The sequence below is a fragment of the Cervus canadensis genome, chromosome 1 (genome assembly GCF_019320065.1).
Source record: "Cervus canadensis isolate Bull #8, Minnesota chromosome 1, ASM1932006v1, whole genome shotgun sequence".
In the NCBI taxonomy this organism is placed as follows: domain Eukaryota; kingdom Metazoa; phylum Chordata; class Mammalia; order Artiodactyla; family Cervidae; genus Cervus; species Cervus canadensis.
In genome coordinates, this window is record NC_057386.1 from 23,956,918 (window position 1) to 24,020,388 (window position 63,471).

At 46.4% G+C, this 63,471-nt stretch overlaps 1 protein-coding gene and 1 long non-coding RNA gene across 4 annotated transcripts; one reads left to right on the plus strand and one right to left on the minus strand.

Annotated features, from left to right (window-relative positions):
- Positions 1-539: 539 nt before the first annotated feature.
- Positions 540-43,164, minus strand: FAM117A (family with sequence similarity 117 member A). 2 transcript variants are annotated; one of them, XM_043470919.1, is made up of 8 exons: positions 42,896-43,164; positions 18,280-18,449; positions 9,814-9,909; positions 7,722-7,832; positions 7,208-7,342; positions 5,922-6,123; positions 4,594-4,744; positions 540-1,772 (listed from the first exon to the last, which is right to left on the minus strand). In XM_043470919.1, exons 1-8 carry the CDS (start codon positions 43,089-43,091, stop codon positions 1,472-1,474), a joined length of 1,362 nt encoding a protein of 453 aa, XP_043326854.1. In that variant the 5' UTR covers positions 43,092-43,164; the 3' UTR covers positions 540-1,471. The 2 variants fall into 2 exon arrangements, with proteins under 2 accessions (XP_043326854.1, XP_043326862.1); XM_043470927.1 differs by having other exon boundaries at positions 18,280-18,474; positions 42,896-43,162.
- Positions 43,165-43,503: 339 nt separating this feature from the next.
- On the plus strand, positions 43,504-57,892 carry LOC122443110. Of its 2 annotated transcripts, none has more exons than XR_006269924.1 (5): positions 43,504-43,601; positions 55,017-55,083; positions 55,797-55,826; positions 56,460-56,549; positions 56,936-57,892. It is a non-coding gene; the product is annotated as an uncharacterized LOC122443110 (long non-coding RNA). The 2 variants fall into 2 exon arrangements; XR_006269925.1 differs by lacking the exon at positions 43,504-43,601 and adding an exon at positions 53,457-53,506.
- Positions 57,893-63,471: the final 5,579 nt, after the last annotated feature.

A 63,471-nucleotide genomic window follows, 5' to 3' on the forward strand; every position in this document is an offset into this window, starting at 1 on the left:
TTTCCCCCACAAAGCCCTTACAGGTGGGGCACTATAAAGCTGATAGGCTGCAAGAGGACCAGAACAGTTTCTTCTACCATCTGTGTTGTAGGTGCTCACTCATGTGAAAAGAACACTCAGAAGGAGCTAAAGCTTCCCTAAAACTGTGCCCAGAGATTCAATCTGAATGCCATTCCCTTGTCTTGTAAATTGCCAAACTGTTTCCCCTTGGTCACCTTCATTTCCCAGGTAAAATCTACTCTCTGTTAGGGTGTTTTTCCAGACTCACCCAAGAAAGGATGACTTCCCCCACTAACTCCTTCACCCCCCATCCACCGCACTCTTCATTCAGGATATCCCTTCCCTGGCTGCACTGTTTATGTGTCCATGTAGAGAAGGCAAGCCTGCTGTCCTGAGGACACAGACTTTGGACCCATCCACCCAACATTATGTGTTAAGTAAAGGCACCTCTTGAAGACATGGATGAAGTGATTAATGAATGATACCCTCAATCTCCATCCTGCTCCCTAACCCCCAAAATATTTAACAGAAACTCTAGCTGCTGGGAATACTTATTTATTTGGTCTATTAACACCAAGATCTGCAAAAAAAAAAAAAAAAAACCTTCTAAACACAGGATAATAAAACTTGAACATTAACATTCTTCAATTTTGTGTAAGCTCTGCAGTACGGAAAATATACAAACTTCAAACAGCTGCAAAAATAGTGTCTTTGGGAGAAAATAGAGTTTCTACATCGATACAAGAAAAATAGGCATTTTCCTAATCGAACCCAGTCCTGGGGCAGGTGGAGGGTGGAGAGTCGCCATTTGCCACCCAGAGGAATGCCAGCTCTCCCTCTCCCCCACGACCCACCTGGGGTTGGGCAGGCTGGGCTGCTACTTAAGACAATCTTAGGGTGAAAGCGAGATGAAAATGCCACTTGGGAAAACACCTGGTTCCCCCTCTGCCAGCAGCTGGATTGGTCAAGTGTCATGGCCCTTTCAGGCTGCTTTGGTCAGCTCCTCCAGTGAGAGGGTGGCATGCAGATGGGACTGAGAGGATGGGGGTATCTGTTTGGGTCTCCTTGTCTATGTCTGAAGGAGAGGGAAGGAAATCTGTGGTGTCCCCTCTCCTTCAACCATGGCCAGCTCACTCCATGATAAAGACAAGGGTCCCGTACACAGCCCTTTGGACTCATACCCAGGAGTGGGGGACCCAAGACCTTCTGGGTGAGTTTTCCACCAAGTGAGAGAGGTGGCAAGAACACAGGTGTGACTTGTGAGCTGCCCAGCTATTAGTGGACAAAGCAGGTCCCCTCACATTTGAAGGGGCCAGTGTTCATCAGAAAGAGGACCCAGGGCTTTGACACAATAAATGAAAGTGCTCAAAGGCCGAGAGGGAAGGGCTCCTTCATCCCCACCTCAGGGGAGCTAGGGAGGGTCCTGCCACCAAGGCACTGGTCTCCATGGTAAAGTGGAGGTAAAGCTCCCTCAGACCACCAGGGAGCTCTGGAAAAGCACAGGCTCTTCTGATGGTGGGGTGCGCTGCCACGGCTCAAAGGGCAGTGAGGAGGCCTTGGAGGCCTCTGGATCCTTCCGAGGCGGTGGCCTGGAGCTGGCAGGGGGAAGCGGGGAGCCCGGGCTTGAGGGGCAGTTACGGAAGATGAAGCCCATGCTGGGGAAGAGGGGCTTCATCAAGTTGACGGGGCAGAAGGCTGAGCCGGTTGGGTTGAAATGGACTTTGTTCTTGTCAGGACAGGAAGTCAGGAAGGCCAGGTCAGGACCTGGGGACCTGGAGGATGGAGACAGAAACACAAACAGCCAGTGAGAAGGGATGAGAGGCGTCGCAGCGTCAGGGAAGCTGGGTCTCTGTTCCAGCAGGTTGGTAGCTTGATCAAAAAAAACGACAGGCTACTGAGCAACAACCAGTGTTTAGGCCCCTCAGCTCTCCATGTTTTAGAAACAGGGCTAAACAACCGGAAATCTACTTTAGCTAAAAACAGAAGGGATTAAAGCTAGACAGGAAGGAGAACTTCCTGACTGTGATTCTAGAAGAAGAGACTGAGAGACCTTTTAATTTGAGAGATTTTTATCAGTGAACAGTGTTTTGGGGGCAGACCTCTTGCCTGAAAACAGAGATCCTAGCAAAGTGACTTTCTTAGACTTTTTATAGCCTGAAGCTGAGATTCTCAGCCTCCCCATTATTGGCGTTTGGAGCTGGATAACTCTTGCCTGTGGGGAACTATCCTGTGCATCCTAGGATGTTTGATAGCATCCCTGGCCTCTACCCACTGTATGCCAGTAGCACTACTACCCCATGCTGTGACAACCAAAAATGCCTCTTGACGTTGCCAGATGTCCCCTCAGAGGAAAACTACCCCTCATTGAAATCTCCGGGCCTCAAAAATCTAATTCTTGAGCAGATTGAAAGGATTTAAAAGGTATGATTTTCAAAAACCCTTGCTGAAAGCAAAGGACAGCAGTTAGACCTTATCAGCAGATCTAGGTTCTAACTTACCACGTGCTCTTGGCCTAACCTGCCTCACCTAACGTGGGAAGAATTCCTACTCTGTCGATCACGTAGGGGAAATGGAAGGATTAAAACAGGTCAGGTCAGAGAGTTCTAGAGTAAGGAATCCTTATGATAAAAAAAAAAGGTTCTTTCCCCCAAAAGAATGTCTGGCCATGCTTCAAGGGTGAAGAGCCCCAAGAAGCTGCCGGTTGTGAGGATTCCAGGCAAGAACACAAACATGTGAGAAGACAGTCGAGCTCTGTGCCAGAGCTTCCCATTGCCTAACTTTTTCTTGAAGTGTAACATATACACAAAGAAAAATGCACTCAGTGCGCAGCTTGATAAACTGATCACCATTTTAATTGTAGTACCATTTAATTTTAATTCTAACCATCCCAAACCCAGGGAGAAGAGCAAGGCATGTGGAGGAGGGCAGATGTTGGCCCAGTGTGGGAGGTGGGAGGAAAGGTGGAAGGAAGGGAGGGCCCATGTGTGGGGTGTGTTTGGAAGCCTGGGGTCCCAGAGAACTCCGCAGTGGCAAGGTGTCCCCTGACTGAGATGGACTTACAAGAATCCCACTTTAGGAAGAGGCAGGGGATGGGCAGGAGAGGGCATGCCCTCGACCTAAACAGGCACACAGGAGGAGGGTGACCGAGGGAAGACCCAGTAACGCTCAAAGGACATGACAACCAGCATGACCCTGAACAGCTTGATTCCCTCCCTGGGAAATCCAGGCTCTCTTACTGGCTAGGCAGCCAGAAAGAGGAAAACATGAAAGAAGAACGACTAAACAGAAGAACTCCCCAGTAGGAAAGTTCATACAATGAAGAGACGCCAATGAGTTGAGAATTTCTGTCGCAGGATATCTTAGAAAGTAACTGACGGCTCACCACCTCGCTTAAAAGAGTTAACATAGGGGCAAGAAGCTGGATGAGATGGCTTTACCCCTCTTCTGGCCTTAAGAGCCTATAAAAGAATAAAGTTAAGCAGCAGCCTAATTGTCACGAGCAATTCCAGTCTGTAATCATTCAACTATACCGTGCACTGGGGAAGGAGACAGGGTCCAGAGTCTGCTTCAGCTATAAGATCTGGCCTTTTCCCTCTCACCCACCCCAGAGGACTGAGGATTCCAGGAGAAATGGCAACAGTGATGATGCGAGCAAACCCCCAGTGCCCATGATTTTCCCCGTAACTCCCTCTGGCTTAAGTATGTACCTCCTGCTATTACCAAGGGTCATCCTGTCCCTTATCTGGGATACAGATAGAGCCATCAAGCCCCCAAGCCCTGTCCTGGCTAAATCTCCACTCACAGACCATAACTGAACTTCCTGACTGCTGTCGAAACTATAGCTTCCACTGTGAAATGGCCCCAAGGAACATTACAGTGGTAGCGGGAATGTGATGAGCTCTCTTCCCAGCTCCTGCTAAGCGGGGCCATGAGCATTTGGAAAGCTTTGGCTCTGGCTTCTCTCTGCTAATGGGAGGGAACAGTAGTAAAGAAATCAATTTAAGAATGACTTCTGAATTGTCCAGGCTGGTTTGGGAATATTCCATAGTCCTTACTTGCAAGAACTGGAAATTTCTGTCGGGAAGTTCATGACACTTGAACCACTGCAGCTGCAGGGTGAAGATTTGACTCAGAAGCAGTATGAAAGCTCTTTAGGCTCCCCCGGCCATGCCAGTGGGCATGAGGCACTTCTAAACTCTGCCTGAAGAGAATTACTAATATGTTCTCTCTCTCTCTCATTATGGTCTAACAAATTCTCACACCTTCCGTGGGGATGGAAAAAAAATAGAAGAAACCAAGGGTTTAAGTTTCAGATCTCTTTCCTTTCCAGCTCCTGCTGCGCTTGTGGCTGGCATGTGGGCAGAGAGCAGGTTTCTATGGAGATCATGATAAGGTGCTCAGAGGAGGTAATGTCAACAAGTTTGATCATGGAAAAACTGCAGTACTGATTGTCTATGGCTGACAGTGTCTCCTGACAAGAGGGAGTCCGAGCCTGAAGAGGGGCCTATCTGGTGGGACACCATAGGGCTCAGCCAACACTCTGGCCCCCTCCCTCGCATGCCCAGACCCCCACCAACCGGCTGAGGTACTCACGTGGCCTCTTCAAACACCCGTACTCTCTCACAGCCTTCTGGGGGCTCCCGTTTGAAGACATAGCTGTGATTGGGCCGAGGGGAGGCAGCAAAAGCAAGAACTGGAGATGGGCTGCCCTCTTCAAGGAAGGTGGGGTGGCCTGGAGAGGAAGCTGCACACAGAGTAAGGCTGAGTCGAGTGGCCCCAAAGGAAGTCTCAGCTTCCCCAGGCTCAGGCCTGGGTGTAAATGGGCGGGACTGGGAGACATGGCACTGTGAGGGGCAGTGGTTCTGTTCATCCAGATTGTTTGTCTAGGCTCTACCTTAAAACATCTTTGAGGCAGCTTACAAAATTATAGCTTCTGTTATACAGGGTAAAAAAATACAGTTGAATTGAGGGAAAAGTCTGGTCTAATACCAATTCCATATGCCCCGGAGGTAGACTGCGATTGGAACTCCAAGTCTCAGATTGAAAAGAATCCTAACGTCTGTGTCTCTGCCTTCTTCCAAGACTGCACCACCCTGCCTGCCAACATACCACAGCTTCTTCCTTTCCACGGTCTTGAAAATCTATCCCTTCTTCCAGGAAGAGCCCTTCTACTGACTCAGACAAGCAATCTTTACTCACCCCACTTGTGGGATAAGATTCCTCTCATTTTAACAAAGTACAGCAAATGTACTTTGCCGAGGTTTCAAATATTGACTTTATCTGTGTTTATCTCACATTTATTATTATTCTATGCTCTGTTCACCTCTGTATTGTCAGATCATGCCTTTGACCGGCCTACCTGATGGGGCTGCTGTGAGGATCAAGTCAGGTGATGCAGGCAACAGTGCCTGCATGTTAGAATGTTAGGATCATTCACACAGGAAAGAGGACTCGTGTCTTATCCTCTCAGTGATGCGATCACGGAGGAAGTACAAAGTGGAGATCTGGAGTGAGAAAGCTTGGGTTTTGATCTGGGTCAGACTGTGTGGCCAAGGGCAAGAGTCATTCTTTTATCTGTAGCGCTCACACCTGCCCTGAGATGTGTGCCTGGTTATGGGTACCATCAACTCTTGATGGGCTCATGGGTTCTCCACTACGGCCAGACCTCAGCCAAAAAATGGAGGTGGGAGGGACTGCTTCTCTGGATTACAAGTGAAAATTAAATAAAACTGTAAGTGCAGAAGCTTCGTATAAGTTATAAATCAAAATCTATATCAAGAATCAATATAACATACAGAATGAAGATATTCTAGCTGGTTAGTGAGTAAAAGTGCCCGGCCAGAAGCTGACGAGTTGGGAAAGGGTGCAGAGGTGACCCCATACTCAGCATGGGCCATGCGGCCTTGGCCTCCCCAGCTTACCTTTGTCGTTGGGGACGGACGCCAGCTCCTCAGCTGCACCCCGGTGTTCCTCACGGCTGGTCTGGCCAGAAGGCTGGGGGGATGCCAGGGGCATGGAGGGAGAGCTGGCAAGGTTTCCAGGCTCCAGGAGGAGGAGGGGGTGATCACAGCTGCCGCTCTGGGGGGGAGCTGGGGCGCGGTGCCCATCAGGGATTTCAAGGATCTGCCGAGGAAGAGTGGGGATGGGGACTCTCAGGCCTGTCCCGTCAGGCCATCAGGACTGTAGGGACCCTTAGGATCCTCCCCTCGCCATTGTCCTGGTCCTCTATTCACAACATGGTGACACCATTTCTTCACCTCCCTGACTTTCCCAACCACCTCCATCAGGGCGCTTTGTTCTTTTCCCTCATGGACAGCACGTTATAACCACACATTTTATGGTTTCATCCATGTGTGGCTCCCACTAGGCTGTATGCCTCACGAGGGCAGGAGCCTCCTGTGTTGGCTCTGGGAACACAAAGGTGAACAACACATGGGGGCACGAAAAGGGGCAAGCCAGCCGGACACCGTAGGGCCACTGCAGTAAAAATGTGCAGGTTAGTATCATGTATTAAATACACACTCCCTGTTTTAACATTCAATCGTACTTGTATCAACAGCTCACCAATCTGTATGCACGTGTAAAATCCTACATATATGCACATTAAAAATCAACCAGCAAGTAAATCATAAACTGAGGAGTGTGCCCATTAGAATTATATTAATACTGCCCAACTGGCATTCCCCAGTTGTCCTGTGTCAGTATAAAAATGTGCCTGAGACTGCAGAAAAGGGAGCAAATAATCCGTCTGGGAGTGGAGGGGGGGAGAAGGCTGCAAAAGGCAGCCGGGTATGAAAGATGAACCCGTGTGACCAGGTAGCAATGGAGGAAAGGGAAGCAGTAACTCGGGCACAGCTGGGTGGTGGTGATGGTGACAGTGACAAGGGCGCCAGGAGCACTGAGCTGGTGCTTTGGCTGAAAAGTGACGCCTATTCCGCTCCTCCCAGCCAGGGGCCCTCCTCTCTGCCAACCCCTACTCCTTCTCTTTCTACTCACTGCCCCAAAGCCTTCCCAGCTTCACCCACCCAGCTCTGCTGTTCTTGTGGTCAAGTCCATTTGAGTCTAATAAACCCCATTTGTGTTCCTCCCATGGGGGGGTGTTGGCACGCTGCTCTGTTGACAGGCGCATGGCCTGTGCACGCCCAGACGGTGTCCAGACTCAGCAAGATGCGGCTGTCTGTGCACCCAGGGTGTGGCCCCCACTCACCCGCAGCAGCTCTTCTTCACCCTGGTCCTTCACAAACACCTCCTCCAGCTCTTGGTTGAGCCCTTCCAGGCTCCGGTGCAGGCAGGGGCTGAGTCTCAGGACAGGGGACCCTGCGGGGAAGCTGGGAGGGGATGCCTGAGGAGGAGGCAGATGAGGCCATCACTGAACCCCATCAGACCCCATCCAGGTATCAGTTCTGACCAGTGGGTAACAGTCTTGTCTACACAGCAGAACCAAGTGGGTAAAGGAGAGTTTGGGGACAGTTACCAATTCAGTGGGGCTTTCTCTATAAGGCAGAGGTCCAGAGTGTGCTTTTAGACTCTGCACTGCAGCCTCAAGTGTTCAAGGGGTGGGGATGGAGGACAGAGACATGCAGCATGTGCCCTTTCCAATGTTGAATCAGAACTTCCCCCGGCACTCAGGCCCTGCAGCGAGGAAGGGCTTGGAGGACCTGCCCGCGCCAGGGGGCCCAGCACGGAGGATGGGCGGGGAGAGGGCTGGGGGACAGACGTACCCTCAGTGCTCCCCGCACGGCATGGTCCCCTTGGAGTGGGGAGCCCCGCTCCTTCTCTTTCCCACTGCGGCTCAGCTTTGTCCTCTGCAGCTGTTGCTTCAACTTGGTGATCTGGCGGCCAGCAGAGGGGAGAGGACAGGCAGGTGAAGCAAAGCAAAGGTGCACTGGGTCCCCCCTCCCAGGTGTGCGTGCAAAGTCGCTTCAGGAGTGTCTGACTGTGTGCGAGCCCATGCACTGTGGCCTGCCAGGCTCCTCTGTCCATGGTATTCTCCAGGCAAGAATACTGGAGTGGGTTGCCATGCCCTCCTCCAGGGGATCTTCCCACCCCAGGGATCAAACCCCACATCTCTTTCACTTCCTGCACTGGCAGGCAGGTGCTTTACCACTAGCGACACCTGGGAAGCCTCTCTCTCAGGAGTGGCTCCTGCCAAAAGCTCAGGATACATAAAATAAATAAAAAGAAGACGGAAGTTAATCTTCCATCTCAAAATACTTCAGTGGTGTTCAAATCTGTGATGCTATGCTCACCAGGCAAGCTAGACACCATATTGACCAGATTATTGGATTTTTTTTTTTTTTTTGGATGTTTTGAATTACCATGTTTTTCCACAGGTGGCTCAGGTTCAAAAAAATAAAAAATATACAACACTGAAACCATTTTTGTCTTTCACAGATTCCAAAGGCATGGAAAACTACTCTATTAATAAAAATGGGAAATGATGTTTTTACATTCACTCCTCAAAGTATATTCACAGCTATCTCAGAGGCCCTGGGACCAGGAAGGACAGAAGGAATTCCCCCTATTTTATTATGATTATTATTTGGGGGGCAGGGGCTGTGGTGGGTCTTCCCTGCTGCTCGAGGGCTTTTTCTTGTTGTGGCCCCTGAGCTGGGGCTACTCTTTGTTGCAGCACGTGGGTTTCTCATTGCAGTGGTTCCTCTTGCTGTGGAGATGGGCTCTAGACACATGGGCTTCAGTAGCTGCAGCTCTCAGGCTCTAGAGGGCTGGCTCAGTATGGCACACAGGCCAAGTTGCTCTGTGGGCATATGGGATCTTCCTGGATCAGGGATGGAACCGGTGTCCCTTGCATTGCAAGGAGGATTCTTAACCACTGGACCACCAGGGGAGCTCCCCCTGCCCCCATTTTAAAGTAGACTGTGCTGACCAAGGAGCAGCCTCTCCAGAAGGAATATCAGCTTTTGTCCCAACTTCACATCCGGTAACAATTATGGAGCATCATCAACAACTTCGAAAGTTATCCCAGTCACTTTGTAATTCTGGACCTACTGATCCTTAATGTAAACATTCTGATAATTACAAATTGCAAATACTTTGTATTTCCCACTAGCCTTAAATATTTCATATTCTCCTACTGGGAGAATATGCAGGACAGGGAAACCTGGCGTGCTGCAGTCCGTGGGGTGGCAGAGAGTCAGACGTGACTGAGTGACTCAACAACAACAACAATTCTCCTTCTGTTCTTGCAGCCAAGAGGGCAGAAGCTACTGCCCTATAAACGGTGACCCCTGGCAAGCTGGTCCTCCTGGGGTGGGAGCCTTGGAATCCAGTCTATGGCTTTTTCTCTCCTCACCCTCAAACCCCAAGGGCCTTCATGAGAGGGAGGGAGGGCCAGGAAGGAGTGTTCGGGAACCTATCACTATTTTCACTAGTTTTCTCTGCTTTTATTTATTTATTTTTTCTCTTTTAAAAATAAGGCTGGATGAGTGGCTAAGTAGTGAGGTTGGAGGCTTCCAATTCCCTGAAAACTTGTTCTCTGTCTCTCTCCGGTCTCTGAACTGCTTATCTGGATGCAACCTCAAAGTGAAGTGGGAACAATGGCCACCCCCACCCTGAGCTTGGCTGTTGGAGGGCAGCAGTAGGTTCGGGCCAAGCCCCTGCCTACAGGAGGGCTTGGGCTCATAAATCCAGGCCATCAGGAGGCTGGGAGGCAGCTACGAAGACGTCATCTCATCAGGAAGAGGCTAGATCAAGGCGGGTGAGACTGAAAATGTGGGTCCACTTTGGAGCAGATGGTGCTAGGAGGAGACAAGAGGCAGCTTCCCTGGCCGGGGCATCAAAGAGGGCGGTTACCTCTTTCCGGTGGTCTGTGCTGCCCCAGGATGCTGAGCGCTTGTGTGTGCAGGAGATGGCCCGCTCGCCTTCAAGCTCTTGCCAGGATAGGGGGGTCTGCAGGGAGAGAAACCCAGTGAGACAGCTCAGCTCCTCAAATGAGCCCTGGGGAAGCGACACACCATTTTCAGGACAGAGGTGGTGGCTCTGGGTGGTCTTCTCTCACCTTCTCTCATCTCAACCCCCAGGATGCCGCCAGCCCCTCTTACTCTTTCAGGCTTCTCCACCTGCACTGCCTCTTCCCACATCCTCCAGCAAACTGTCCCTGATAAGCCAATGAGGACAACCTGCTCTTTACTCTCTTAAGACTTTTGCACATGGATTATAGCCCCAGAAAGTCCAGGTGCTTCTCCCCAGCAGTGAGGACGAGTTTTGTCCCTCTCTATCCTAACCAGGTCTAAACGAGCTTGAGTTCAGGGAACTGCTGGCATCCCTGATTCCCTGCCCATCTAAGAGCCCAGTACGGGCCCAGGTTCCTGTGAGTCTAATGAAAACGAGTTACCAGACGAGACCCCATTAAGGAGTCACTAATTGATAAGAGAGGGAAAAGCTCAACAGAGATGCCGGGCTCTCCATTTGGACTGAAGCAGGAGACTTCTTGCAGCGTAGTGCCTCAAGCTTGTTCTGGGATGTTTCCCTGTCCATAGAGTGTTGGGGGCCCCAGCGTCCCCCTGAATACATGGCAGGAGGGATTTTCACAAAGGGGGGAGCCAGAACTCAACCCAGACGCCTGATCTCTCTTGGCTCTATCACAGCTCCTTCTCCTAGGCCCTGCTCTGCCACTGTAAGAACCAGGCCCTCAGCCCGCCATTCTTCCTCCCACTGAGCAGAAGACAGAGGACCCAGGATGGAGGCAGGGGCAGCTGTAGACCCACTTCCTGAGCCCCGCTGGAGGGGGGAAGCTGTTGACTGTAAGCATGAGGCAGAGGAGGACATGGTCCATCTCCCCCGCCAGCATCCCTACTTCCATTCCAAGGGAGGGGCCCAAGGGGGAGGCTCCAGTGGAACCAGTTCCTCTCTAACTTCTTTGCACAAGCTGCCAAAACCATGAGGGCCTGGGAACTGTCTCCTCCAACAGATCCGCTGACCTCCCCCGAGAGGTTGTTGCAAACAGAAAAGGGGGAGGATAAGAGGGAAAAAGCCCAACAACTCACCACCCAACAGCTGTTAAGAACAGCTCAGTGGGGGCAGTCTGAGTGGGGCTGTGGGAGCAGGCTGCCCTGCGCGACAGCTGCAGGAGAGGGGCCACAGGGGGCCAAGCCTCCCTTCTCTTCTTCTTCCTTCTGCCTCTTCCTTCTCCCAGCTGCCCACCCATCAGGACCTCTGCCGGGCCATGCAAGACAGCCAGGGTGAGACGACTGCCTCGACTCCTTTCTCTGAGGCCAGCACCACAAGGGGGACCCTCCAGAGATGCAGCCCCACCGTCCCTTCTTCCGCAGAAGGGTGGACTCAGGCTGTACCCCAACGCCTGGAGGTGGAGCTGGCTCTGACAGGGGAAACCAAGCAGCTGGTCTGCTTCCAAATGCCCATCAGAGCATTGGCGGACACAGCCTCAGAAAATCCCCACCACTGCATATACTGAAAAGAGAGGAGAAGCCCCCTCTCCCATAGCCCCTGAGCTGGGCAGATGCACACACGTTCCTCTCTACCAGGGTTCCAAGCCAAACCAATATATAACTAGCTCTGCTCACTAGAGCTGAGCTCCACTCAAGCTTGTTGTCCCTGGAAAGATGGCAGAGGCTGCAGAGGAGGGGTGACAAAGGCTAAGGCGTCGCCCGTTTCTCCTCCTCTAGGAAGATACTGCACCCACAGGTGCGTGGTGAGAAGGCGGAAAATCAGCCACCTTCAGGCTTGCCCCCGGGTCTACTAACATCTCTTGAAAACTTTTCAACTGCCTCTTTCTTCTGAGGTATGTGAGGGGGTGGAAGGAGAAGTGTAGGCCAGCGCTAGAGGCTAGAATGGATGTGAAAACTCACGGCAGCTGGGATCCTCTCCTCTCTCAGTCCTCAGTCCACCGCACCTCAGTCTGCTCAGCAGCATCTCCTGGCAACTACTGCCTACTCTGTAAACTGTGCTACTAAAGGCCATCGCCCATCGCTTTGCCTCAACACCCACCCCTCGCCACAGACATCACCATCTTACCCTCCACCCTGGGCTCTCTGTCATACAGACAAATGTGGCTCCATCTCCTCTGTCTTTCCTTATCCCTTGACCCTCTAAGTCTGGCGTCCCCAACTAAGGCAGTGTGCTCTACCAGCTCTTCCCAGCCTTGCCATCAGGGAGCCCTTCTTAACTTTCCACCTCATGTGGCCTGCTGCCGCCCTCTGCATCTTCTCTGATCACGTGGGTTCACAGCACACATCACATGTGCATTCAACAAAGAGTAACTGAATGCAAACTGTGTATCAGGTACTATTCCAGGTGCTAGGGAATATAACAACACACAAAAGAACAAAAATTCTCATCCCCTTTGAGTGTACATTCTAGGTGGAGGCACAGTTTAAACAGTAATAGGTAAGAGAGAAAAATACAGCAAAGACAGGAGATAGGAGGGACTGCCCTGGGGCTCTAGTGGTTAAAAATCCACCTGCCAATGCAGGGAACATGGGTTCAATTCCCTGGTCTGGGAAGATGCCACACGCCTCAGAGCAACTAAACCTGTGCACAACTGCTGAGCCTGTTGCCTAGAGCCCTGGTGCTCCACAACAAGAGAAGTCAAAGCCACTGCAGTGAGAAGCCCAGGCAACATCACAACTAGAGGGTCGCCCCCGCTCGCCAATTAGAGAAAGCCCGTGAGCGGCAACAAAGACCCAGTGTAGCCAAAGGTAAATAAATTTTTTTTTTAAAAGAAAGACGATAGGAATGTTGGATTGGGGAACATGACTTTAAATGTCAGGGAAGTCCTCAGTGAAAAGGGAGAATCTGATGAAAACATGAAGGCGATGAGGAGTGAGCCACGGAGATATCACAGGTGATAGTGACCCACATGGAGGGAACAGCAAGTGCAAAGGTCCTGAAGCAGGAGCCAGTCTGGCAGGTTTGTGAACGATAAGGAGATCGGTGTGGCTGGGATAGAGTGAGCAAGGGGCAAAGTAGTAGGCGACATCAGTAGGTGTGATAGATTGAAAATGGCCCCCCAAAGAAATCAGGTCCTAATCCCTGGGACCTGTTACTATTACCTTATATGAGAAAGTGTTTGCAGATACAATTAAGTTAAGGCTCTTGAGATGGGAAGTTTACCCTGGTGGGCCCTAATGCCATTAAAAGTGTTCTTGTAAGAGGGGAACAGAGACACTCACAGAAGATGTGACCCTGTGACTCACAGAAGAAGATGTGATCATGGAGGCAGACAGTGGAGTGATGTGGCCACAAGCCAAAGAATGCCGGCAGCCACCAGAAGCTGGAAGATGCAAGGAAGGGGTCTCCCAGATAGCCTCCAAAGAAGAGTATAGCCCAGCCAACACCGTGATCTTGGCCCAGTGGAATGAAATTCAGACTTTTGACTTTCAGAACTATGACAATAAACTGCCATCATTTTAAGCCACTAAGTTTGAGGTAATTTTTACATCAGCCTCAGGAACCTAATACAGTAGGTTACCCTGTGTTTGAAGCCGCTTACACACTGCCCTTGAGTATTCTTCAGGCAGGTATGTGCACAGGTGTGGGCTTTGGCCACTCCAACTGAACTGGGAGCATCAAGAGAGGGACCATGTCTGTGCCTTATTTCCAATGTTCCTGGGTAGACAGGCTCCTCCTCTTGAGTCTCACCCCAGACATCTGGTCCAAGGTCTCCTTGGAGCACAGAAAAGTCAAGGCTAAGGAAGGCTACTCTTCAAAGAGCGACCCTTTATGGCACAACAGGGGTCAAGCCAGGCTGTGTGACAGCACCATAAGTAGTTGTTCCAGATGGTCTTCTGGAAGCAGGATAAAGCTTGAGCTCAGCAGGCCAGTCGTGTTTGTCAAAGGGACTCACACACTGGAACAGATTTATTTTAACACCCTGGCCTTGGGGAGCAGCTGAGAGAGAAGCAGGGCTACTTACTGGTCATGAGTGGCATCAGCCAACTATGCAGATGATGCTCGGATTATGCAAAACTGATGTGGGTTAGACCAAGGAAGCGTTGCCTGGGACTCTGAAGTCTTGGAGCAACATGTGGGAAAACTGGGTTAGGGTGAAGACAGCTTTCCAAACAGCAGCCTGATCTAACAAGAGGGCAGGGGTGAGATGGAGCCAAAACCCCTCAAACTGGAACCTCTTTCTCTGCCCCACAGCCAACTAAACTTCTGTCCAGATTCTGGGACAGGAAGAGTCCTGGTCCTCGCTCTCTCCAGTGACCTCAGCTGGGCTCTGAGGACATAACCTAGTGTGTACCTACTATGCGGATGTGCAGAGCAGCATGGTGCCTGACCTAGTATAGATGCTCAGTAACTACATGGCGAGCTGAAATTCAGCAGGGAATCAACCATTTGGGACTCTGGCCAGAAAAAGAGGCAGGGAGGGCTCTGAGGATGGTTGGCCAGCCAGCACCAAGAACTCTAGCTGCAGAGTTAAGAGTTCTGTCTGGTCTCACAGTGTCTGCAACCCTCAAATTTTCCATCATGGACCCATTTTCAAATATTCTGAGCTGCCATCAAACCATATACTGAACAACTGGTTCTGCTCACCAGTTTGGGAAACAGGCATTGTGCCCAGACCCTCACAACCACAAAAAAAGGCCCGTGATGAGCAGACTGAGTTGTGTGTCATCACCAAATGCTGAGGCACTGTGTTGGGAAAAAGAGAAGGACAGCACAGAGGTCAGGAAAGTCATAGAAAGGGAAAACAAAGGGAAAAAACAGGCTTTCTAAACAAAGCCTGCCACCTCTGCCCTGCTAGTCAAGGACTTAATCTAATTTTTTCCCCCAAAGGTAACTCAGACCTAAAGGGAGAAAAAAGGTCTATCATCGGGGCATTTCCCCACCTCACCTGGAGCCTGAAGAGGAAACGGGGCTAGGGATGAGCAGGATGGGGCCAGTCGAACAGGCACCCAGGGTTGCATCTGTCTGCAGGATGAGAACACCAGTGGCTCCAACAGTCATCCCACTGTGGTAAGACCACTTCCTCCCTTCAGAAGACTCCCAGAAAGAAGGGAGGGGGCGACTGCCACCACTAGAATGTGCTGCCACCACCCACCCAGGCCCAGCGCTGGGAGGGACTGGCCACAGCACTTGGTGGCCAGCTCTGAGTGACCAGCTGACCTGTGGGAGGGCAGACTGACCTGGACAATCCTGGTACAGTTTTCCGAGACAGAAAGACACCTCCAGATGATGGTGACACCACAGAGGAACCTTCCTAGTCCTCACTGACTGTGCCTTTTGTGTCCAGCACCCACTGCACCCAAGTTCTTCCTTACACCCACCATGCTGACCTCTGGGAGATCTGGTCCTCTTGCTCCTGATGCACACCCTGGTTCAGAACATGAGCAGCTCCAAAGCCCTCCTTCCCAGATGACCACATTCACACCCCCTTAGAAGAACCAAATAAGGTCCACCCACCTCTCTTCCTCACTTGCCCCAAATATCTGGGTAAGCTAGCTCTCTACATCAGACAAGTTGCCTGGGAACCACCCATGCTTCCTTTATGCTTTCCTAAGGGCTTAAAACATAGCTAAGCCCAAGGAGAGAATACTGGGACTGTTTGCAACCTGCTACCTTCAAGAACTGAGAACTTTAACTCCATCTTCTGCCTTGGGAGAAGCCTTGAGGACAGTGTGTTCTCATGTGAAACTTGTAGGGCTCTTGCCCGCTCCAGGGGTTTGGAGAGGGGAGCTGAGCTGCTCGGCCTACCCCATGACTGTGGCTGCTGTCCTCATTGCGAGTCCTGCCCCAGGAGCGCCAGGGTGATGAGGTCTTCAAACACACAGTCTGGTGGCTGGCTGGAGGGATGCATGAGGAGGGGTGGAGGCAGGGGTCAGCGGCACAACTAATAGAGCAGAAGAGAGGGCCTTCCAGATGTGGTGGAAGTAATACCCTGGTGTGGCTAGAAGACAGCACAGGAGGTGGGGGAGGGGTGGGCTGTCCCCCCTCAAGCTTAAAGGAATTAGGAAAAGGTGCTGGCATCATCTATTTTTAGCAACTGCTGCAGTCCATGGGGTCACAAAGAGTCGGACTGAACTGAACTGAAAGCTTCCAAGAATTTTGGTAGGTCTGGCCTCGCTACTTTCCCTCCACTCTTCACTATACCCCTTGTATCTCCCCCATCTCCAGTCCTTTCTAGGTGATGTAGCTGTGCTCTGTAGGGAAGGAGTACCAGTTACTTTGGGAGATGTCAGGAGAGGCTTGGGTTCCTGGTGTAACCCCAGTGTTGAAGAAGGTAGCTTGTGCCAGGCCAGGGTGCTTAAGCAGGAATTTGAATGGAGCCCAAAACCTAGAAGCAGAAAACTCCCAGAAGGCCAGGAATGAAAGACGGGCCGAGCACATACTTGGGTTTGGATGCCTATGTTGATCAGAATTCTCCCACCTCCTCACTGCAGCCACAATATTGACAGGTTGCTAAGAGTTCCTCGAGGGCTGGAGCCGATCCCAGGGAAAGAGGAAAGCTGCAAAGCTCAGCCTTGCCAGACCCATGGAGGCGCATCGCTGACCTCTGTCTCGCTGTGGCAAGAAGCCCAGACTTGTTATATAAAAGATCTGGCCTGCAGCTGGAGCCTGAGCAAAAACACACAGCCTAGAGCCCATGCCTCTAAATCCGGCCAGGGAACATCTGAGGCCAACCCTGCTCTGAGTTGACAAAGAGAACGCCATCTGAGGAGTGGGATGGAGGCTTCCTAGAAGGCGGAGAGCAGGAAATGACAGAGATGGGGATTCAGGGATAGATGGGGTGCATGGAAGCCTGCTGTCTGATGAAGCGGGTGTAATCATGAGCACATCTGAAGCAACCTCAAGTCCTGCTCCTCCAGGAAGCCCTCCATGACTAGACACGTTACTTGGACTAACCATTCTCTCAAAAGAGAAAGGGATGTGTGCTCCAGGCCTGTGATGGGGAAGCATAACCTAAACTACTTGCCCTTTTCAGGGGACACAGGGAACAACAGTGTCCAGGGCTCCTGGAAAGTAGGCCTATTTGAGCATGCTTTACAGTCTGTTCCTAGATCTAAAAAGGGCCATCGATTTTAACTGCAAACTTTTGTTGCTCCAAGGTGGCATATTCCTGTGAGAATGTCCCTCCTGTAAACTGTGCCAGACACTTGGCCCCATCTCATCCCTTGGCTCCCAGTTTACTGGCCTTCATGGAACTGGCATCCAGACTTACCAAGGCCAAACCTTGTTCTCATTTCCTTGTTCTTCACTCTAACATGCCAAGAACAGCACTGGGCATTCAAACATTCACTAATAACATTTGAAAATGGATCTCATTTAAAAAATAAATAAAAGGGACTGATGAGATGTGCTCAACAGAGGAGACAGGGGAAGTGAGCACACAAAAGCCTTTCCCACTTGGCCAGCACCCCACCTCCGATCAGGCGGGATGGGCACACTCCAGCGACTGCAAAGGAAGAGCAACTGGCCCAGCATCCCCCAGGACGCGGGCTGCCTCGCCTCTGAGCCTGTGTTCTCCCCACCCTGTTTCCTCTTTCCTGAGAACAACTCATTTGTCCTGAAGTTGAACAGGAATGGGCTTAAACTGCATCAAAGGGAGAAGATTTGATTCTTAAAAACTTAACCGCTGAGAATGTCAAAGTCCTCAGTCAGACGAAGAAATATCTCTGTATAATTTCACACATGAGACAACTTCTTGCTCAGGCTAATACTACTTTATTCAAAAACTGACCAATGAACCAGATGATTGTGGAGATTCCTTCTAAGTTTAGGATTCTTAATGAAAAGAAAAACACCCTGAAGAGAGGACCTGGGCTCCAGAGGACTCAAATGGGTCCCCTAAAATCCCAGATAGGGCTGCTGACTGAGGATCAACTCTCCATTATCTGAGAACTTTCCACTCCTGTTGCTCCAGTAGGATATATCCTGGCTCAACACACATTGTGGCCACCTCTTCCAGTTGTCTGGGGAATGCATACTGAGCTGAATGTTGGCTTGTTTTAGCAAGGTAAATCTCATTTATTAAAATCTAGAATAAATTCCAAAATCAACTCTTGTATATCTACACATGAATACTCAAAGACAAATGGTTTGCCAAATTGGCTTCTTTCTCCCAACAGGTGGAATGCAAACTCATTCTCAGGTAAATTTACAAAGAGAACCAAGCTGGTAAACATGAGATGATGAAAAATTATATGTATATAGCTTTTCATGTATAGTGAATATGTATAGCTGAAACCGAGGACAAGTCATGTCAATGACTGAGGGTTGATAAGTAGACCCAAGACCTTCTCAGTCACCCCACCACCCCATCCTTACCCCTCACCCCATTAGAGAGAGCTTCGTTACCTGGGTGGCCTTGTCGTTGGTACAGCAGGTGAAGGCCCCATCAGTATCTCGTGGCCACTGGCCCAGAAGGTAGGAGCTGAGGATGGTGTCCAAGGAGAATGTACGTCGGACCTGGGGTGGCTGAGGCCTACACACTGGTTTTTCTGGGGCCACAGAACATGGGACGCTGGCTGGAAGAGAGCACAGCCCGAACACCTAGAGGTCAGCATGGAAGAAGCAGACGTGGTAATCGACCATCTCTCTTTTAGGAAGCCTGGCTGAACTGCTGCATCTTCACTCACTTCCCTCCTACAGGAATCCGAAGCAGCCCTTAAAAGCACATACAGCTTGACCAAAGCTCTCCTGACTTAACCAGCTGGTCTTTGTCACTGGAAACAATTTACACCATGTCCCTCTCAATGAGGGATTACTTTATATATGTCCTCTTTCTCCTGTTCCTAATGGACTACGAACTGTGAACTCCAGGTCTCCACACTGAGTTTCCTGAGAGAGGTCTGTTTCCCATCAATAAAAAAAGAACTGGATTGCTGGAAGTGGACAAAAACCAAGTTTTCCTTCATCTTTTGTTTTCTGCCTTATTCTCCCTTGCATTTCTGATTGCAGGGCTCCTATGCACAAAATCAACCCGATTAACTGAAGGACACTTCCTACTTCCTTCAAGACCATTAGCTCTGGGGAACCTAGGTGACTGAGACAAACAGAATGATGTAACTACTTTCATCTATCCAGGATCCAGGAGAATATCCCAGTCTTTTGGTTCTCTCCTCTGTCTCTGACCCCTGGCTAAATAGAACAAAAATAAATTACAGAACAAAAAAACAATCATAAGCCCACTCATTTTATTTTTACCTTGATTAAATCTTTCTGGGAGAAGGTAAAAGTTGAAACTGTTGATAAAATCTAAGAGTTGTAGAATCATCTGTAACTTTCAGTTATCTGAGTTGACTATGTTTCCCACAACCATATTCAAAACACACTACGGCCTTAAGCTCTGTAAAATTCTTCCCTTTAAACAAAGCAAAATGCTTTCATATCTGTACTAATCTCTTGATAATTCATGTGTGCATTAATCACAGCAAAAGGAACTGGGTACTGTAGATATAAATAAACTTGAAGAGCTTTATATTAAGAAGACACTAACAGGTTGGCAGTTCCTCAAAAAGTTAAATAAAGAATTACCATACAATCCAGCAATTCCACTTCTAGTATATATACAAAAGAATTGAAAGGGGGGTTTCAAAGAGATATTTGTAAACCCACGTTCATAGCAGCACTACTCACAACAGCCAAGAGGTAGAAATAACCAAGTGTCCACTGGCAGATGAATGGATAAACACAGTGTGTTCTACATATACAAGAGTCTCAGAAAGGAATGAGGTTCTGATACCTGCTATACCATGAATGAAACTTCAAAACATTATGCTATGTGAAAAAAAAACCCAACACAAAAGAACAAATATTACATGATTCCATTTAAATGAGGTACCTAGGATAGGCAAATTCATAGGGACAGAAAAGAGAACAATTACCAGGGGCTTAGCAGGAGAAGGGAATGGAGTAGTATTATTTAATGGGCACAGACTTTCTGCTCCCAGGTGGAGCTAGTGGTAAAGAACCTGCCTGCCAATAAAAGGGACATAAGAGACACTGGTTCAAATCCTAGACTGGGAAGATCCCCTGGAAGAAGGCATGGCAACCCACTCCAGTATTCTTGCCTGGAAATCCCATAGACAGAGAAGCCTGGCGGCTATAGTCCACAGGGTTACAAAGAGTTGGACATGCTTGAAGCAACTGAGCAGGCATGCACCAGTTTCTGCTTGGGGAGATGAAAATGTTCTGGAAATGGACAGCGGTGATCATCACACAACATTGTGAGTGTACTTAATGCCACTGATTCATAAACTTAAAATGGTTAAGTGGTAAATTTTATGTTACGTGTGTCATGTGTGTGCGACTCTGTGACCCCACCAGGCTCCTCTGTCCATGGGATTTTTCCAGACAAGAATACTGGAGTGTGTTGCAATTTCCTCCTCCAGGGGATCTTCCTGGTCCAGGATTGAACCTGCGAGTCCTGAGTCTTCTGCATTGGCAGGTGGATTCTTTACCACTGAACCACATGGGAAGCCCCTGTGTCTGTTTTATCACAATAGAAAAAAGAGAAACACTAGTAATTATATCTACCTTCTCCAAATCCATTTAAATATTTACACACATTTTACTGTGTGAAATGTATTACATGACACAGTAATCAATATGAAATGTTTTAATGATATTCTTCTTTGTTCTACCCATTTCACATATTCACTTCCGAGTATGAACAATCCACATATCTTGTCATTTTTAATACAGTGTATTAAAAAAGCAAAGACACCACTTTGCCAACAAAGGTCTGTATAGTCAAAGCTATAGTTTTTCTAGTAGTCATGTATTTCTAGTAGTCATGTATGGATGTGAGAGTTGGACCATAAAGAAGGCTGAGCATCAAAGAACTGATGCCTTCAAACTGTGGTCCTCGAGAAGACTTGAGAGTCCCATGGACTGCAAGGAGATCAAACCAGGAAATCAACCCTGAATATTCATTGGAAGGACTGATGCTGAAGCTGAAGCTCCAATATTTTGGCAACCTAGTGGGAAGAGCTGACTCACTGGAAAAGACCTTGATGATCTTTCCCTCAATCTGGGAAAGAGTGAGGGCAGAAGGGGGCAGATGATGATGAGATGGTTAGATATCATCACCGACTCAATGGACATGAATCTGAGCAAACTCCAGGAGACAGTGAAGGACAGGAAGCCTGGTGTGCTGCAATCCATGGGGTTGCAAAGAGTTGGACACAATTTAGCAACTGAACAACATTTTACCAAGTTGATATACAGTAGTTTGCTTAGCCACTCCCATATTAGTAGATGTTTGAGAGGTTCCCCTCAATTTGAATATCATAAATATTATTGCATGGACAACTTTTGGTCTCAGGTTTTGTCTAATTCCTACAGTTCTAGATCATTTCCCTCAGCTATCATATATGTGCTCATTTAAAACAAATTAAAAATGACATAAAAATGTGGGAACTTCCCTGGTGATCCAGCGGACTCCATGCTTTCACTGCTGTGAGCCCAGGTTCTCAGAGAACTAAGATTATGGAAGTCACATGGCACAGTCAAAAGATAAATTAAAAAAAAAAAAATAGTGCAAAGAAACATGTAAACAAACAAGAAAAAAACTTCAAATCTCAACACCCAGAGATCAGTTCAGTTCAGTTCAGTCGTTCAGTCGTGTCCGACTCTTTGCAACCCCATGGTCCGCAGCACGCCAGGTCTCCCTGTCCATCACCAACTCCCGGAGTCCACCCAAACCCATGTCCATCAAGTCGGTGATGCCATCCAACCATCTCATCCTCTGTTGTCCCCTTCTCCTCCTGCCCTCAATCTTTCCCAGCATCAGGGTCTTTTCAAATGAGTCAGTTCTTTGCATCAGGTGGCCAAAGGATTGGAGTTTCAGCTTCAACATCAGTCCTTCCAATGAACACCCAGGTCTGATCTCCTTTAGGATGGACTGGTTGGATCTCCTTGCAGTCCAAGGGACTCTCAAGGATCTTCTCCAACACCACAGTTCAAAAGCATCAATTCTTCAGTGCTCAGCTTCATTGATAATACTATGAAATATACATCCTTGGGGGCCTTGCCTTCTGTGTGTTGTGTGTGTACATATATTTCAAAATAAAAAATGGGATTACACTGTACATATTATTTTGCAGTGTTTTCACCTTATAAACACCTTTCCAAATCTATAGTGACCTCAACACATCATTTTAAATGACCTTAACACTTTTTTTTTTTTTTGACCTTAACACTCTTAAAACTCTTCAAGGCTTTCTTTCAAAGATGGTACTCAAAGGCCTCGTGTTCTGATCCCACTTACCTTTTCTTTACGCATAACTACTCTTCAAGGTATTTTATGTCCCAGACAAACTACACTGTATACCATTTCCCACCTGTGACTTGGGCCTGCCCTCCTCTGAGGTTTTGCACATGTGCTCAGGGCTAAAATCTGACCCATCCATCAGGGCCAGCCTAACCATCTCCACCTTGACAGAGCCTCCTGGGTCCCCTGGAAGGAATGTCTCAGGATTTTCTGATTTTCCTCAGTACTCTGTACTCTTCCTTCTTTCTTTTCTGTCTAGGCTGCTCTGTGCAGCATGCAGAATCTTAATTCCCTGACCAGATCCAACTCATGCCCTCTGCAGTAGAAGCACAGAATCTTAACTGCTGGACCCCCAGGGAAGCCCTTGCTGTGTCCTCTTCTAGTACTTCGCAGCCTCTCTCGGATGACAAGTATTTGTAACTCCCAGATAATATTTGTAACTCCCAGTGGCCAAGGGCTATGCCTAATTTATCTTTGAACCCCACACAGCATCTAGAGCATAGGGCTGAACACTGGCAGATACATTAAGTATTTGCACAAAATCAAAAACCTGTTACTATAAGGGTGAGCCTGCTCTAATTACACCTGGATTCCAAGAGTGTCCACCTTGCATATCCATGCTCACCCTGCTCCCTGTGAGTAAATCCCCCAGAGTCGCTTGTCCCTTTCCTCTGAGGCTCAGGGAGGCCCAATGTCTTTCCCCTCTTCTTGGCACCTGTTGCTCAGTAAGTTAGTGACAGGCATGCTAGGTTCAAGCCCCATCTGCATCTCCTACAGCATTTCAACCACTTGTTTTTCTGTCCTTGGTTTAAGATCAGAAGATGGCAATCCAGATATTTCTGGGAGCTTGTGACCCATGCTGACAGCCTGGCCAGACACCAAAATGCTATCCTGTGGTTCTCCCAAACTGTCTCTAAGAGTCCATGGAGAGGTAGGGGTTCTGGAGGGCAAGTTTACAAGATTACATGACAGAGAAGCAAAGAGCAGGTGGGAAGCAGATGAGCCAGAGACTGGCATAGAGGCCAGAACACCATGATCCTAACAGCCGCTTCACTGCTGTTGGAAGGAAGGGGGCTGTGGCTCCAGGGGTGAGAAAAAGCTCTGGGGAGAAAGATTTCTTGGAGACACCTCTCCCAGCCCCTCAGCAGAATTTGTTGCAAAAACCTCCTTTAGAATTTTTCCATTCTGAGGCTTTAAGTATACCCCCATTTACAAAATACTTTCAAGTTTTACCCCAAAGTACTTGTGTGGGTACAGTCTTTTGTTTTCCTAAAAGGGATTCCAGAAAGATTGATAAGGAAAACAAGGCACAGAGAAGTCCAGTCTCACATTGGACTTGGTCGCCCAGTGAGTGAGGAGCAGTCATACATTCAAACCCAACCCTCCTTCTTCCTACATCAGCTTACGGGGGCTCTGGGCCTTCACGTATCAGTAATGCCCTCGAGGGTGTGGGACACCTGCCTACACACGTGAAGGAAGGAGCGCCTGGCAGCTCCTCAGGGAGGGGAGTGAGGAAGGAGACTGCGGGCCTGATCAGGATGTCTATTTTTTTTTTTGCGGGGGTTGGGGAAGGCAGATGGTTGGTTGGTTTTCTGGAGAAGGTTTTGAAACCTGGAAGAAAGTCTAGTATCCCCAGGGATGTCTGAAACCATGCCTGTCTTACACGGTGCCCATGGATACCCTTCACAGCCTACCCCATTGCTGAACTACAGGGGTCCACTCTCAAGGGCAGTAACCAGAGGCTACATTACTCCCCAGCACCCCCAGGGCTGGGGAGGGCCCAAGATCCTGGAATTTGCTGTAAGACACCAACCACCCATTTTGGTCAATTCTACATGCCCTCCAGTCATTTCTGACCAAAGTTATTCACAAAGACTCTCAGGGTTTCGGCCATTCTGACTTGCTCCTCCACACACACACACACACCCCCCAAAAAGAAAGGAAAATCACCAAAAATGATTAAGGGCAAAACCAAGGTGTCACATTCCCCCCCAGATGCAACACAAACCAAAGCCGAAGTCAGACACTGGCATGTTCTGTGCTGTCCTCAAAGGGGCCACGGGCTGGTGGGGCATGGCCCCAACATATCTGGAAGGGACTTGGGTGCAAGCGATCTGGTTCTGATCTCAGCTCGGCCCTCACTGTGATGTGACTGCAGCCCACACCATGCACCCTTCATCCCTCACCAGACCTGCTCTTCCATCGTCGACAGGAGCACAGTCCTGGCTTGTTATCTCTTAGGGAAGCAGCGCTCCCCAACTTTTTTGGCACCAGGGACCAATTTCATGGAAGACCATTTCTCCACGGACCTGGAGTAGAGGGGATGGTTTCAGGATATTTCAAGCACATTACATTTATTGTGTACTTTGTTTCTAATCTAATGCTGCCGCTGATCTGAGACTAGGTACCGGTCAGACCCCTGCTGCAAAGAACAGAAGATGAGAGGCAAAAGAATTTCAAGTCTTTGTTAGATAGGTTACATCAAACCAATTGTTGTCAGTTAACTCTTCCCCACGCTGTGATCTTTTAGGACTGAAGGTGGGAGTGGAGAGTATGGGAGAGGAGACACGCAGGGTGAGTTCCAGCCACCAACGTCCCCTGGGAAGGAAGGGGACAGCTTAGAGTCAGAGCCTTTTCCTTCCCTAGTGTTGGTCTAACCCAGGCCGGACAGCATCCAGACAGAATAGTGCAGGGGAAACAGCCACTGGGAGGCGTAGGCATCAGCGGCTTGGTCAGACTGGCATGTCCCCTGAGTGACTGCAAATGGAGCTCCTGGGCTCTCCCTCCCTCATGGGTACACCGGAAAGACCTGGGGATGGGGTTGTGCCCTGCAATTGTGTGATTATGGTTAAAGGAGAAGCGTTGAGAAGTCACAAAGAACGGTTGCTTGTGGTCGGAAAATGGACTGGTTTCATTTCTGGAAAGTACCCTCTCAGATTTGGGAAACAGGGGGAGAGAAACAGGACAATTGGCTGCCCTGTCTGAGAAGAGCCGCCCCTATCACGACAGGCCAAGACAAAGCAACAGGCTGCTGGGGCACTGGCTGGGTGGCTGCAGGAGGGTGGGGTGTCCTGTTTACAGTGCTGTGGGTATTATCGGCCCATCGCATGCAGCAGCCTCCACAGCCCAACCACCTGGCGAAGCTCCCTGGCACAGAGCCAGGCTGTTTCACCATGCAGCTGAGCAGTGGCGGATGCTTTGGTTCTTGGGCAACAGCAAATGGGAAAAACAAAACAGCACACACCGGAGATAAGAAGCCTTAGGTGCTATCTTCCGGAGCCACTTGGCCCTGTCTCCCAACTGCTGCCTGTGTATGGCTTTGGGGAGGGGGCCTCTGAGTGGAGAGAACCGGCGGTCCAGTGTCTGTGCTTTGGGGAACAGTGAATAGGACGGAAACACATGAACAGCTGACGAGGGGCCAGGCACACCACAGCAGACTGATCGATTCCTTCAGTAGCAGATTCTAAGTGCCCATCATGAGCCAGCAGTGGTGACACAGGAGGAGCAGGACAAGAGGCTTCTGACCAGGCTGAAGTGGGGGCAGCCAATATAATCCCTAAGGGCCAGGCTGCCAGCTCAGCCTCTGGGGTTCCTCCAGCCACTGACTCTCCAGAAGGACCTCATATCCCTGGCTGGAAATCAGCTCAGGCCTGACCACACCAGCAAACCCCCACCCCAAGAACCCAACAGAGAAGGGCAACAGCTCTTAGGAGGAGGGGTCAGGGCAGGAGGAAGGCAGCAGATGACACAGGAAGTGAGGCATCCGTGGCTGCCCTTCTCAACTTGGCCAGAGCTAGACTGCAGGGTGGAGGCTTAGCAGCTTACAAGGAGAGAACATCCCCTGACCAAAGGGTCCTGGCTGAGCAGCTATGGGGCTACTTCCCTTATTTTACTATCTTTTGGGCAACGCAGGAGAGAGAAGCCTGGGAAGTAAGATGAGGCTACTCTCCATCCATCCTCCAGACTCACTCCGTGAGTCTGAGTAACCCCAAAATATCCAAGAAGGACTACAGCAGTAAGAATAGAGACAGCCAATGAGATTTCACATGTGGCAAAACTCAGCAACTGGCAGGTTCAACAAACAAGTTATTAGTCGCTTTCTCATGATGCTGAGGTTTGAACCATTAGCACTAGTCTTCTCGCCTCCCCTCTTTAAGAGAAAAAATTTTCATTATAACAGAAGCTGTAAATATATTAAAGGAAATTTTAAAAATGCAGATTAGCGAAACTGAAAATAAAAATGATGCATGCCACCACTCAGAAATCACTACTGAGCAATCCTTCCTGGTCTCGGGGCACATACGTAGGCATATATATATATATTTTTAAATGAGATCCTATTACACATGTTTTTCTAACAATATGCTTTTTTCAGTCACTGATCTTCACTTCGGGAGCAGGCAGAGGCAGGGCCGCCCAGGAGGCTGAGGCAGGCAGCCGGTTGCACACTGGGGGAGCAGGCCCTGTCCTGTCTCCTAGCTGTGATGCAGCACTTTTGTTGGGGGTAGGGGGAAGGAGGAATGCTAATCTGGAGGGGAGCAAAGTAAAACAGCGATTCAGAGTTTCTAAACATTTCCCCAATACCAGATTTGCAGTAATTAGGGGAAGTTCCTTCTCGCAGCTTCATAGGGATTACTTTTCCATTTTAGTATGTGTGTTGGGATTAAGCAGTGCAGGCAGTCTTCTGAGCTGCTTGTGGTCCCGCGCCGCTTAACTGCTTAACTCAGGGACATGTGGGTTTTGGAGGGAAGTTGTGGTCAAACCGAAATCCCCAATATGACTGTACAGGAGTTAGAGGCCCTCCTTGGAAAGCCCAAGGAGACCCCATCCACCCCAGCTGGGAAAATTAAACCCGGAGCTTTAAACACTTCTTTCAACACTAAGCAATAGCTCATTTCAACCATAACAGGGAGAAGAAACTAAAGAAATGAGATTAAAAAGAAAGAAGAAAAAAAAAAAGAGTAACAGCACATGTCCCTTACCAAGAAGGCTTAACTAAAGAGAAAAAAAATGAAAAACTTCAGCCAAGACCTCAATACTGACTCTGTACTTAATACTCCCTCCATATCTAAGTGTGTAGCTCAGGTGAAAGCATTTCTTGCTGTGTGTCTGACTCCCCAGGATGCAGACCACGCCTACAGGTGGCTGGAGAGAAGGGTTAGGAGAAACTCTTTGGAGGTGTCACTGTGGGGAAAAAATAAGGAAGTCCCAGACTCTTCCTAGCAAGGAGGGAAAGGGTGAGTCGATGGGGTATGTGTGTACGTGTGTGTGCGCGCTCACAAAAAGAAGACAGCAGTTACTTAGATATTTGTTCAATTCTCAAGAAGCTGTAGTTAGAAGAAAAGGAAGTGGTGTGGACTTTTCACCTTTTATCTGAAGTCTCTGAAAAGGAGTTCTGTAGGATTTTCACCATTCTTAAAACAGGACAAAATACTAGCAGTTACTGATTGGAGCATGCTTTCTTTTGGGATCTAGTTGGCCTTTGTAAGAAGAGCATAAATAGCCATGGCCTAGCCTTTTCCCCCTAAAAACAATTCTCACACCTTGCTTATTTGGGAATGATGAATATCTGGAGTGCTAGAAACTCAAGAGGACATGCATAAACCTTCAGTATCTTCACTCCAGATGACAATCTGATTCCTATCAAGCAGAGAAGAAATCATGATGTCCAGTCAGTTCTTTAAAGACAAAAGAGGTGAAGGAAGAACCAGACGTTGGGGAGGTTCATCTATGGTAAATCCTGTGAGAGGACGACCGTGATGGGAACCCTACCCTGCTTTCTGTTCTGAATGTGTATGCCCCACATACTCTCAGGAATTCTCCAGGTGAGGGCCTGGGAACACCCTCATGCACACATTTCTCCAATGCCACAGAGCAACTTGAGACACAGGTCTTTTTTCCCCACAGAAGACTTTTCAAAGTTCATTTCCCCTCTTGTGTTTCATTGTCAGACTTAATTGTCATGACTGGCTGGATGCCTTGGTTCAGTCTGGAAGGGTTCTATTCCTTTCCCCTATTAGGAACCAGCACAATCAAACCTGTGTCTAGGGGAGAGTTCTACTCACTGGGCATGTGAGACAAAACTACAAAGAAGACAATTAAAAAAGGAGGGATCCAAAAAAATAAATAAATAAATAAAAAGGAGGGATCCCTTTTCTAGTGAGGACAGTTGGAAAGTGAGTGAAAGAAAAGGAAATAAGAATAGAATTACAGATAATGTTCAAATAGTCAAAATAATTTCTGCTTTGTAAACAAATCATGACTTATTTTTAGCTTCATCTAGCCTGCCTTCTCCCTAACCTCACGAACTGCCAGACAGCAACATATGTGTGAGCAGCTGATACTCAATTTACTATCAGTCCAAGTCACACAAAATAACCTAGACTTTGACCAGATTTGATGGCCTCAATTTGTTGTCTTCCCCCCCAGTGGATTCCAAAACTCCAAAATTTCTCATTCCTCTTTAGAACAGCTCGCATTAATACTCATGCCCTTCTGTGTTAGTTTAGAACCGGCTTTATGCAACTCCCAAAGTAACAGCTCAAGTGAGGAAGAGTCATCAGTGGATGCCAAAACTACTGGGAAAAACATTGTGGGGAACAGAATATTTAAACGCTGAAGTATCTCCCCATAAACCACTTATAAGAGAATAATGTACTTCTGCAACGGGAAAACTGGTGGTCACCACCTCAGTTTTACTAGTAATGCAAAACTACATTGGAGAAACTCAGCATTACTAGTAATGGAAGACCTGACACCATGTGCCTTCTGAAGTGATACATTATGGGCACACAACTTCATCCATGAAATGTTCGTGCCCAAAATGTTTTACTTGAATCAAATCAGGCCCCAGACCTAACTTCCCACTTGCAGGAAATACAGGGGATGGAGGCAGTTTTGATCCCTGGCTGGGTAACTAAGATTCTGCACGCTACCCAGCATGACCAAAATTTTTAAAACAAACAAAAAACTAAATTAAGAAGTGGCATGTCATCCCAGGAGCAAGACCTAGACTGGGCAGACTTAAGGGGTTCCCACAGGTCCAGGAACACAGTTGGAATTGGATGTCACCTCAGTTAAACCCCACCATGTTAGCCCTGGGCATCCATTCACCATTACTGCTCTCCAGCAGGAATGTAGGAACCAGTGAGATCCAGGAAAATGAGTAAACGTAGCTAAAGGGAAGGTAGCTAGATCCCAGGAGGAAGGTGAACTGTGTGAGTGTAAAAACAAAGGACAGAAAAAGACTTCAATTAGGAGGGATTCCAACCAGATAAAAGGAAGAACTTCCTGCTCATCAGGACAGGAGGGATGGATGAGGAAAATGGTAGTGCCTGCCCTTGAAGAGCTCCGGGGAAAGATCATCACATGGCCCCAGAGGTCTCAATATTCACCTCCCAGAAGGCAGGAGGTTATACCTGGAGAGTTTGAGTCCCAGCTAGTTCTAGAATTCCCCAACTGTTAAACAGTGAATAATAAGAGATGGCTACTGACAGAGTCAGCTAAACTGAAAGCCCCAAAGCCCATGCTGTCATCTGGGGCAAGATTAGCTAAGGGAGAAAACAGGCGGAAAGTCAAAGTGAGGTATGTCTTACCTGGGCTGATCAGACAGTTGCATTGTGGGCTCCCAGACCATCTCTCCCATCTCCTCCCCCAAGCAGGAGAGTATAAATAGCACTCAATTTACCTGTGGCTTGCCACAGGCAGAAGGGCTGTCACGTGGTAACTGCTGAGTAGTCAACAGAGCTCAGGGGGCAGGTCTGCTCACTTGCTACACCTCAGTAGGTCTGACAGGACCTCTTCTCTGGCTCCTTTTGCTTTGGGCTGGGGGTTGGTGAGGAGGGTTTAAAGAGCAATTAATCAATTCTGTTTCTCAGGGCCATGCTTTGCCTTCAGGGTCTAAAATTCTATTAGAGTTGACTCTGGTCAACCCTCAAAGCCTTGAAAACCTCCATGGATCAGTTTGTCCCACTTGCAAAGTCTTCTCTGGTTATGTCCATCTCTTTACTCAAGTTCTACTCTGTTCCCAGCTTCAAAACGGAAATACCCAAGAGACCACTCCATCCCACTGAGTGATTCCCTACCTGGCCTCTGACATTCTGGAACTGATCCAGCCTGATCTCAAATCCCAGGCAAATTCCCAGGCTGTGCCTGGTGGAAAAACCCCAAAGTGTGCTAGGCAACATTCCAGGGCAGCCCCTGCTCTAAAGCCCTGGTCGTGCTGGTTGCTTAGATCTCCTAAGGGAGGCTCAAAGGTCATATAGTCCCTCCAGGGTAAACCCAGTCTGAAACACGAGATTAGATGGCTCCTCTAGAAAGAGCCTGGAAAGGTATGACCTTGGGAAGACTTTTCCTACCCTCACTGCACACCTGAGACCACTGATGACTTCACAGCAGAAGGATGCTTGTCGAGTGACCTCGCCACATGTGCTTTCAGGGGCTGAGGAGGACATAGAAGGTGGATTATACCATTTTCCCCATTCATGATGGGTTTTATATCTGCCCGTAAACCAAAAGCTGCTTGAGAGTAACGATACCTTTTATGAGTCAGGTAAAAAAACAGGCTTATCCTCCTGAAGCAAAGGGAGAATATGATCCATGGGAACAGACTGGGGTGTTAATTACCAAGATGTCCCCTCCATGCCTCTAAGAGCTGGAAGAAAAAGACTCAGTGGTCAGGGTGCCCCCCAAGTAGACAGCTCTGGCCATCTGTCTCTAGCCATCTGGCCACAAGACTCTACACTGCACAGCACCCAGCAGGACTTTGGGGACAGCCTTTTCTCATCCTCTTGCATCTTATCTGGATTCTGGATGCTATCCATCGGGCACTGATTTTGGGGTGAGACAGAGCCAAAAGAACACTGCAGATAGCCTGTACAGCTTGAAAACTGCTTAAGAACAAACAACGGAAGCATAAAAACTGGCATAGTAATATACTAAAGGGGCTTCCCAGATAGCTCAGCTGGTAAAGAATCCACCTGCAATGTAGGAGACCCTAGTTTGATTCCTGCATCAGGAAGTTCCCATGGAGAAGGGATAGGCTACCCACTCCAGTATTCTTAGGCTTCCCTGGTGGCTTAGACTATAAAGAATCTGCCTGCAATGTGGGAGACCTGGGTTCAATCCCTGGGTTGGGAAGATCCCCTGGAGGAGGGCATGGCAACCCATTCCAGTATTCTTGCCTGGAGAATCCCTATCGACAGAGGAGTCTGGTAGGCTACAGTCCATGGGGTCCCAAAGAGTCGGACATGACTGAGCAACTAAGCACAGCACAGCACAATATAGTAAAATGCCCATGAGTCCATTTCACATAACTGGCTGGAGTACCTGAAAAAAGTCCTTTGAGCCCAACTTAATCACAGTCTCACACTTTAGGGTGGTCGCAGTGTGAAAATTCAGGTAAAGGACACATACTAAAACTAAAGATTTTCCAAAAACTATTTCGTCTACGTTAAGAAGTAGAGTTGGACTCATTCACTTACCCCAATTCTGAAAGCTGGCAGGAAATGTCCGTAAACAAAAATGTCAGGAATAATTCAAGTGCCTTGAAGGAGCAGAAAGAGATGCAGAGTACGCAGTGTGGAGTGAGAGAACAAGGGCTGGGAACAAACAGTAACATCTGGACCCTTAACACTGCTTAGTGGCGATGACCAGATCCACTCCTCTTGGGGCCCTGTGGTCAGTGGAAGAGTTTTACTGACAAAGACTGCAGCCCTTCCTTTATGTATGAAGCTGTAACTCCTGTCTACTTGGCGAGATGAGCTGCACTAAAGCATAGGCTCCTGTACACTCACGAGGTGGTGGGCGCAACAGGCAGGCTGGTACACAGCCAAGAAAGCTGCCTGGCCCAGCCTATAATCTGGCATCACTTTCTATTAATAAACAAAATTCAACCTATTTTCCCCTCAGATTTCTACTATAAAAATGAAAAGTGGTATTACTCTGCAGCTCTGGCACACAAGAAAGCCTTCTGATTTCAGGTATTTTAAGAAATGACGAGAGCGGAATGAAGAACAGAGTGAGAATGTTTCTCAGAATGAGGAAGCAGTTTTCCCTAGAAGATACCTGGACATCCTGAACATGCTCAGTGCAGATTAGCAGCCTGCTGCAACACTGCTGACCCCTCTGCCGGGTCAATGTGGGGCACGGACGGGGCTCAGACACGTGGCGGCAGGCACCCGGTGGCTCTCAGAATCAGATGCCAACCTTGTCCAGCTCGAGCAGCAGGGACAAGCTGCAGTCTCCTACCATAACGGTCAACACTTGGGCCCAAATCCTGCCTCAATGTGCTACATGAACCCAAGACGAGTCACTTAACTTCTTTGGGCTTCGGTTGTTCTTTCTGTTAAATGGGAAGAATAGGAAATGTTACAAGGATGACAGAAGAAAACTTCCATTCTAAAGAATTCCTGATATAGTCAAATTAGCCTAGCATATATTCATTTTTCAAAACTTTTTATTTGGAAAGCATTTCAAACATATAGATGTAAGAACAAGAATAGTACACAGACTACCCATACGCCCTCTCCCCAGATTTGCCTGTTGTTAAACATTTGTCCTGTTTATCATTTGCTTTCTTTCACATGCACTTTTCCTTACATACACACTCATATACATGCTCTCCTACAGTCACATCCAGCACCCACATGTTCTCACTTAAAACAAATGTGCGCATGTGCACACACACACACACTCACATCCAGCTACACAACACATACTGTCCTTTGTTGGGTTTTGTGTGGTAGTCTGTCTAAACAACCAGGAGTGGGGGAGTTCTGTGATAAAGAAAAAGCCAAGTGGGGCATGCTATTTGGTGATGGGTCCACAGCCCCACTCCCCACTCCCCACCTCCAAAGCAAAAGTAAGCACTCGAGTATTCTGGCTTAGAGATGAACTATTACATGGACAGGGACCAGAAAAAGTACTTTTTACATAAGATAGTTGGTTACTCTTTTCTTTTTCTTTAAATAAGAAAAAAACCCACAAAACAACAACAAAAGCATTTATACGAAGCATGGAAACAACTTTATTATATAGAACTATATTTATATTTGTTATAATGGGGCTTTACCTATGCAGTTGGGAAATAACTGGGAAAGAAAGGTTTTGTAAGAGAAATAAGGAAGTCAGAGCCGCCCATAACCCTCCCTAGGAAGCAGCCCAGGCAGTTCTCCATGATACCACATCCCCAGATGGAGCCTTCTCCTGAGTTCAAGTCCCTGCTGGTCCCCTTATGGGATACACACTTGTCTCATATAGGCTCTAGGTAACACAATGACTCCACTCCCAGTTAATCTAAAGCTAGGAGAGAGACACATTCAGGCAGGACATGGTTAGGGCGGTGGAGGTCTGCACCAGTGATCCCCTATGTGGAGGACTAAATTGTCATCTAAGCCACAATCCCATCTGTACATACCTCCCCACCATAGGAATGCACCACCCACATTTATGGGTGCTTCTGGGGGATTCCACACTTACACATAAGAAAGACACCCTTTCCCATAAGCTCCACCTTAAGAATATCTCCCTGACATGGGTCAAAGCTCAGTAACCATAACCATGACTCCACAGAGGTAGGAAAACCCTGCCTCTTGGTTAGCTTCTCATTCCGCATAGAAATTGCATATTTCAAACCAGTTGGGAACACTCAAAAGCTGCCACTATATCACACATATAATGTTGTTACCATCAACTTCCAGTCAGCCACATCAAGTGGACAGTTACTTATGGAGTGCTAAAGGAACAAACGGACTTCTCTGCAGCCCATTTTTCTAATTCTCTTCTGGTCAGTTAAACATATGAACTTTTGCTCCTGGTATACAGATATGTGAGCAGAAGGGAAATAGGCTGGATGTGTGCGGGCAGGCAGCACAGGATGCCAGCCTGGAGGGAAATTCCTCACAGACTCTCCACACGTAAGTGGGAAGAGCCCTGGATCAGGAGCAAAAGAGCTTTACTAGTCACACAGTCTTGGGCAAGTCACTTCCTCTAGGGGCCTCAGTTTTCCTATCTGCAAAAACAAGCAAATGCCACCTGCACCTGCAGGTCTTTGACGAGAATGAAGGAAAAACGTTCAAGGGCACCGACCGCAAGCAACAAAGAGCTAAATATGCAGACTGCACTGTCACAACTAATGCTACCCACATTCTCAGCTTCCCTGAAAAATGCACATGGATTTTGGGGCTTTCTGGGGTTGGGATCCAAACTTTCTTCCCACAGAAGCAGCTGCGTTAGCCTTCCATGAAAAGAGAACTCCCCGGGAAAGAGGTTCTAATGAGAAAGAGTCCAGGTGCTGCCTCCGGCATTAAAATGTGCGCACACCACATGGATGGCCTTGCATGGGCCTCCCCTCCCCAACCTCGAAATCCAGACGACACAATATTGTGAAAGCTCTCTGGTTGCATCCTGTCATGCCAAATGCTATCCACTCCACCCTCAACTCCAATTTGTGTGTCATATCTGATGGGCATGAGTTATAAGACAAGCGCCAAATAGGGGCCAGGCATCAGGTTCTCAGCCAGCTTGCAGGTGTGGGGCAGGGAGCGCACGTGTTATCAGCTGCGGTTCTCTCAAAGCTGTGTGGGCGATCAAACACACGCAGAGCACAAAAAACTCTTAAAGGGAAGCAGTATGTGGCAGTAGGGTTGGAGGGGGTGGAGAAGAGGGGAGGAGGGGAGAAGCTGCTTTTTTTCCCTTACAATCACATTTTTACTCTGTTCAAAGTTACCCCCAGCTGGGCAGGTTTATGAAACCATTCTGACTAAGCCACCAGGCCTGCAGTTTGGCAAAAGAACACAGGATCTACACATGACAGTGTAGGTATCAGGGCTTGGAGAAGGACAGTGAGCATCTCTTTCCAGTATTCCCCCATTTGGTGGGGAAAAGAGAAGAAGAAACAGCAGTGCTTTCTATTAATATAAAGGATGGTGCCTGGGTTGGGATGGGAGTTTCTAGCCTGATCACACCTCTGGTCACCCTAAAGCCAACAATTTTGTCTAGCCAACAAGCTAGACAATTCCGTTCTCTAGCCCAGGAAAGCTGCTAATTCAGATTCTGCTTTCCTTATACATTATAGCACTCCTAGGAATTTGGTGTAAATCCACCTGGAATGAAAGGACATCCAGCCTTCATCCTTGGCCTCTCACCCATATACACATCTAAGCCTAAAGCCAGGTCATCTGGCTCTATTACAAAATCACAACAAAATCCTAAACATTGGCTGTTTCCATGGATCAACCTGGTAACTAACCACCCAAGCTCACCCTCTGGCTTTAAGTGTGTGGGGGAAGAGAATCTACAGGCCTAGCAAAGACATCCATGGAAATGCCACGTCTCTGCCACCAGCTGGGCTTTGAGCCCAATAACCAGGATGAATGGGAGACCAGTGATTGGAAGAGAGAGAACACTAACACTTCAGGAGGGGAGGGGGTGCCTTGTAAGTAGCTAAAGAGAGAGTGTGGGGACCAGAAGTGGGAAAAACCATTTCACATGAGCCTGGGGAAGTGTGGCTCACTCCCCCCTCCCCTGCTGCCTTTCCAGCAACTCCATCCAACAAGTATTTATTGAGCATGACACTCCCCATCTGCCCTGGCCCTCCCTCTGCAAAAACACTCAAATCTGTTCAAGCTGCAGGGTGAGTTCCACTGCACTTGAACTTGAAACATGAGGTGCCTGTCTTTTAAAAAGGCAGGCACACAATTTCCAACATGGGGCAGAAGGGCCTGAAGAGATTTGAGAAAGTTAAAGAGCACAGCTGACCAAACAAGGACACACTAATGCCACTTTCAAAGGGGAAGGGAGAGAGTAAAAATTTAATTTAACCGTAGGGAGAATAATACACTGGCCAACTTAAAAAAAAAAAAAAAAGCCTACTAGAGACATCTCAGTAATTCTCTAATTAATCCTACCTAACTCTAAATATTCCTTCATTTTGTACCTCCTCTAGCTTGAATTTACATTTTATTCACCAGCGCATGTGTTAGTAATTTGCTTTCAGAGCTGTATGTTTAATCCTACCTTTGCCTCTAAAGGAGGTTAGACCTCCATGCTCTCCTGCATGTTTTTATTTAGGATCAGATGATGAGAGAGGCAAGCAGCAGAGCAGGTGGTAAACGAGACCTACACTTGTTAACAAAGTTTCTCTTGGGAAAGTCATCCGCCATTTGCAGGATGGGGCACACAGGGTCAGAGAAGTGGCACCCCAAACTACCACTCTGCCTGCGAAATCCTGCCAACTCTAAGAAGTCACAGTTGGGCAGCGTCTGAGAGAAAGCTCCCCCATCCCTAAAGCCTGCCACTTCAGATCATCCAAAGCCCTTGGAGGTGTCTCCCCAGCATCCCCCGCCAACCTCCACCCTTCCAGAATGTGTAGCAGAGCTGACCCCAGGGCGTTCACCACCCCTGGTGTCAGCTGTCTGGGTTAAGTGTCTGCACACAGCCCGGACTTTAGTTCTAGGTTCCCCAGGCGCTGGAGTTAAAAGTTTTCCTATTATGAAATACTTTGATAGCATTCTTCTAAGTTCATTAAAGCCACCCTTGATTGGCTGTGGTGCTCCCACAAAGTAAAAGTCAACTGAAGTATATTCGGGGCCTGAGGACAAATACTTAAATAACTCCAAGCTGGGCATTCAGTTTTGTAGCAACTCTGAGGAAAAGTGTGGAGGAGAAAACAAAGTGCCAGGAAGAGTTTTCAAACCCAGGAAGTTCAGTAGGGACCATGCGCTGGAGGCCTGGCTGAGAGCAGCCAGCTGTGGAGAGCTACTCCCTCCAGACAGCTGTTCCCAAGAACAAGAGCCCCTTCAGTTCCACACGACCAGAGAGGAACTGGAGCATAGATCATTTATAACTTCAAATATAATCCCAAACTCTTTTCTCTCTGAGATCAGGATTTGTTTTGGACTCAACAATGTGACTAGTTTGGCTAATGTTTGGTTAATTCATAAAGTGGCAAACCAAATAACGGAGCCCTCTGTGAAGAGTCAAATCACCAGATTTCTCACTCATCTTTTCTCTGTTTTCACTCTTCCCTGATCCCTCTTCTATCCATCTCAGAGGGTGATAAAAGATGAGACAGCCCCATCTCACCAAACTAACTTGCTGGTAGCGACCCACCTTCACTCTGAAATGGGAAGAAACACAAGGTTTTCCCTTCCAGCCCTTTCAAAGGGCTCCAAGCTGCCTGCGGAATAAAAGTAAGCCCAGGTTAAGTCTAGTAAAGCATTTGTGCTAGTGTCATATAGCATTTGATATATATGATGGTGTCAAAAAGAACTCAAAACCAGACCTGCCCCCAGAATATGTCACACCCTAAAATAAAATCTGAATCCTTTGGCATCAAGGCTCTACGCGAGAATTATAAGAATCTGAAGGAGGATGCTCCATTAAGATCCAAGGGATAGTGTGGCCTTGGTGTCCATCACATCATTCATTATAAACTGGCAGAAAATGCAGGTGAAGTGTTCTCGGACTACTAAAGCCTACCAACCACTTTGGCAACACTCATATTGCCAACACAACTATGAAAAATTTCCAATCCTGCCTCAAATTTTCTAGAGGATAGTCTATATCTGGAACCAGAGAGAACAACGTCCTCTTACTGCCACACCCCACCATTGTTCTCAGCCTCTCTCCACTGACCTCAAATAGTTTGAAAAATCCTCACTCTATGTTACCTAAGTGGAGAGTTTCCCATATGGATAATCCTTTGCTGTACAAAATACTGAATAACACATGGACCCATGCTTCTCTGGGTTCCAAAAGGATAAGTAGTTAGGAATTGTGGCCCCTAATTTCAAGGATGCCAACATTGGTGATAACATTTAAGAGTCAGATACTTCAACAGTGCATTTTGCTGACCATGTGCCTAGTGCTAGCAAAGCTGTCAAAAGCAAGCTAGCAGTGTCAGGCTGGGAAGTGCTTCATGTTTAATGCCTCCCAAACAGAAGCTGCTTCAATCACAGGTTTTTAAAGGACAATTGTAGCTCTTAAAGGATTTTAACTGCAGCCCCAAGCTTCTTTACAGGCAGATGGCTCTGTGGCATAGAAAAGTTACACTCTATTCTAATCTCCAGGCTGTTTCTAACACCAAGATCCAGAAGGACCATGGTCTGATGAGGGTCGCTAATAAGCAACCTCTTTTATTGTTCCATACCTCTCCAAATACCCATCCCTAAGGACGAAGTTTACAAAAGCATGGCAGGGAAAGAGAGTTTAATAATTACCAATAGCACTGCTAATAACAATGTGCTTTACATTCACTGAGACAGCCATCGTGGAAAACCTGATCGTGGACATTTGCTTCTATGTCCCTGTGGGGAAGTCAGTATTTGAGGGCAATCATGACAATGCCACCTCTCAATGATCTGTTCAGAAAAATGAAAGGTAAGGAGAAGAATCCAAAACAGGAGATAAGCCCAAGGTAATTTCCATCTGACTTTGAAATGTGTTCACTGCAACTGTGGGTTGTTAGCTTTGGAAGGAGGGTAAGAAGGGAAGAGATGCAAATTTGCCTAACAGTTAAGCTTTTATGTAAATCCAAACTAGTTTATATCTACTAAACACGTCACCTGACAAGGGTGGGGATGAGTAGCCTGGGTTTACATGTGCTGATCTTCTATAAAGATTGAGAACTGACTAGAAGTTGATGATGTCCCTTTCTTTTTCCCTAAAATATGAGTGGGGATACAGGTTTGAGTTTTCTTTGCTCCCTTAGGATTTTCTGCAGAGGTATACACTACATACATTTGAAACTCGTCTTTATACAGGAATGTTGGTCAGGAACATTGTGGAAGACAAGGGGTAGGCCATTTTTTTGTTTGTTTCCTGAAAAGTTCACACAGTAAATACTTCAGGTTTTGTGGCTATTTGGTCTCTATCAAAACTACTCAACTCTATCACTGTGCAAAACTTCTCGAATTTTGCCAATGTGCAAAAACAGCCACAGACAATACATAAATGAAGAAGCATGGCCATATTCCAATAAACCTTTATCTACAAAAACAGGCAGAAGCCTGGATTTGGTCTGCAGGCCATAACGCCAAGCCTTGGTTTAAGAAGAATCTAGTGGGCAGAGGAGATTCAGAGGCAGCATTTGGCACCCCCAGCACCCAGCTGGCCAGTGGGGCTGGTCATCTAGGGAAGAATTTGCAAACCTCGATTGAATATTAGTTTCATTTTCAGGACATGGAGACAGAGACACTAAACAGAACAGGTAAGACTGGAGGCCAGAACAGTTCACCTCCTAGCCCGATTTTGTTCACCATCAGTCTGTCCAAGAAGAACTTAAAAGTCAGCAGACTCCAACTGACATAAGACACAAATAAGAATTTAATTAAAGGAGAAACTGCAGTAAGAAATTTCTCCTGGGTTCCTGTTACCTACAAAGAAGAAACTGTAGTAAGAAATTTCTCCTGGGTTTCTGTTACCTACTAGGAGCTCTTAGCTTCTTAAGAGTTGATCTTCATTTTTCTCTCCATTCTTCTGCCTTCCATACCCCTCGCCCAGGCTCATAAAAGCCCAGGCTTCCTCACTTTATGAAGACATCCCTTAAGGAAGAATGGCCACAGAGGGTAAATCTTTAACCCCTCCTTTTAAAAAAAATAACATCTAGGACTTGCCCAGTGGCTCAGTGGTAAAGAATCCTCTTACCGGGAGATCCTCCTATCAGGGTTGGATCCCTGATCTGGGACGATCCCACATGCCACCGGAGCAACTAAACCAGCGCATCGCAACTACTGAGCCTGTGCTCTAGAGCCCGGGAGCTGCAACCTCTGAGGCCACAACCCGCGACTACTGAAGCCTGCGCACCCTAGAGCCCATACTCCTGCAACAAGAGAAGTAACACTACAACTAGAGAAGAGCCATTTGCTGCAACTACAGAAAAGCACAGACAGGACTGAAGATCCAGCACAGCCAAAAATAAATAAACAAACAACAACATCTAATATATCTTGTCAAGAACACAACAGGGTGTGTGGTGGAGAGGTAACTGCACAGCCCTGAGCACTACATCACTTTGAGATGGGAAACAGAAACGGTGACGACACAATTGTTTCTGAGACTCAGCTCCAGCTCACGTTTTTTTAAACAGTTGGGTTTCAGAGCCCTGTTTAGAAACCCCATTTTAAAAGATGAGTGAATAAAAATGCAAGGGGAGGCCCTGAAATTCTGAAAGCCGCAGTACTGGTTTCAGACCAATATGAGTTTGCTCTTTGAAGCCTGAAAAGGCAATGTGCACTGGCCAACAGGCTCTCACCTTGGCTGGGTGGAGAAAATAACAACAATATAAGCAGCAGCAGACACTGCAGAGTACCTTCTACTTGCCAGGCACTGTTCTAAGCACTTTACAGCTATTGACTCATTTGATTCTTATGATGTAGATATTATTATTCATACTCTACAGATGAGGAGATTAAGGCACCGAAGTTACTTAACTTCTTCCAAGCCACACAGCTAGTAAAATATAGAACCTGGATACCCAGGTAATTCTGGCACCCAAAGCCATTCTCTTAAGGGTTTATGACCACAAAGCATTTCCTTTTATCACATACACCCTTCGGGCCCAGAGGAAACCACTTCTGCCACTTCTCAAGGCCGAGGAATGGAAAAAATCTGAACACACATAAAGGTAAAAGTTAACATGCAGAAGACCTGATGCACTCCCAAACCAAAGGCCAGGGACATTCCTTTAATGTTTGGTCACAAATAAGTCCACAGGCTCAGGCTGCTCTTTCCTCCTGTCTTGCTTCTCTCCTGCTTCACTGCAAACCTACAGATAATCCCACTACAGACCAGGTAAGTGCCTTATTAGTGCCTCTGGGATACTAATAGATGGAGAAGAAACAATCCTTCAGCCCAATCTATAAGCAAGAAATCACTCAATCTGTCTTAAATCATCCAACAAATCATGCAGAGCTCTAGCCTCCTATGTTTTTTACCAGTATCTTAGGGTACGTGGCCCTAAAAAAGGAACTGGCCATGTAAAGAACTCAGTCATCCAAAGCTACACTCTTCTTTCCACAGTATCCACCAGTGTTTGTCCTTTTAATATTAGTTCTATACAACACAACTGCTCTTAAAATATGACTGCTAATAGATTTCCAACTAGTACACAGGCAGGCTTTCTGCTGATGTCCACTAAAAATGACTAGGTTCTGGTGCTTGCTGTTCTACTAACTTCCCTGACTCTAAGGAGGCACAAACAAATCCAACAGGTTTGTACTCTCGTGGTTTGCTTTAGAGCAGCTCACGATAGGCCTGAGTTTGTCTGGGCATTGCCTTGCTCTACATCGTCAGATTCTAGGCATACTTTTACTAGTTGGTTACCATCTTGCTACCAGATTTGACCAAGTTTCTGTGTTCCAAGACACAATGCTTAACATTTACAATGAAGTCCAGACGAACGAAGACTTTCTACTTCAGAGACCCTCTTAATCCCATTCCTACCTAGGAAGGCACCGTAGCAACTACACTTTCAGGAGGGGCTGGAACTAAGCTTAGTAATCACAAAAAGCCTGAGAAACTCTGGTTTAGAGAATGTCATTAACCATCAGATGGCAGGGACTATGACTTGTACATTTGGTAGACCCTGAGGCTTTGGAAGTGTGCAGTGATCTTTTCACATCTGCTGTGAATCAAATGTAAGCCTCACTTTCAACTTATTGCCAACCTCCTCATGCAAGTAGGTTCCTTCTCCCATTCCTAACTGCCTGCATTTGCAAGGGATCCATTACAACTTTGAGTGTGAAAGCAAGGTTAAGCTTGCTCTTTGCCAACCACATCCACCACGTTAGCTGCTATTGAGACACCTTTTTGGTGCTGTTGAGAAAGTGGGAGTATTTGCCACACTGTACTTGACTGTAGCCCTCACCCCACTGCCACGTTGACCGACAAGCTCAGGACAAAACAGCACTGGTGGGGGGAGAACGGAAAGGCAGGGGGCAAACTACCCAGATCCTACACCTACACACACACACACGCGCGCGCGCGCGCGCTGGTTGAAATGAGACAACCATATTAAGCAGGTCTGTGATATGGAAACATACAACTTTTGGGCCATACCAACAGGAATGTAGGGAGTAGGAGCGGAGCGTTTGTATGGTGGTAGAAGCCGTTAAACTTATTCCAAGGGCTTAGAAGAAACTAGCTCCAGGAGGTGCCATAAAGCGAAGCGCACAAGAAGTGGTGGGAAAAGGAACTCCAGAGCTGCAGAACGGGATGCTGGGGCCAAACTCAAGCTGGAGAACTAACACATGGCTCCACGGGGCTCTCCTCCATGCCCCTCCCCCTCAGCTTGTAGACATCCAACGCCCACCGGCTCCCCGCTCCAGTGCAATCCCTGCATAGGGCGCCCCCATCACGCGCCTCACACCTCGCTGCCACCCGTGCATCTTCCATTCACCCCCACACCACATCTCTGCCCACATTTCGGTTACGCCCCCAAAGCCAGCCTCCATCTGCCAGGACCTTCCCCTCACCTCCCGGCCTGACTCCCCTGCACTAAGTCCCGGCGGTGCACTCCGCGTTCACCGCTCCTCGCTCTCGCTCCTTCCGTCCTCGCAGACTCTGCGCGACCCCCTTTCTCTTCCTTCGCCCCTATTCCACTTCCCCCTTACACTTTTCTCCCTACCCCTCCCCCCGTCACGCGAGCCCTCCCCCCCAACGGCTCCTTCAGCGGCACGCACTCCAGGCCCGGCTCACCTGCGCGGCCACCCCCGTCCCGGCGCTGGTGCGGCTGCTGCAGCTGGAAGGGGACGGTGGCCCTGAGCGGCTGCAGACCAGCCCGGGGGGAGCCGGCAGGGACTGGAGGAGAGCAGCCCCGCCGGAGCCCCCCGGCCCCTCCGCGACCCGGCCCCCAGGCACCTCCGCCTCTGCCGCCCGCTGCGGCCCCCGCCATCGCCCGCCCGCCGGACTGCCCGCCTGCCTCGGACCCACAGCGAGCCCCACACAGCCCCCCAACCCCCGCTGCAGCTGCTTATCTGCCCTACGGGGCGGAGACCGGCCCTTCAGCCCAGAGTCCTCATTGGCCTACGGATCCCCAGACCCCTCCTCCCAACCAATCCGTGGCTTGATCTTTCCCTACCAGAGGATGATTGGTTAATATGCCTAGCGATCCAACCCCAAGACCCCTCCTTCATCCCACCACCGCCTGCTGCCCCACGTCCGAGAGTTCGCTGATTGGCCCGCCCGGAAGGAGGCTGGTTCTCCGGTACCGCCAATGACAAGATGCAGAAAAGGGGAGCGTCACACCCAGTCCCAGGTAGTATGCAAATACTATGTCACGTGACGTCAGGCAAAGTGGGGGCGGGGCCGGGGCCGAGGCCGGGTGTAAGATGGAATAAAGCAGTAGTGAAATCATTATGGGTAGCTGGGAGGAGTGTCAAACTTTCAGCAATTTTGAGTCCCGGTAAGTATGAAGAAAGCAATAACTTCAAAAAGCATTACTTTTTGTTTAACCTAAAAGCATTAGTTTTAAATCCTCATAGGATCTCAATGTTGCTTGCAAGCTCCAAAGTAAGTTTCTACAAATTAATGAAAAGTTTGCATAATATTTGCATGCGATTTGCATTATATCCGTGAACTTAATAGCTATTGTGCCTCGTGTGGCACCACATTTGTCTTTCTTCACATATCTAAGTCCTTACTTGGTGTTGGTCCAACCTAAAAACGCAGCTGCTGGCTTGTAAATTAAACCGAGCCTGAAAAGGAGCAGAGTTGTCCATTCCAAATCTGTTCAGCAGAGTGGAAGGAACAAAGTAACTGAGAAAGTTGAGCAAATCTACACAGTGACTCCATAACCAAATCCTGGTCTTCCCAGCTCAATGCTCTCTGACCTACAAGTCAAAATGAACCTGAATGGGCCACAAAGAGAATGCATGCTGTTGTGAAAATCACATGCTATAATATATACATGAGACGTTTGAGGGAAAAAGCATTTAAGTTACTGCTTAAAATTATTCTCTTCAAAAGAAAAAATTATTACTCTTGGTATTCATTAACCATTTTGTTCTCTTATGTGGAAAAAGTGAAAGGCAATCAATCCTAGATTGTCTGTGATAAGGGACCATCCAAATAATTAGATAATTCCCTCCAGATTTATATTTAGCCATGATATCTAATTTTGATCTTGCTACAGATTTATCTTTCTATTTCTGTTTTTTCCCAGTTTAATGTTAAAATGAAAGTATTCCCTGAAGTCATACTAACTATTAATAATCAGAAAAAAGGAGGTAATCTGGAAGCATGCTGCAAGGCAATGAGACGTCATTTTTGGGATTAAATATTGAGAGCAGATAATACCCAAAGTGGAAATTCAAGAGTTGGATGAATATTAAAATCAGCATACGTACAGAAAACAAATTGAGGATATGGAACACCCTAAAGAAAATTTTTCTTTGCAAAGAGTATATTCTTGCAGATTTGTAGAATGTACTTTAAGATGATATTTGAAATCTTTTTTACTGACAGGGAGATGTTGTACTCCTTTTCTATGAAGTGGCCAACTTTACCAAAGGCAGATAGGAATGAACAAAAATTGATGACCTGATAAAAATTTAGTCTTAATAAATAACTCAATTAAAAAAAAAACCTTACAAGGTGAGGGTGGGATATTTCAAAAGAACAGCATGTATACTATCTATGATGAAACAGATCACCAGCCCAGGTGGGATGCATGAGACAGTGCTCCGGCCTGGTGCACTGGGAAGACCCAGAGGAATCGGGTGGAGAGGGAGGTGGGAGGGGGGATCGGGATTGGGAATACATGTAAATCCATGGCTGATTCATATCAATGTATGACAAACCCACTGGAAAAAAATAAAAAAATAAAAAATAAAAAAAATTAAAAAAAAAAAAACCTTACAATTTATAACATTCCAGTTAGTTCAAAGTCTTCACATTTTTTTTTTAATCCCCATGAAAATCTGGAAAAAGGAAAGCATGGATTTTTATTATGGTGCAGGTAGAGAAACTGAGGTCCAAAAAGGTGAATCTTTTTGATTCTTGACTCAGATCTCTATCAGATCTTAATAGACCACACTGCCTCATTGTGGCACACTTCATTAATAAAATCAGTAATAGTAGCAGCTAACATTCACTGAGTTTGTTTCTCCATGACAGGCATATCTTAAGCACCGTGCATACATTGCCTCATTTAATTCTCATGAGCATACCTTGAGATGGGTATTATCTCCTCTTCATGGAGGCTTCAGAAAGAAGCAAGATTGCTTACTGCCCAAGGTTACTCAGGCAGCCTGACTCCAGAGATGAACTCCTAATCTCTGTCATTATAAAACTTTCTTATAAACAAAGAAGGATTACTATTTACATTTTACATAAAGAGTCTCCAAAGACAGTTTGGCTGAGATGTTAAAATTAACACTTGTCTTGTACTTCATAGCTTTCACATGCACCATCTCATTTAATTTTCACAAGTGTGTAATAGGTAGACTATTATATATACAATAGGTAGAAAATGAAAATATTACTGTTGCTATTTTACAGAAGGCTAAGTCCCAGAGGCTTAGATGACTTGCCCAAGATTGTCCACTTAGTTAATGGCAGACCCGGGACGAACGTCCTAGCTCTTTTGACTTCAGATTCAAGTATTTTCTCAATACACACTCAACTTCTAGACAGTTGACTTGCCTGATAGCCAAAGTGTGGGCCAGTTGGTCTCTTAAAATCTATTCTTACCTGACAACTTTGTCCATTTTAGGACACAACATGTAAATTCTCAGGCAGTCTTAGAAGATGATGTGTGATTTTTACTGGTTGGGCCATATGGTAGGTGTTACAGGTAAAAGCCCAGAGTGAGGAATCTTGAAATACTTTGGACAAATGACTTCCTTTCTCTGTGCCAGAATCAACTGTGCTTTATCAACCTTATAGAGTTGTTCTAAAGAGAAAATGGCATATTATTGGGCAGTGGCATTCTTCCCTTGGAGAGAAGAGGGTAGTCTCAAGGATATGGAGTTTAAATTTCATTTTTAAACCAAAGTACAAAGAATAGAGGGCCTAGACAGTGGAAGAAGAATTGGTGGAGGTGGCACAGCTGAAGGACTGGATCTTCTGAATCCAGAGAGTCATGTTCCTTCTTGATAAGCTGGCTAAAGACACTAAGATGGCCCAGCTGGAGGAGTGCAAAGGCAGGCATGCAGAGGAGATCCCTGTCTTCTCCTTACCCCAGGTATCATGCCCAAGCAGCTGTTTCTCATTCCCTTCTCTATCACTGGTTGCTTCTCCTGGCATGGGCATGATGGGAGGATAAAGACCACATCTGAAGATCAACTTCTGTCTGTTTCCTCTAATTAAAGAAGCCAGGGCTTAGGACTTCCCTGGTGGTCCAGTGGCTAAGACTCCATGCTCCCAATGCAGGGGGCCTGGGTTCAATCCCTGGTCAAGGAACTCAATCCCATATGCCACAACTAAAGAACCTGCATGCCGCAACTAAGACCCGACATAGCCAAATTAAAAAAAAAAACAAAAAACTTTTTTTTTTTCAAAAGAAGAAGAAGCCAGGGTTTGGGGAGACTGCGTGCTGCTAAGGGGAGATGTATTGCCTTAAAAGCATCTTCTAGCTTCAAGAAAACCTTTGTCATTGTCCCTCTGTCATCTTTATCAACATGATTGTCACCAATTAATTTGCTTGTCACAAATTTATTGAAATGACCACTATGTGCCAGACACAGAGCTAGGCACTATGGAATGACAATAATATTCAGAAACATACTTCCTATTCTGGAGTTCATAGCCCAGCAGGCCGTGAAGCCTGCAAGCAGAAGTGGTCTAGAGGCTGTTCTGATTGAGACATGTTCTGGGTGCTGCTTTCAGGGTGGTTGGAGACAAGCACTCAAAAACATCAAAAGAGGATTATATACACCAAGTATATCAAGAAATTGTTTTTCATCTATGGGAGAATTATTTGCCTCAGAAGGTTCCAACAGCAAATGCTCAGCCCCTTGATCCTAGCCTGCTCTTGGGATGTCCACAGCTGTCACAAATAAATGAGAACTTGAATTATTTTTCCTACAAGTGTGGGGTCAGAGGTATAGCCCTTCCCCAAGCGGTCCCTATAAGGCCTGGGGTCTTAAAAACTGCAGATGTCTGAAGGGCTACCAAGGATGAAAGGCTTTGGAGATTTCTAGAAGATCAGAGGATCTCTAGGATCCACTGGCTACTGAATTAAGAGAAGGCTAGGGTTGTCATGGTCAAGGGAAGCTTTCCAGTTCTGAAGGTGCTGTCTGGCCCTACTTCTGGGGCACCTTGATCCTTCACTCTGTACATTTATGCCACAATAACCAACAAGAATGGAAATTCCAAATCATTATTTTTATTCTCCAGAATCTGATACTCAGGAGCAATTTTTCAGCAGAGATGAGAGAAATCTTGATATTCCTTGGTACCTGGGACTATCTCTGAACTTCCTGGTAAATGTTTAAGTACTTACGTCTTTGGCCCCTGCGTTCCAAAATAATAAAGGCAAAAAATGAAATGACGCAGACACACAGTGTCTTTTTCTGACCTACCTCCTTCCCTCAGCCTCTGTCTGAAATGTCAGGCCTAGTTCCTCAGGGAACGAGATCCTGAGGAAATGGGGTCAGAGCTAAAGGAGCAGAGCAGCCTTAGAGGGATTGAGAAGGAGTGTTGAGGGAATGAATGAGGTTATGGGAACAGAGTAGGGAGGGGGGCTAGCCCTCAACATCTCTCCCACTCTGGGGGCCTCCCTTTCCCTGTATCCCTGCCCTATTACTCCCAAGATAACCGTGGCCTGGATTTTGACCTTCGGTACTCTGTCTGACACACTTTGTCCCTTGCTGCAGCCCACCACTTTCTGTCTTCTGCTTAGTTATCTCACTTGTTCATTCTCCATCTCTCAGACTGGGTGATGTTCACTCCTTAACTCTTCTTTTCCTCTCAGTGGGAATCAACTTTTCTTGCTAAACTGCAGCCTTTTAAAACTGAAGTTTCCTCATCCTTAACAATAAAGGATTTCTTAGATGTTTAAAAAAAAAAAAAGTCAAAGTGTTAGTCGCTCAGTCTTGTCCAACTCTTTGTGACCCCCATGGACAGTCCAGGGTCCTCTGTCCATGGAAGTCTCCAGGCAGAGAATACTGGATTGGGTAGCCATTCCCTTCTCCAGGGGATCTTCCTGATGCATAGGTAAAGAGTAAATGTGGGATCAGAGACATCAAAATTTGGGTATACAGGACTTAGTGGCACTCCATGAAAAATACAAAGAGCCATTAAAGACTGTGTATGATCAGTCTAATCCCTTCATTTTACAAATGAAGAAGTGGGTGTCAAGACAAGGGAAGGACTTGGTAGAGGTCAGTTGGCAAATAAGAGGCAGGACAGAAGACCAGGGCTCCTGCATCCTGGTCAGTGTTGCCTCAAAACATAAATAACTTCCAAAAGAATTTATAGAGAATACTATTTGGCAATAAAAGGGAATAAACTACTGATATATGCTACAATGTGAATGGACCTTAAAAACAATATGCTAAGTAAAAGGAGCCAGATACAAAAGACCACATATTATATGATTCCATTTATGTGAACTATCTAGAAAAGGCAAATTTATAGAGAAAGCAGATCAGAGGTTGCCTCCAGCTGAGAGTGGAAGCAGGGATTATCTGCAAACAGGCACAGTGGAACTTTTTGGGGTGATGGAAATGATCTAAAACTGGAATATGCTGATGGTTGCACAATTCTATAAACTTTAAAAAAATCATAGAATTATACATGTATAATAAGTGAATTTTATGGTATATAATTTATGCAGCTCAATCAAGCTGCTTTTAAAGGAGGATTTAGATGCGTTTATGGATGAAAGATCTCTGATGTGTGTCAGACCCTGCTAATCTTTCCAGGGAACATTTCATGAAAATGATATACCTACCCCTATGATATCCATAAAAGGTCACTGTGAGAGACAGAAGATTTGGTTCTTTGACTTATGAAATACCCAGGTTAGCATCCTTCATAATTGTCCTCCTCACTAAAATATGTAAGTTTCTCGAGGAGAACAGGCATGTCTTGGTCCTCAGTCTAATGACTACACCTAGCACTATGACCAGCACGCAGATATTGCTTCACAAAAAGCAAATTAAAATAAACTTTAGTTCTGCAGTGTCATGTGATTATGGGTACCTTGAGGGACCATCTTCTTTCTAGAGCAGCACCTTGGTGGGAACAGTTTGCATCTCCCACCTGGGACTCTCCCAGGTCCCTTAGAGATCAGTCTCTGGAGAGGAAATGCTGATTGCGTATATCCCTAGAAGACTGTGTATAAACCAAAAGGCCTATTCATTTCGCACCACTTTAGACTTCTCTCTTCCCCACCATTGTTCCCATTTACCTTATCCAGGTCAGCCTCAAAAATACAATGACCCCTGGGCAAATAAGCTACGATACTCTAAACATTCTTCATCTAATTTCACATCTAATCCTCTCCCTTACCCTCACACCATACACCAAATGAAGAATCAAATACCATAAAATCCAATTCAAAGATACTATAAATGTAACAGAAGAGACAAGTGATGTGAAAGTTGGTCTGTAGTTTGATTTCCTTCAGACCTAGGACATAGGCTCAGAAATTATTTTCAGAGCCACGAATATTATCTAAAGGGCTTTTGTAATAGATAACTGCAAAATATCACCACAGATGTGTCCACAGTTTTATCTTTTGTGCTTTGGAGATGATATTCCCCCTCAGTTCAGTTCAGTCACTCAGTCGTGTCCGACTCTTTGCGACCTCACAGACTGCGGCACACCAAGGTTCCCTGTCCACCATCTTCATCATCAACTTCAACTTCCAATCAGACCTCACTTCCTGCAAGCATTCCTCAGCTTATCCTGTGAGACAGTAATGATGCCTCCAGGACTTAGGTGTTTGGCCCATTATTTTGTACTAGCTTATGAGTGGCTTCATAATTCCTCTTCTGTCATTTTATATGTTTGTCATTTCTTGCCAATTATTTTTTTAAATTAATTAACTTATTTACTTTTGGTTGTGCTGGATCTTTGTTGCTTCGAACAAGATTTAGTTGCTCTCGGTAGCGGCGAGCTGGGGCTCCTTTTCATTGTGGAGCATGCATCTCACTGTGGTGGCTTTTCATTGTGGAGCACAGGCTGTAGGCCTGCAGGCTTCAGTTCAGTTCAGTTCAGTTCAGTAGCTCAGTCATGTCTGACTCTTCGACCCCATGAACCGCAGCACGCCAGGCCTCCCTGTCCCATCACCAACTCCCGGAGTCCACCCAAACCCATGTCCATTGTGTCAGTGATGCCATCCAACCATCTCATCCTCTGTCGTCCCCTCTCCTCCTGCCTTCAATCTTTCCCAGCATCAGGGTCTTTTCAAATGAGTCAGCTCTCCGCATCAGGTGGCCAAAGGATTGGAGTTTCAGCTTCAGCATCAGTCCTTCCAATGAACACCCAGGACTGATCTCCTTTAGGATGGACTGGTTGGATCTCCTTGCAGTCCAAGGGACTCTCAAGAGTCTTCTCCAACACCATGGTTCAAAAGCATCAATTCTTCGGTGCTCAGCTTTCTTTATAGTCCAACTCTCACATCCATACATGACTACTGGAAAAACCATAGCCTTGACCAGACAGACCTTTGTTGGCAAAGTAATGTCTCTGCTTTTTAATATGCTGTCTAGGTTGGTCATACCTTTCCTTCCAAGGAGTAAGCGTCTTTTAATTTCATGGCTGCAATCACCATCTGCAGTGATTTTGGAGCCCAGAAAAATAAAGTCAGCCACTGTTTCCACTGTTTCCCCATCTATTTGCCATGAAGTGATGGGACCGTTATGCCATGATCTTAGTTTTCTGAATGTTGAGCTTTAAGCCAACTTTTTCACTCTCTTCTTTCACCTTCATCAAGAGGCTCTTTAGTTCTTCTTCACTTTCTGCCATAAGGGTGGTGTCATCTACATATCTGAGCTTATTGATATTTCTCCCTGCAATCTTGATTCCAGCTTGTGCTTCCTCCAGCCCAGCATTTCTCATGATGTACTCTCCATATAAGTTAAATAAGCAGGGTGACAATGTATACAGCCTTGATATACTCCTTGCCCTATTTGGAACCAGTCTGTTGTTCCATGTCCAGTTCTAACTGTTGCTTCCTGACCTGTATACAGGTTTCTCAAGCTTCAGTAGTAGTGGCATGTGGGCTTGGTAGTTGTGGCTAGAGGGCCCTAGAGTCCAGGCTCAGTAGTTGTGGCACATGGGCTTAGTTGCCCCGAGGCATGTGGAATCTTCCTCGACCAGGGATCGAACCCATATCCCTTACACAGGCAAGCGGATTCTTATCCACTGAACCACCAAGGAAGTCCCCTTTCTCCCCAGTTCCAAGCAAAGGAACACATTTGCTCTGTTATTTCTTGTCAGTTACTAGGGCATGGCACTGCATCTGGCAATGTTGCGGCAAAGTTGATTATTTAAGTATTTGTTTTTCCAACTGTTTATGATCACTCCTGAAGGTTGAGATTTTTTTTTTTTTTTTGAAGGTTAAGATTAAAAGTCCTGCAGACTAAAAGCAGGGAAGGCTTCAAGGTTCTGTGACGTCTAAGGCTTATACCACTTGAGGTTTCCGCAAGTTAAATAGTAAAATAATTATAGAATTAGGGATAAGGACTTGGAAGGGTTCTGTGCAAGTGAGGGGCTCTGACCCTTGAGTTTCATTAGCTTCATTGTAAATCTGTTTCTTACTGAAAAATGAAGTTATATCTCATCCAACTCTTCAGCCCTGATTGATTAGGTGCCTGTTCCTGGCTTTTCCTGTGGGTATCCTATACACAGCAGATCTTTTCCACAAGATGTTCCTCACTCAATAAAATGGCCTTAGCAGCCAGGTCTCTCTATCTAGTGAAAAAGTCCCAAAAGGCTGTACTTACACTCCCCACACTTAGTAACTTGGTAGCACTTAGAATAATGCTTCTTTCAGAGCAGATGATTTCTTGCTGTGCATGGTGGAGGGGAAGGTCCTTGTACCCAATTCTTCCTGGAAGACCCTGATGGCTCTAAGCTCAAGGGGTGGTGTTGTGCAGCAGAAGGGCCTGGAATGTTCCAGTACATCCCACCAGTGGCCTCTGTAACCCCTGCTTCCATTCAACTTGGGCAAAGGCCTGATAATCTACAAAGTAGTGTGTATTCTGCTTGGTCTTGCTTCTTCCATGACAGTCTGATAGCATCACACAAGTTGGTACCTTCCCTGGAAGTCCCACCCAGAAGCTCCATCCAATTCTTTGATCTATTGGTGTTTGCCCAGAATGTCAAGCCAGGGTCTAGATCTCAACCCTGTCAGTTTTTTGGGCTATGTATACCAAATTTTGATTGCTTCCCCAAATAGGTTAGAAATCCTGGGATCTCTGAATCAGTGGTGAGTCTGCATTCCTCAGAATGCCCACGAAGCTTGTGCCATCTGAGGAGACACTAACAACAAGGGTCCAGGAAGAAAGCAATATACTCAGGATGCTACAGGCCATGTGCCCTGGCCAAAAGTCATAGAAGAATACCACTTCTACTTACTGGGGGCTTCCTATAGGCTAAGTAATTTGCCCACATTATATTATTTAACTCTTAGTCACAGTTATTATATCCTATACAGTAGACATAACTATCCCCAGTTCACAGATGAGAAAACTGAGGCTCAGAAAGGTTAAGAAATGTATTGAAAGTTATGCAGCTAGAGAAGACAGGTCCATCTGCTTTCAAAGTCTATATATATAACTACTACGGAGGGGCTCAAAGGACTAAGTCAGAGGGAGGCAGACCCAGAGGTCCACTCCTTACCCAGAAATTGAAGGTCAGAGTTAGGAAGACAGTCCAGGTTGGCCATGCTATAACCCACTTCCCTGCCTCCCTGTCACTTCCCCAGGTCCTAAACTCCCTAGAACTCTGACTTTGTTTATATTGCAGAGGAGCAGTGCTCAGAAATTATGGAGGTGAATCTGGCAGGTCCCAGCTGTTCTCGGTGAGGGAGTTGGAACATTTTTCGGAACTTCTTGACAAAAGCATCTCTCTCATTCAGTGGACTAAACGCACTTCCGTTCTCCAAGTTTTCCCTACCTTAGAGAAAGAGAGAGATGGGGAAGCTGGGGGGTTTCCATTAAGGAGAAACCAGAGACGATCAAAGGAGGAGGAGGGTGGTGCTGCCCTTTAAGAAAGCCTGCCAGAGCTCTGGAACTGGGACTCTTAAGAAACTTCTGTAATGTGCCAAGTAAAGTGAGAAAGCTCTTCGTGGTCAAAAGAGAAGCTCCAAGAGAAGGCCCCATGGAAGACTAGGCAGAAGAGGGTGGGAAGGAGGTAAGAATCTATCCAGGACCAAAAGTGTGTTTTAATTCTGAACCCACCAAAACCCAAAAAAAGAAAAGGACTCATGCCTTGACTCCCTACTTCTGGGACAGGGCAGCCAAATAAGGGAACTCTTGCCGGACTGTGCTCTCCATTTTGACAGAAAACACTGGCTGCACTGCCTGCCCAGCCTGCCAGAGCACTGCTGGAAAGGGCCACCAACCGCTGTGTCTGGTTGATAAATGAAGGGCACCCCTGCCTGCTGCCCATTCTTTTTTTCTCCCTGCTTAGTTTGCAGCCTTCTGCCTGCTGGGGAGCCCCAGAGTAGGGGTGGGGAGAGAAGGGTCCTCCAGACAATATTAATACTCAGTGATTTATAGGCTGCTGTAAGGGCAGGGGGGAAGTCAGAGGTGACAAGCCCCTGGGACTAGTTTCCATGACACATCGGCATACCACTGACAAGAGTCAAATTATTTTTGTGATGCCTATGCCTTCAGGCCCATCTTTGAGACAAGACATAGCCCTTACCCTGCTGGTAGGTAGGATGAGACCAGCAGAGCTGGCTGGAACAAGGCTAATGAACATACAACCAAGTCCTCAACCTTTACTTTAAGCCCCACACTGCTGGGAGAGGGAAGAAATAAGTGAGGTCGAGCAGCTCAATAGCTGTTTTTGGAGGATTTATTTTTTTAATGTGCAAGAATTCTTTTGAACCCTCCACGGCTCTAAGAAAAACTGTTTGAAATGTCCCCACTTAAGGGGCCTGAGGTTAAGTGCCAGGGATGGAAAGCTAAATGCCAGGGATGCTGGTTGCAGGGATTCTTGGGACCGGGGCTAATGGCTTCCCTGCTGTGGGCTCAGGAATACCAGCCCCACGCTCTGGTTGCCCTGAGAGATGCAGCCATTTTTACTTCTGATTGAAGGGCACCACCTTCTGGGTTTTTCCCTTCTTTGGTGAAAACCAGAGTAGAATATGCCCATGGAACCAACGGGGCATGTGCCCAAGAGTCTGGAGGGCACTGGAGATAACAGTGTGAGGCAGGGTGAGATCAATGCTTTATATAGCTTAGAGTTTGGTCCCTGCTGGTGGAGAGACGATGCATTTTGTGAGAGTGCATAGTAATTGCCCTTCATAAGGATGATCTCAAAAGGTCAAGGGATGGGCCCTGAATAGCCCTAATGTCCCTGAAACAGTCTATTGTATAGCTATTGTCCATACATGTAAAGGAGCCCTTCTTGACCCTATTCATACTTTTCTGCCTCTGAGATTTCCCAAGTGAAAAACTGTATTCTACTTTATCCCCAGACCCATGTCTACCTCTTTTAAGCTTCAACAAAATAGTTCAACATATATTTCTTAAACTCCTACTATGTGCCAGACATCATGCTAGGTCCTGGGGATATAGAGATAAATAACACACAGTCTCTTCTCTGGGGAGTCCATAATCTAGTTTTCAAAAAATTTTCCTTTGCACTGATTTTTGGGATTTAGTAAATAAATCTGTGTTTATCTCCTTTATAGTTTCACATGGATGGATCAGAGCCTCAGCCTCCATCTTTCCACAGCCTTTAAGATTTTGCCTCATATGGTAAATTCCACTTTCCTCTTGACCAATTTAGAAGTTTCTTTGGACTCTGATATGTCTTAGGAATTGAGTGACTATAATTAGACACTATATAGACACATCTACAAATGCTATATGCATGCGGGTACAAGAGTAATGTTATGTTTTCTAACTTCCTTCATTTATTATTATTACTGCCATTTTTTCATACATTCAATAGTTACTAAGTGCCTGTTAAGCACTATGTACCTTGCTAGGTGCTGAGAATGCAGTGCTAAGTAAAATGGACACTGCTTTCATGAAACCTTTAGGGTATGCATTGGGAGGACGGATGGCAAAGAATCTAGATTAAACAGTCAAATAGATACATAATTATAAACTGAGACAAATGGTATGAAGAAAAATGCAGGGTACTATAACAGTGTAGAAATGAGGGCTTTGGTCTAATCTAGAAGCTTTGGGAAATAGTTCCCTGAGGAAATGACATTTGACTTTAGATCTGAAGGATTAGTAGAAAGAGGTGAAGAAGAGAATGAGGGAAGAAATATCCAGTCAGCGTAAAGAGTATGTGCAAAGGTCCTGAGGTGGAAGGAACCAGGGCGGGAGGGTCAATGAGGTTAAAACACAGAGAATGAGGTTGTGTGGGACAGACTGGAGAATTAACTAGAGGGCAGATAATGCAGGGAAGGTCATGATGGTTGGACTAGGTCTTTCTGAAGCCCTCTCTTTCCTTCCAGGCCTATCTTTGGAGACTGTAGTCAGGCCAGGTAAGAATTTCAGTTTTATCCTACAGAAGATTATGGAACCAAAGTCTTTATAGAATAGCTCTTTTCCCCAGATTATTAATACTACTTATATTTGTTTTGAAGGAGAACAGTAATGACAGTCTGAACTATTAGGAACTTTTCCAGTTTCCTGGTAGGGTGTGGCTATATGTCTGGCTGGCCCTCAGAAGGCCCAAAGCTGATGAACCAGCCCCAGCCTGGCAACCCTCAAGCAAGGGATGGCCCCTGTCAGTGTAGACAGAGGGGCAAGGGTGGAGGGTGGGTGGAGTGCTTTGCTTGAGGTATCTACTCCACAGAGACATTTGGAAGAGCCCCAAGACTATGGCTCTTGTTCCCTGATAAGTCTATCATATGCACACCCCCATTGAAATGGTCTTGCCACCCTTCCTACAGCAGCTGTGTGCCCCACCCCATCTGGGGAAGGCCTCTGGATAAGAACTCTGACTCTGCCCAGAACCTGAGGTCTTGGCTTTCTGAGTTCAGGCTTTAGTACTGTCTGGAGCCATGTATATATGTATTTCTGATAGTTTTCCAGAGTTATTAATGGAAGCCATGGGAGAATAGGTTCAAGATGGTTGGACTAGGCCTTTCTGAAGCCCTCTCTTTCCTTCTAAGCCTATCTTTGGAGAATGTGCTCTGGTGTAGTGACATCTACCGGCAAGGCTAGGCAGGAATGAAAATGACCAGACGCCCACTCGTCTCCAGGTAATTTCCAGACTAGTAAGAAAATCATCCTTCACCCCTGAGATTGGGTTGGATCAGTAACCTCAGCTGGTTAGAGGAAGACTAAGAAGTCCAAGGTTGTGAGTTTGGACCGTGTATGTGCTGATTTACCTTAAATAGAGAAATTATTTTCCTGGTTGTAGCTTGCATCTCTCACCCTGACGATTGATTCACATTTGGGGACAATTAGTCACAAAGGAGATTGACTAAGCATCTGTAAGTGACTCAGAGAAACCCATTCCTAGCCCCTATTCTGGGGAAAACATCTCCCAACAAATGAAATGACCCTCAGTTTACAAATGGCAGAATGCAAGATCATTTTGTATCCTCCTGAAGTTGACTGGTTTGTGAGTTTTTTTTCTTTCTAGGACTCAATTTCTCCTAGGTAATCAGGAAAATAGTATCTACAATCCATCTTCAAAGTTTCTGTAGTGGGCAAGAGTGACTACAGCTTTTAAAGTTGCTCCTCAGTTCTTGCTGAGGAAAGATATAACCTGTTTCCTCGCTGCTTTCACCCATGTCATCTACACATTCTATTCATAATCTCATTCTCTTTCTCAATAGCATGCATACTTGACAAAGACTTTACCACTAGAGGTAAAAGAGAAGCCAGAGAGAGAGTGAGGAGAAACTACCAGAGAAATCATTATGAAACAAATGTTCTCCTTTCTCAATAACATGGACTCCACAGCTGAATGTGACTCAGACAAAGCATCTGTCTCTCCATCTTTCAAACTTAAAAGAAAATCATTAAGAGCTCAGTAGAGAAATGAGTAATGCACAGGATTTCATGGAAGAGGAAACAGGACTAGAAAATAAACACATGGAAGACTGAAGTCCATCCTAACTAGAAATAAGATGAAAAGCACATTTGAGGTGCAGTTTTCTTTCTTTTTTGTTTAAACTAAACTTGCAAAATTTTATTAAGTGGTAACACTCGGCTCTGGGAACATCTTAAAACTGGTATCCTCCCACAAAGATAGTGACACTTTAAATTTGGACAATCTTTGGGGAAAAAATATCAAGCAATATATAAGAGGTAGAAATAAAAACAGGAGAGCTACAGATGAATGCAGACACTCACTGCAGCATTATCTGACTTAAAAGAACCTCAATAATCCCAAACAGAGCATGTTATGCCACATTACAACATTATACAGCAATTACAATTATAATGACGAGGACTACAGAGAAACAAGGAGATACTAAGAATGTGTAAAAAATATGGAATTTCATGTAAACAATGAGTGCATCTATGCAAAATGTGTACATATAATAAAACGTATGCATGTGGAGAAAAATTGGAAGGCAATATGCAAACAATAAAAATAGCTCCATAGCAACAGTGAGATTAAGAATGTCTTATTTTTTCTTTTCTTTTTTTTTTTTTAAGAATGTCTTATTTTTTTCAAACATTTATTTAGTGTTATTATACTGAGGGTTGGTGCTGGTGTATGTCATACTCCCCCAGCCCCCACTATTACACACTGGTCCTAAATCAACAGCTCTAGAAGGAAAAGACCTTGTCTGTTTATTCACAGAGTACACTCAGCTCCTACCAATGCATAGCACTTATCAGATGCTCGATAAATATTAGTTGAACGAATAAATGAAAATAACTTCAGTCTAAAACGTCTCAACCCATGATCACTGAATACATTCCATCCTGGGAATAGAAAAGAATTTGGTTTTGCTGGAATTAAAAAAAAAAAAATGAAGGCCCATCCATAATGGCAATTCCCTGGTTTTCTTGATAAATGAATTTGGGCATAGAGAAACAGGGAGAGACAGTCTGTTAAAGCAAGCCCAATTACCACCCAGGAACATATGTTGCCCTGAGGCCTCTGCTGCTATAACAACATTGTGTAACTATAACTACAGCTCTGGAGGGCTTTGCCCCTGTCAAATAAGGAAAGAGATGTCTTCATTGTAAGAGGACTTTGTGCTTAGATTGGCTTCCCTAGGGAGTTTGGATCAGAGAAGAGAGGTAGATAAGTGAAAGAAAGGGGGAGATGAAGGGCAGGAGTGGGAAAACTGCTACTCAATCAGAATCAGAGTGATTTTTTTTTTTTTTTTGAGCAATTTTCAAAATGTAGTTATTTGACTGTTTAGTTTTGGTGGTTATTTATAACCCCAGCTGCAGAGGCGGGGAACAGTGCCTGAGCTTGCTGGAATCTGTCCAATACCTTCCCCCAGGGCAGGGCTGGAGGTGGGTGTGGACAAGGTGATCCAAGAACCAAATTAACAAGTGGCCAAGAAGGTAAGAGAAGTTCCTGGCCTTATCCAGCAAGAGTAAGAAAGAAGGAACCACGAATGATCTCACTCTTTTTTTTTTTTTTTCAATTAAAAAAAAAACATATATTTTCACTGATTCTATTTTCAAGGCAGCTGTAAATTAAAAGATTTTAATATGAATTATGGTCACATCAGCAAATTCTGAGATTTTCAGAGGGATAGGGACTAGGTCAATACTTTTACTCAGAAGTTATGAGACTGGCCTGGCTACACTAGCGTTGTCTTTAAAAGGTCAAGGCATGCTTCCTCACCTTAAAGGACAGTTATTATGCACACAGAAGAAACTGCTGTCCTTAACCACTACTGGTCAGAAAGAGGCTTAGAGGAGAGAGGACTGGTTCTGTGCAAGTCTTTCCTAACTGAGCCAACAGCCGGCAGTGGCCATCCCATTTACCGAGCCCTTTTAGATGCCAGCAAGAAAGAAGCGGGAGACGATGTGGCCAGCCAGGCAAGACTCCCAACCTCGAGGAACTCCTAGGCCTTTGAAATAAACAATGGACAACTATACTTTGTATTTGAAATATGGTATATATCATTTTACTGGCAAGGGGAACATCTGAAAGGAGATTGAGGGATCTTTTAGGAAGTTTCAAATGAAACAGAGGAGAGGAGATACAGATATAAGGGAGAAAATTCACAAGAACACACACAGAAGATTATCCCTGCTCCCCTTGCCTGGTTTGGCTCCCCCTCGACTCTGGGTAAGGTTATTATTATGGCAGCGTTCTGATTGGTCTCCTTGCCACTCTGATCAGTCCCCCTCACAGATTCCAGAAACAGATCTAAAGTGCATGCCTAATCTTGGGACTCCTCTGCTTAAAGACCTTTAGGGATTCCCCCTCACCTTCGGCCGGGCTCCTCAGCAGGACATTTAAATGGTTCCCCACACCATTCCTGCCTCTTCTTTCTGTCAACCACTCCAAATCTAGTGATGCCTTCAGCCACCGACACACAGTGCTGCTCCACACCTCTGTGCTTTTTGCACATGCTGTGCCCTTTGTAAGAAAGGCCTTCTTCTTGTCTGCAGGGAAACTTACTTGTCCTATGACGTTCACCTCCTCTATGCATACTTTCCTAAAGCTTCCAGATAAAATCCCACATTTCCTCCTCTGTACCACTTTGGAACTTTGCTCATTTTTCTATTTTTCCATTACTGCTCTATTGTGTTTTGGAACAAGCTTACTGACCTAAGGAAACATGATGTTTTGTCTATCTTGCTTTGACTCAATACCTAATATATAATGCCTGGGTAATCATTCTGTATCTTTTGAGTTAAGTGAAGCTCAATAGAAAAAAGCAAACAACCCACTGAGACCATATAAAGTTATAGTCACAAACATTAAGATGTTACAGCCATAACTAGGGTGACTGGAATAACAGCCATTTATTTAGGACTTACTCTATCAGGAATTGTGCTAAGCTCTTTATAACAATCATTTCCTTTAATCTTTATAACAACTCTTAAGTGGCTATTCGTATCTCCACTTCACAGATGAGAAAATTGAGACACAGGTAAATTTTATAACATGTCCAAGAGCAATGCAGACAGAAAGTGACAGAGCTGAAATTCAAATCTAAATCTGACATCAAAGCCCTGTATTGGACACTAGAAGAGCTGATGAATAAAATAAGTAGGAGTTATGTTCCTATTGCTTGTTAGGCACAGAGTGAGGGAAACAGCACATCTACCAAGTTGTATAAGAAAAAGTACATACAAAGCAGTAAATGCAAAGTAACACATATCACTATGCCCTAACACCTTAGAAAGAATAAATCAGGAAAGACCTTCTGAAGAAAGTAAATATTAAAGAAGGCTGAGCGATGCATCAAGGCAGGAAGAAAAGCCTGTATGAACGTGTAAAGGCAACAACAGTGGAGCTACCTATGTGAAGTCTGGCAGATGAGGACAGGCAGGGGGCAACTGGTAAAAGGTAACTGATGAAACCAACATCAGTTCCTGCTTTGAGTGATAACTGTGTCATGATGAAAATAACAAAGTAAAGAGTATGTGTAGTTCAAAAAAAGAAAGGAAGAGAGAAAAAGCTTTCAGGATTTCCCCCTCCCCATTCTAAACATACCTAGGTGTTTGACTTTCATCTTTAGTACTTTTCTTATGATCACATTTCTATCCCACTGGTGTTAGTTTTTCCATCTTTTTTGCTAAAGGGTACACTTTCCAAGGGCAAGAACCATGTCTAAAGGAAACCGTAAACTCTTTTAGTGCTGGTTGCAGTGTTTGAAAATTCAGTGTATGTGATTAACATTGAACATCTGTAATGTTGGTGTTTGTATGATGAATAGTTTAGTCGGGATAAGATTTTACTCTAAAATACTAATTTCCAGGGAGGCATACTTCACCATCTTTGAGTGCTATACATTCAGACTGTGAAACAGTAAACATATTATGATTGACCAGCAAGAATTCACTGTAGGCTTCACAGGTGGCGCTAGTGGTAAAGAAGCCGTCTGCCAAAGCAGGACACATCTGCCAATGCAGGACACGTCTGCCAAGATGTGGGTTCCATCCCTGAGTCAGGAAGATCCCCAGGAAAAGGAAATGGCAACCCCCTCCAGTATTCTTGCCTGAGAAATGCCATGGACAGAAGAGCCTGGCGGGCTACAGTCCATGGGATCGCAGAGTCACACACGACTGAGTGACTAAGCACAGCATAGAATGGACTGAGTACTATTAAGAATGGTATTAAAGAAGTGAGACATGCTCTTAACATAAGAGCTCCTTACCAACAATTGGGGAGCCAGAACACTCAAAAATAACCTTAGGAACATACCAGTAAGTACAGAATAAAAGTAATAGTGTGAAAGTAAATGTTTAAATCCTAAGGGGATACAAAAGAAGAATAAACAGGAGCCCTTTCCAAATAAGATCTTATGTACACTTCAAACTAAGTTATTCAAAGATATCTATAGTAAAAACTAAAAACTAAAATAATAAAAACAAAATACCAAAAGCTGTCTGCTTTAACACTAGCCCAGAATATCTCCTTGGTGGCTCAGATGGTAAAGAATCCGCCTGTAAGGTGGGAGACCTGAGTTTGATCCCTGGGTTGGGAAGATCCCCTGGAGGAGGGCCTGGCAACCCACTCCAGTATTCCTGCCTGGAGAATCCCAAGGACAGAGGAGCCTGGCGGGCTGCAGTGCATGGGGTCGCAAAGAGTCAGACAGGACTGAGGGATTAAGCACACAGAATATCTCCAAGGAGAGTGCTTAGCTAAGCGTCTGGAACTTCAGTCCTTCGGAGTCCTCTGTTTAGCACATCAATCAAATGTTTGCCTGATGCTGCTTTGTTCTTAATCTCAGCTCCAGGGGGAAAAAAATCTCCATTTTAGCTAGCCTCAGGTGACACTGGGGTCCAGAATCCTAAATTAATGACTGAGCCTGCCTGGCTCCCACCCAGGCGCTCCGGGTAAGGCCTTGGTCCTCTCAAGGATCTTCAGCAAGGCTAAATCCTCAACGGGCTTCCTTGTGGCTCAGCTGGTAAAGAATTCGCCTGCAATGCAGGAGACCTGGGTTCGATCCCTGGGTTGGAACATCCCCTGGAGAAGGAAAAGGGTACCCATTCCAGTATTCTGGCCTGGAGAATTCCATGGACTACAGTCCATGGACTCGCTGAGTTGGACATGACTGAGCGACTTTCACTCACTCACTCAAATCCTCAACGTCAGCTCTCCACTTCCCAGCCTTTAAACTCTTCCAGCCTTACATCGCGGAAAAGGCAATGGCACCCCACTCCAGTACTCTTGCCTGGAAAATCCCATGGATGGAGGAGCCTGATAGGCTGCGTCCATGGGGTCGCTAAGAGTCGGACATGACTGAACGACTTCACTTTCACTTCTCACTTTCACACATTGGAGAAGGAAATGGCAACCCACTCCAGTGTTCTTGCCTGGAGAATCCCAGGGACGGGGGAGCCTGGTGGATTGCCGTCTATGGGGTCACACAGAGTCGGACACGACTGAAGTGACTTAGCAGCAGCAGCAGCAGCAGCCTTACATCTTCCACAACTTCTCCTTTCAAGCCCCCCTTCACTATTATTCAAAAATCAGTGCCTGAGATCTAGCTTTACTAAAAATATTCCTTCCTGTTCCTCCGTCTCCCAACTCTTGGCTGAAGCAGCTGAATTTCAAGAGGTCACTTGGGCTTATGAAGTTCAATGCTTCTGCGGCTCTGGAGCACACAGATGCACACACATTCTCATCCTGAGGGCCACCCAAGGTGCTCACACCCATACAGGTTAGGGTAAGGAGCCGGGTGCTCACCACAGAGCCAAACTGGCTCTTCTTTGGAGCTACAGCTTCTGGAGAATGGTTCGGTCACCTTTCGCGATTGAACGAAGTAATTTACTTGATGTTTGCTAAAGGGCAAGGACAATGTCTCCTCTACAAGAAACTTTCCGGTGATGGACGCTCCTTTCGTTCCTTTCTCAAGCTCCCATTCTTCACCATTTTGACACAGGATAGCTGTTAAAATTGTTTCTTCTGCAAAATATCCCTTCCCAACTTTGAGTTTATGCTCATAAACGGAAACGTCCTTTAGCCAATTCGGCGACGAAGGGGTTAAATCTCAGCAACCTGATGGATTCTGGGGCTTT

Coding starts and splice junctions, on each gene's coding strand:
- FAM117A (XM_043470919.1), bottom strand. CDS start 43,091: ATGGCGGGGGCCGCAGCGGGCGGCAGAGGCGGAGGTGCCTGGGGGCCG. Junction 7,833..9,813: donor GCACAGACCACCGGAAAGAG/GTAACCGCCCTC, acceptor GCTGGCCGCCAG/ATCACCAAGTTGAAGCAACA. Junction 7,343..7,721: donor CCGTGCGGGGAGCACTGAGG/GTACGTCTGTCC, acceptor CCTCCTCCTCAG/GCATCCCCTCCCAGCTTCCC.